We start from the raw sequence: 61,139 nt of genomic DNA, 5'->3' as shown, positions 1-61,139 counted from the left end.
CTGTTGTAGGATATGATCTTCCACTTCTTTTCACTTCTGCTGTTTGCGGCCAAGGTCACTACTACTGGTACGCGTTGATTCCCAGCCCCCTGCGATGGGATCTTCAGAATGTGCTGAGGGGTAGCATTTACGGGAGGAGAGGGAGCAGCTTGTTCTAACAGCCGGATGTAACTATCAGCTGTTTTGTTCCTTTCCTTTTCGTAGTCACTATGCTGTTGTAACGTATATTTCGCCCCATTTACTAGTAGTTTGTCATAACGTAAATTTGCAAAGCACCCGTCATTTCTTGCTTGCACTAGATGTTTCTTTACTTCTTCACGAGTTTTGTTTCACTCCGTCAGAGAAATGTGCAGTTACTGACCCTCCCTGAGATCGAATTTTTTCCCCAACCTTAGAATTTCCTCTTTCTTTTTGAATGAATTAAACTTAACCACAATAGGACGTTTCTTTAATTTACTTCTCATTCTATGCGCTCTCTCAATCATATTACTATTGACAACAATATTATTATCTGGACAGTTTCTTATGAGAACAATGACTTTGCGTTCACTTTCTTCCCACGTGTCGTGTTTATGCACACTCTCACTTATACCATAAAAACATTATTTCTTCTGGACTCTCTTTCCAGATAATCTATCTTCTGCTGCAAAGAAAGACTTCCCCTTTCAAATTTCTTTAATTCGGTTTTTGTTTTCGGGAGTTCGTTTTCGAGTTGTGAGATTTTCTGAAGCACTGTTTTTAATTCAAGCCTCACATGTCTCACGTCATCTATCAGACTGCCCTGTCCTGTTTTTAGTTCCGCAAATAGCTTCTTAATGTGCTCCATATCGGGGCCAGGATTTGGCTCGATTTCGTGGGCCGATAGGAGTATCACAATAAGAAACGCACTGACACCTGCACACTTAGTAATAAGATATTCACTCCCCGCTCTTAAAAATACTCGCTCGAACATTTTTTTGGACACTTTTCCTTTGTATAAAGGAGCCCACGGTGGTTCTCCATTGTTACACGCTGATTCCCATTTCTCACATGTGTTCACCAGACAGAGAGGCGAACCTCCTTCCTCTTCGACGAACTGAACTGAAATATATCCAAGTGTATACAACGCTCAGGAAAGTAAAGTAAAATTAATAATCCTTCAAATTAATTGTTTCTAGGTAATTGTGTGGTTAGGGATTATTAGACTGTGTATTTATCTGACAACAAGATCAGTGTTTTGGGGCAACTTATCCTACAGCTTGCAGGGTGTTAATCGTCATAATTTGAGAATAGTCTGTTCTTTTATTCCTACCAGGATTTACGTAATTATGACGATGACTAGCGGCCTGTGGGCTCACGGTACCCAAGGTATATCTACAGAAGGTTGTCTGGTAACGTTCAGTCAATAGGAGAGCAGGCGGGAAAACGTCACCGAGTATGCTGCGTGGGTTTCCGTCTTCTGCTATCACCGCATGCAATAGGATCGAACTTGAAACATTTTCGCTGTTTATTCTTGACACATTACGCCTTGGTTAATAAAGTAATTAAGAAACTAACGCAATAAGTGTATTTATCAAGCACTTAACTATGCAGCCTCCGTAAAGCAAGTACAATTATTATTATTATTATTATTATTAGAAAGGAAAGTACATTCATCATTGCATTCGTGCGTGCATTTAAGAAAAAAAAAACATAATCAGCAAACAACTCTGGGGCCTAAATTAAAAATCTTGCTGGGATTTTTGCTGGACGAGCAAGAACTTTTAACCAGGTGACACTGACAAAATATTATTAAACATGTGTTTAGTAAACTTACCTATTTGTTGCTTCCCTTTCCGAAGTATTCTATCTAGAACGATTCCAGATGAGTCGGTCGATGACGATGTAAGAAGCAGTAACCACAAAATCTAGCTTGTATTACAGTCAGTTTCTTTTGCAACAGTTACTATTTCACAAAACCACCAACACTACACACTAAATGAACGTAAAATATCGTGCAACCAGTTTACCGCAAAAGTGTTTTAATCACAAAATGTTTATTAAATTTTAATTCGCAACAGTTACGTCTGGATCTTTCCCGAAAAATATAACTATTTCGTAAAGAAAGAAAAAAACCCTATACACTGAATATATACAACATAAAATATTGTGCAGTCTGCTCACCACAATTTTCCAGTTTATACAACAAGCTTCTTGATCTTTTTAACATTTTTTCTGTCACGGCCACTGCCAAACTTTCTCTTCAATGACGGACCTACTATTTCTTTACTGTGCAATTGATTAAGAAATCTTACGCGAATGAAAGTGCGTTGCCTACAAAAGCTTCTAATCAGCACACGTGGAATATCTCGCAGCTCCTTGGAAATAAAGTTTGATGTTGAAAATGCAACTTGCTTTCTTAACTTAAACGTATTTCCATGATATTGCTGGAAGAGTTTGTCCATTTTTTTTTTACATTTTCCATCCAAACGGAAGAAGGTTCAACTAAACCACCAAAAGACAAACTTCTCACCCACGATGGTATACTGTAGGAATGAAAGCTATTGTCTTGAGTTTTGTATGTGTAATCGCCCAGCTCTGGGAATTCTTTCACGTGTTTTTTGGCTAGATATCCCGCAAGATATTCTAACCCATCCTCTTCCAACATTGTTGCTGCAGTTGGAAACGAATTGTTTGAAGATAGAGAGGAGCTGCTTTGGACACTTTCTTCATCCTCTTTGCCTTGCATCGGAGGGTTACAAATTATTTCCCGTCGTTTAATCTTCGCTTGCCTGAGAACGCTGACAAACAGGTATTCGCTTTGGTCTCCACTCCCTTGTGTGTTGGTATGCTTCTGGACAGATCCAGGATTTTTTCCCAATAAAATCATTCTTATTCTGTAAAGGGCATTAAGTGGTGACGGGTGATCATGAAGCCCACCTCTTGTCCTTATTTGAGAGAAAAGATTCTCCAAGCAATCTTGATTTAATCTGTGTGTGAGGAGATATGATATGTCGTACTTCTGTTTCATATCTTCATAGAGGTTACAGAGAGATTTTGATGACACTAGAACTCCTTTCTGAAATATCTGGAGAGATGCTTTCCCTGTACATCTCATTCCTCTAATCATATCAGTCATATTTTGTATTAATTCATTTTGAGTTTCGAAATTTTTTCCATATGGCTGACCTGCAGGCAGTTGACAGACTGGATTGTTTGAATTCATCAAATCAAACCAGTGGCTTACTAATTCAATAAACGCTACGACATTTCGTGCTAACTTAGGATTGTTTCCAGATTGATATCGCTTTAACGCAGTTGCAACTGTGTGAGATAGAAGTTGAGCCGCTAGCAAAACATTCTGTCTTTGATTTCTTTCACAGTTCAAATGTAATGGCGTAAGTTTGTGGCAAGAACTTATTTCACTAGTAGCATTGTTGATTAGGTATTCTATAGGTTCTTTCGTGATCACGGTGCCATCTTGAAGAACGAAGCCAGTATCCAAGAACCAGTTGCGAATTAATTTCAGAAGATGAGGAGCATCTGCAAAGAAGTATATTTTTTCGCCTGTTACCGGATGGAAACTGTGTGTGTTTTCTGGAGTGATTCCAAGTTCTTTCCACAGCCCCATATTTCCCCCCGCGCAGTCCGACACACAGGCAACTACGTTATATTTTATGTTGTGTAAAGCAGTAGCAACTTCGTTGAGTATTTTTGAGGTCATTTTTTCGTCAAAGATTACGTACACTGGTTGTTTCCAATTACTGAAAAGTCCTCTTGCCATTATAACTTGCATATAATTGTGTGGGCCAATAACTTCATCATCTTTACTGTCGTACTCGTAAATAGATGAAACTTTGACTTCATCGAAGCTCAGAACTACAATTCTATCTAGGTCACTTTTGGTTTGACCACTAATATTCATTATATTAATTACATCCTTCAACAAACCATTTTTTAAGCTAACATTCGTAGCCCATCCTTGCAGAGTAGAAATACCCGGAAGAGGATATTTTAATATGTCTTTAACATATAAGTACGCTCTAATACTAAAATATCTAAGAGTAAATGCCTTAGCCATCTCCTCATTTGACCATCGCGCTTTCGTTTTTTCTTTCTGAGAATTTCTATTTGATTTTTTGTTAAATACTCTCCTAAAATTTCATCTATTCTCTGGTCAATTTGTTTTTCGTTGTGTAAAATTTTAGATTCCAATTCCAAATTCTTAGCTGCCAAAATCTTCACTTGCATCTCCTCATCTTTTAATCTTTCTTTCAGCAATTTGGCCTCTTCAAGTAATTGGTTGTAATCACTTTCCAATTTACTATATTTATTGTCGTTCAACGATTCGACATTATTTGAAGAACAGCTACTTTCGTCTGGCACGGGTGAAACAAGAAGTTCCTCTACAATTTCCTTATTTTGCTTCTTCTGAAATCGTTCCCTTCTTTCGCTTAAGAATTCTAACTCCGCATTATTCTGGCTGGGCAATAAATTTAACGATGGAACCGCGTCCTTCTTTAAACGTTTGGGTAACGTGTTCGTCAATTTAGCCATCAGTGCGTCCTCAAAATCATCATGTGTAAAGTGTTTACTACAAACTCGCTTGTTAGTGGGATCGAAGAAGTCTTTTCGGTGGCATTTTTGAACCCATATTTTTCTTATGCTCTTATCACTAGGAAAACAATAAAAAGATATCTTTTCGCCAGTTTTTTTTGCCTGTACCGCATTGCTTTTACAAATTGCGACACTACAGATTGTTCCGGTCATTATTTATGGCATATACTACATGCATAAATACAAATAAATCGAGTCTCTCACCTAAAATAATATCACTCACTCAGCCACTCAAATAAAACAGTCACTCACTCACCACTCACGTAAATCTATTGAAATTCGACCTACTTTCTAAACACAAAGTTCAGTCACAGAATGTTTCTTCCTCTTAAAATAAATTTTAGTTCACTGATAAGTAAAGAAAAAAATAAAACTAAAACAAACTACGAAACGACACTTCAGATGTTTCTCACTAAAGGAAAGTTTGCCCGTGATCGTCTGCTAGGAAAAGGCGGGAAAGTTTGGCATACTTGATGACGCGAGAGTACTTGCCTGCCATCTGGTGGACAAAAGTTACCAGATAACCTTCTGTGGATAGACCTTGCACGGTACCAACATAAATAGGTCTAATTCAGTGTTGGCAGGGTGCACACATTGTATATATAATAGGTATATAATGTGTGAACATTGCTAACATCAAAATTGTATAAAGCAGAAAATGGTTGACACTGAATTAAATACGTGGCCATGCCACAGAAGGTCAAAAATGGCACGGGTTGGAAACCCGAAATCGCCTCGTTCGGCAAAATTGTAATAAATACAAGAATTTTAGAAAAATAATTGCGTGCGGGATGTCCATTGACTAGAAAGTTGAATTTAACGAAAAAGTGCAAAAAACAACACTTGCAAAAAACGAACACATTGCACAAAACTGGACCTTGACACATAAAGCAACCCTGACATCAGGGTCAGTCAGTGCTATCAGATTCAGAATGACAGACTTCAAGCTCAAAGCCCTGAAATTATCCGATCAGTTGCAAAATTTTCCCCATTATATTAATACCTTCAAATTAAAATGAAATAACCGTGAACAACTAGTCAGGTACATCTTTTCTTGCGGGAAGACACATATATTATAGGGGTATCCTTTTATTTTCTGTTTGTAGTTTATTTGGTAATTACAAAAAAATAAAATAAAATGTATTATATTACTGTATCATGTTCACTTTCCTTAGGACTATGAACTGTGCAAATGTATCATTCACTTATGGTTGCGACACCTAGGCTACTGGGCTCCGTGCAGGTGAGTCACCAAAAATCATTGATCCATTCACCAAGCCAGTTGTCGCCGGAAAATCGAACTCAAATTTGCCCAAAGAAGATGTTTCCAGAGCCCCTTCCATCATAACTCACAGCTCGGCATCCAGGTCTGCAGTCTTTCATCCGCAACCCACCGTGAGAAAGGTTGCGAACCACAAACTACAGACACGGGATGTCAACCTCCGAGTTGATTTGGCAATGATGACTACTCAAACTGCAGTTATGTGTAATGACCATAACACCGGAAAAGATCCACAATAACTTCCAAACAGATTTTTTTAGCGCAACGGAAAATAATATTTAAAAAATCCAAACAATTTTTAAAAAACCCTGAAAGAATGAATTTCCCCTCGAGATTCGGTATTTTCAATTTCCTGTTGTAGTCAGAAGAGCTGGATCTTTCACAGCCGTAATTTTTTAATTTTTGGAAGTGAGAGTATTTTCATATACTGCTCTAAGCATTTTCTGTATACCATACACCTTGTAAACATTACTATACTCTCCACTATTTAAAACTAGAGTTGGATTTTCCATTTTCTGTTTTGAAAAAAAATATTCAGTCCACGGCTTGTACATTTTATTTACATAATAGCTCAAAATTTGATATAAAAGTTTTTTAAAAGAAGTATTTAAAAATGAAAATTTGGAAACAGTATTCTCCTTTGAACAGATATGGCAATATTTTACAGTATATTTTTAAGTTTCACCAATAATTGTTAACTGGTAAATTCTTATTGCCATCATTTCAAACTTCACTTGATTCTTACTGTCTTTCTTTTATTTATATATCTTTTTCAGTATTTCTTTGGATAACAAAGTAAAATTTGAAAAAGTAAATGAAACAGACTGGTTGCACAACATTATGAAAATGTTTAGATCACATTTGTTTATTTTGTGGTAAGCTAATTTATTTACCTTCTTATCTTTTCTGTGTTGTGTAAATGACAAGTTATATGGTTACGACTGACTGGAGGATTTAGTAATTTTTTTAGCGACTTATTGTTTACCATGTTCATTTTCACTTTTACTGACACATTTTTCCCACATGGCACAGCGAAACGTACAAGAAAAATCGCATAATATGCTCCTAACTTAAAATATCTAACCTACCCTAACTGAACTAAACTACTTTATCCTAATAAAACAACACATACATGTACATTGTTATTTAAAAAAATCACTTTCTAGGTACCATACTTTTCTCAAGAATGTATCGGTGATTACACCAGTTGTTTCTTATTCTAAATAGATTTTTCCGAGATAATCATTCGAAATTATTTTGCTAATATTATGCATTACGTTTGCTGCTATCAGACTATAGTGCTCGAAGAAAATGAGCTCTTAAAAAAACCTCACTTTACCAGTACTGAACTTCACACATAAAAATCATTTGCGCCGTGATATATAAAATTAATACATTGGGAATCCACTTAGATTTTATCTGGCCATAATAAGGATAATTAGCAAATGGCAACTTTCAGAATTTTAAGCAAAGAAAAAGAACTTCATAGTGACACGGAACACCATCAAGGAAACCATTATACAAATCAAAGTTAATTTGGAGATTAGACTATCTCATTATGTTCACTTTTCTGTCTCACCAGATCATAATCAAAAGGATAACTTACTTGGTTTTACTTGGAATTTCACCTCCTTCCTCAACTTTATCCACCTTAATTGTGTCAGTTCTCAAAAGAATTGTATGAAGACAAATTTGTTCCAGAGTTTTACCTAAAAACTCCCAAAGCACTGTAGCTATGACCGAAAATATTGACTCTAGCTTAATGATTGGCTGATTCTATTATTTAGTGACATATGGTGACGTTCTGGGAGGGATGAGATTGTGTATAGTGTTCTTTGACCCTATGCAAACAAAAGAAATAATAGGACATGGTAATGTAAACGAATATACAATGTTGAATCATTGGGTGAGAACGGATATACAATGTAAACAAAAGAAATAATAGTAGAGGATGGTACGGGTGGGGGAAGAGAACGCGTATACAGTGCTTTGCAGGTGGAGGGTTTTAAGAATAATTGTATAGAAAAGAGGTCGTGTGGGTAAGGATTGTTGTTGACTTGCAATAGGTGAATTGTAAACAAAAGAAAGAATTGTACTAGTTTGTATGGGTGAGGAAGAGAATGCGTATACAGTGCTTTGCTGGTGGATGTTTATGAAAAAATCCGTTCATGTACTTCACACATAGAGGTTATTTACATTAGAAAAAACTTGTTAGAACACGAATCCCGGCGCCAGGTGGCGGAAACGCGGATCGGCGCGAACGGAAAATACTCGCGGGCGTGAATAAAAGTGAAATGGAGTAAAGACATGTATAGATAGAATTTCGAAAAAAAAAAAAACAGAAAAGTGTTGGCCTTGAGTTTAGTTACATACACATAAGAAAAGAGCAGATGAATATCTAAGGTTACTTAACCTTGAATATAGACACGGACATATTGAATTTCGAAGAAAAAAGTATTAGCCTTCAATGGACACATGAGAAGAATTCTTTGAATTTTTAAATTGTTTTTTCTTGAGAATTGCTTGCTTGTATAGAAGATGTTTTGTTTTCAATATATTGGAAAAATGTGGGTGGCGCGAGAAAAAGAATGTCGGCCTTGAACGGAATAAGAGGCTTGTAAAAAGATAGTGTTGTTAGGACGCCATCTTGTTTGACGTAAAGGCTTAAATACTGGGTTTAGGAAAATATTGTTCGTATTTTCTGCTATGGCTTCCGTACGGAAGTTAGTTTTTGAGGAGGACGAAGACAATTTAGTGTTCATCATCCCCGGTGAAAAAGAAGTTATTGACGGAGAATAAGGATTTACTGGGGAAAAAAGTCAAAGCACAGACAGGATTCCCCGGAGTGCGTCGAAATAGTATACTTATTATCTTCGGATGATGATACATGAGACATCGTATCCATTCCACATAAGCTCCCGCCGGAAGTCGAAACCGGATCTCCCACGCCAAAGGCGCGTCCGCTAACCGCTTAGCCACGAATCATCTCTGCTTCTGTGATTAAGTCATGACTTTATTAAGCATTATAAGTAGATCGCTTAAGAAAATGATTCATTATTATGTTAGTTTTTTTTATAACTAAATTGGATAGTCGCTCTTCTAAGATATGTGTTCACCACAGGCGTGCGCAGACCCTTGGATTAGGGGGCAAATCAATACTCCTGAAGATATGCAACCACCTCGTCATTATTACTTTATATTTTTTTTTATATACAAGTGTGCAGGCGGGACATAGAGCCTGATTTCTCAGTGTACACCAAGCATCCTTTCCCTTTGCTCATTCGAGCTCGTTTTCCCTCCTTTTTTTTTACCAGCGTTTGTGTGCAACTAGTTTTCCCCTGTATAACGTCATTTTTCGTTTCCTTTTTTCTTCTTTTCGTTTTTATTATTATGTGTTAACTCGTTTGGTTTATGTTGATGTTGCCATAAACGCGTGGTTGTTTCACTATAAATATTTTATTGGCTGTTCCTTCGTTATTTTGTTGTTCTTTCCGTTTTCTTTGTCCTGTTCCGTCTTTCGTGTCTAGGTATTTTTTCTGTTATTGTTGTTTCACTTGCTTTCATTTATTGTTTCTTTGATCTTTTGGTTCGGTCTTTTGGTCTGCATTAAATTCTTTTTTGCGGTTTCTTTCGATCTCTCTTTTGTGGTTTCTGGTTGGGATGTTTGACTGTTTTAGTTTTTCCTTTCCTCATGGGTTCTAGTTTCGATTTTTTAATTCATTCTCTGTTTCCGATTTTCTTGATTGGATAGGTTTCTGTCTATCCCTCTTTTCGTATTTTCCTTTTTCTATTTTGTTGCTTTCCCTTTTTGCTTTTTTTCTATTCTGAGTCCTCTCCCAGGGTTTCTTGTTTGTTTGTGGGCTTGTAGTGTATTTTTGTCACTAGGAGATAGCATTGTCTTTTCTCTTGCTACAACTTGGTAGTTTGTTCGTGTTTGGTTTGTTTCGATGGTGAGTTCCCATACACCTATGATTTTTGGTAGGTTTTTTCTATGTTTCAAGGTTTTGTTTTGTGCCTGGGATTAAGAATATATATAAGAATATAAGAATAATTTATTGTCGTTAAAAAACATGATGTTGTAATAGACAACGTCAAAATTTAAGTTTGCGTACATATAATATTTACAATTTTAATTAATCAATACAATATTTTATATTTTACCTAGTACTACTTTTCTATTCTAATCCTGAAATTTCTTCCTGAAATTCTGAAATACTATATATACACTTTTCTAAGAGCCACTTTTTACAAAAACATTTAAAATTTTTAATCTCCATTTCTCTCACTCTGAGTGGCAACAGATTATACAATTTCATCCCTATATATTTATAACTATTTTGAGTTTTGCACAGAAGCACATGGGGAAATTTATTTCATTTTTGCGCCTTGTATTGTGTGAGTGAACACTACTTCGAGTAACATAATTTGTACAGTTTTCTTTGATATACATAAGGCACGATAATATGTACAAGGATGGGATGGTCATTATTCCAAAATCTTTAAAAAAATGTCTGCAAGATTCTCTCTCTGGAATTCCTGTTATCGTTCTTATTGCTCTTTTTTGCCACTTAAGTACTGTTTGTGCCCCGGAAGAATTACCCCATAATAGTATGCCATACGAAAGATGAGAGTGAAAGAAAGCATAATATGCAGTGATTAATAGACTTTTACTTACAGATATTTTTAATTTACGTAACACATATACTGCCCTTGATAATTTTTTTTTACAAAGTTGCATAGTATGCACATTCCAGTTTAATTTCGTATCTAAGTATATCCCTAATAGATTAACTGAGGAGCATTCTTTTGTATCAGTTGTGGAGCTGCTGAGATGAAAGTATAACTTCTCTGTTTTATTATGATTCAAATGTAATTTATTGTGGAACAGCCAAACAGTAGATTTATCTATTGCTTTATTATTTTTTGTGTGTATTGCATTGATATTATTATCTTTCGTTATAAATGTAGTGTCATCGGCATACATAACAGTGGTTTCTAATACGTAGTCAGGTAAATCGTTAATATATACCAGAAATAGAAAAGGTCCAATGACACTTCCCTGTGGCACTCCTGTTAATATATCAAGTACGTTTGACTGTTTATTTTGTACACACACAACTTGTTTTCTACTTTCAAGATAAGACCTGATCAATAGGAGCTCAGTTCCTCTGATCCCATAATACTGTAATTTCTGAATCAATATTTCATGTGAAACAGTATCAAAAGCCTTACTTAAATCTAATAATGTTGCGCAAGCGAATGAACTGTTTTCAAAGGCATCAATTATCTCAGATACAACTTTTTCAACAGCTTTAATTGTGGACATACCTTTCCGAAACCCATATTGTGCACAGTTAATGAGTTTGTTATTTTCAAAGTACAGAGTTAGTTGTTCTTTCATGCAATGTTCAATAATTTTTGATACAATTGGTACGAGAGATATTGGTCTGTAGTTGCTGGGACAGTTTTTGTCCCCTTTTTTATGTATGGGAATAGTAACCGCAATCTTAAGACAATCTGGGAACACTCCTTCTACTAGTATCCAATTAATTAAGTGTGTAAGGGGTTCCACTATTACGTCTATAATGTTTTTAATTGTACTATTAGTAAACCCATAATAATCCTCGCTACCAGATGTCTTAAACTTACGAACCACTGACAAAATTGCTTCAGGTGTTACGTTTGTCCATTTAAATGTCAAGTTACTAGTATGATTTCTACATGAACTTAGAATACTTTTAAAGTCTATAACACCGTTTTCTGTGGACTTAGAGATATTGCTTGTATTACCATTTACATACTTAGCACTACTTACAAAGAATTCATTAAAAGTGTCAGGGGATATTGATATTAAATCATTTTCTTTTCGTATCCCTATTTCCCTGTTTATAATTGTCCACCCTGCTTTACATTTATTTGTATGGTTTACAATAAAATTGTCGTTTGCCTTAATTTTTGCCGCACTTATTTCCTTTCTGTAGTGTCTTTTAGCTCTGATGTATTTTTCTTTTCCCACAGGACAGCCCGATTTAGCCCTATTGTACCAAGCAATGACAACCTTACGAAGCTCTGCTAGTTGCGGAGTGTACCAGTTACTAACATTTTGCTGTAATTTGTTTGTAGATAAGTTATAGCGTTTAAATTTTCTTGGACAACATTCGTTTAGGCACCGTGTTAAATTATACATAAAAAATTCACATGCTTCTACTACATTTTTACATCTGAAGAATATTTGCTGCCAGTCAATTTCTTTTAATTTATGTCTTAAACTACAGATATTATCTAAACTAAGTACTCGAAAACTCTTGGTCACCACCCTAGTATTATTGTGTTTGACAAAGGGGTATAACACATATAGGCCATCGTGATCTGACAATGAGCACTGTACTACACCACCTATTCTTATTATGGATTATTCTTATGATGGACTTCAATTCTGTTTTCTAATAAAGGTTTCTTAGGGCCCGTTTCTGTCTTAGCTAACTCCATGTGAACGTAGACGTTCGCATGTGCAACCGACTCCGGTCCCCCTGTAGCTTATGTTTGCGCCGGACAAATGTTTTGCCACCAAGTCTAATGTAATAATTATACATCAGACTATCTAACTCTTTCCTTTCTAGTGATGAGACTGGTGATTACAGAATTTCTCCCCCGCATTTTTTTTTAGCCAAACATGTCTTGAGGTGTGAGTTCTATGTTTTTTTTATGTTTGGTTGTAAATTTTTGATGTCTGTGGTATATAAGAGGTCTGTGGGATTCATTTTTCTGAGCTGTCTTATTATTTGAGGAAGGTTTGTTGTCTTTTAATGTTATTTGGTAGAATTTGTTTCAATTTGTGTGAGTTTCTCAGGTTCCTTTTCAGGACCATCGGTTTGTTTCCTGTGTTGAGGAGTGGTAAGTCTTTTCCCAATATTTTCAGTTGGTAGGGGGTTGGATTTTTTTATGAGAGGTTGTGTATTAGTGATTCTTTTTATATTCTGTTTGTTTTTTCTTTTTGTCGTTATTTCTGTTGGGTTGGTTGTTGGTAATTTTTCAGTTTTGCTTGGGTTGGTTATGTAAAATTTAACTCCGTTTTGAGTTTTGGTGGTACTTAGAAGGACCCTTGTTTTTCTGGTGGTGCTTTTCTTTTGTTCTGTTTTTGGGAAGTTCTTCAAGAACTCGTGAGGTTTTTATCGATTGAATAGTGACGTGAAGGATCCTAGTAACGTGAAGGATTGAATAGCTGAAAATATTTTTTGTTTTTCGCTGTACGACTTTCGTTAACTTTTGGATCCACTTCTGCCCTACCTTACATATAATTGTTTTCGTCCATCGATCATAATTTGTTCTTGAATATGTCCGGCAAATGTTAAAATTATTTCATTAGTACCAGTAAGTGGCGGCTCGTGGAATAAAAGGTAGGGTGGGCCAAGCCTCAAGACAAATACTTTATGGTTACTACTACTACTATTACTACTACTGTTATTATTTGATCATTAAGTGAATTGCTTAAAATGTCGAAATTGCAGTCAGAAAAACTCGTCATACTAACACATTAAGTATGATCATAGGGCAACAATGTAACATAAAATATTTACTGGTACTCACCTAATTATCTGTATATATACTCTGCTATATACATAGATAGTAATAAATCACTAGCGTTATTAATTGCGCAAAGAATATCATTGTTGTATGCGACTAATAGTTCGGATTTGAGCTCTTCTTTGTTCAGCATCGGATAGGAACGGTATACAACTGTCACGTCATTTTCCTGCAAGGAATGTTTAAAAGTGGAAAAGTTCTGAGGGTTCACTATTGAAAACGCGGGTAATACTTTGTAACAACATTCTTACTTTATTTATTTTCCACAACTACACGAAAACACGGGGGGTTGGGGGTGGGAAATAACACAAAAAATACTCAGAAGATGCAAATCTAAACTGAGGGATGGACACGCAGTTGATTTTGGATCCTTTCAGCAAAAATAAGACAAAAGAGCAAGGTCAAGGGTCAATTAAGTGAAAGTGCGGAATAACCTTTCCTCTACAAACTAGGCGAATTTTGGCAACATGCAAGCTTCAAACCTTTTCGTTCGGAAAGGGTCGGGTGCAATCGTGTGGATGAGGGCCTACGCGTTTTGGCCCATACTACCTACATTCAAGCTGGGTTTTCACGTTGTTCGCCACACGAGACTGAATGCAAGACGATACTAAGTCCACACTGAAACAGCTAGGCCCTTTTTTTTATACTGACCGCGTGACCATAAGCGTAAGTAGTACATGGAAAAACTGATTTGAAGGAGTCAGAACTGATGTTTTTGGTTCAGAGGGAGATTATAGCAACAATACTGGCAGGATAACTTAAAATACATACATTTTTCTATATTAATACAAAAAACGATGAGAGGCCCGGGCCCATTGGGCCCTTTATGACGGACTGCCTCTGGTACCAGTCATTAGTTGCCAATTAATTCATTTCTATATAGGTCCATGTGAGCTACAAATAGTTCAAATTCGCTATTTTTGAAGGAGAGGCACGCTAGTTTCTTATCTTTGGATCTGGCAACACTGACTCATCGATTTAAATCAACACAATGTGAGAAACTCAATTTCGTCTAGCGGCTAGCACGCTTGACTTCGGGAGTTATAAGACAATTTACATATTTTGCAAAAAAATTGATTTACACCTTCGGTTACATCTGCCAACGCTTTGTGGTTCCTAGTGCACTTCAATCGTTGCTTCCTAGTTTAAAAATATATGTATGAACAAGGTTTCGTTTTGGTATAACCATTATTCGTGTATCCCTTCAGGTTCAAAAGTTCTACTATCCCAAACTCCGTGTTGCATTGTATATTGAACACCCTGTATATATATATATATATATATATATATCGAGAGACTTTCATTGATTTTTATGATTTTTCTTATTTAGGAGATTGAAAAAATTCTAAATTCGAATTTTCGGACGACTGTGAACTACCGAAAAATTATGTTACGAGACGCCACTGGTCTAGGTCTTCGTAGTGGTTCTCTTCCGATTGTGTTCCCAGCTAAAATTCTTCAATTCCCTTTATATCTCCTGTCAGGTATGTCCTGCTCACCTTAGTCCTCTACACCTGATGACATTAAAACCGTTAGAAAAAAGATAGAAAATGCTTTAACGTATGCTTCCTGAGTCCTGTCTGGCGAGATATTGTTTGATTTTGATTTAACATCCCTTTAAGCAGCGCGATTATATAAGAACGATATATATATATATATATATATATATATATATATATATACACCAGCGAAGTAAGCGCACCTAAAAGTTCTCTCGAGTGCATGAGATTTTACAAGGTTTGCGTAATAAGTTTCTTGAAAACAATTATAACTGAAGGTATTTTTGACCCTAACATGTTCTTATCTACTCATGTAATTGTTACAGTTTCTTAAATAGTTAAAAAGATACCATATCCTTTACAAAGACATGTTTTAAACTTTTAAAATATTTATTTATATATATAAAAAATTTCAATGTAAATTTTTTTTTACGTAAATGACGAAACTAAATGTTTAATGTATTTTAGAAGTACTATACTTCTATACAAATGTATGTATAAACGAAAGGCCAAAGTTATATCTAATTTGAAAGGAAAGGAAAATGCATCTAAATATTTTATTTACGATGGGATGTTAAACAGTGCATATATCGAACTCCGTGAAAGAAGATTTGTATAAGTACAAGTGATTATACTAGGAGTCTGCAATTGTAGAACAATATCACATCCAAAAGTTTATATTTTATGTTTGTTCATGTGATGTCGAAAATGATCAATACGTCTAGTTGTGTATGAACAGATACGACATTTGCGAGTCTTTCCGTCTACATGTGACTTAGTGTGGGACAAAACTGACCCCAGATAATTAAATGACTTACCACAGTCTGCGCACTGATACTTCTTGCTATCACCATGCACAGCTTGTTCATGTTGTCTTCGCGCTGCAAGCTGCTTAAATTTAGAACCACATATAGCACACTGGAAGGGCTTCTCACCAGTATGTTTTAACATGTGCCTTTCCAATTCATATTTCCGTTGAAAAGCTGAACTGCATACGGTACATTTGAAAGAACGAGGAACTGTATGCATTCTTACGTGCATTGCAAGCAAATACCTCTCGCGGAACATCCTACCACATAATTGGCATACATTCTCAGCTTCACGGTTATGCTTTATCATGTGTTTCCTGAATTCCCGTCTGGAGAGATATGCTGTTCCGCAGTCAGCGCATTTGAAAGTTCTGTCCACTGCATGAGCTCTTACATGCCTTGATAAGGGTGGTTTAAATGCAAAGCCTTTTCCACATTCGCCACATTTGAATCGATGGTTACCCGAATGAGTAGCAAGATGAGCTTCGTAATTGAATTTTCGCGTAAATCTTACACCACATACTTCGCAACGTTTATCTATGTGGACTTCATTTGTATGACTCTTTATATGTTTCTTGAGATCAGACCTATGATAAAAACCCTTCCCACAAAGAGTACAATAGAATCTTAATTCCCCCCGGATCTGCCTTAGATGCCTTGACAGATTCTCTCTGAAAGTGTATGTTTTAGAACAATGTGAACATTCATACGGGCCTAGATCCTTCTCCCTTGTGTGCATTTTCATATGTGAAATAAAACCACCTTTGTTTTTAAATTCTTCATTACAGTGATCGCATGTATAAATTGCGGTTGATACATTGATTATTTTGTATTCATGTTTCGTATGTGGCTTACTAATACGCTTAGGCCATATTCTTGTGTAATGAGTTTTCATATGTGTAGAAAGAGCAGACTTTCGTTTAAAACTTTTTGCACAGTGGTCACACTTGAAGTAATTAACGACATTTGCATCGGTAAACGATTCACATTCCCGTACTACTTCATAGTTTTTATTTTGACTTGGCTTGTCATCCCTCCTTCTAAAGCATGTGTTCTTCCATGTGTTGCTATTCACATCGAAGTCGCTGAAAAAAATAAAAGTACTGATATTAATATACCAGTTTTTAACATTTTGGTTACTGCAACACTTCTTTTATTTATTTTCTGTAAAGTACGATACGTTCTACAAGCATTTCTGTTATTTAGTATTAATTTTAATATAACAAACAAACAAAAACATACTAATTTGTTTCGTAGCTTTCGAATAGTATTGCACTCCTCTCGGCACAGCGATCGGGTGCCAGCGGCTAGACTCAATGACACGGACTTATTCATAGTTTCATCTTAAGGGGTGATAACTTCTGCATACGCGATAGGGTGTGCTTCTGGTCATTATTAATTGCGTGAGTTCTATCTCGAATTGTGGAATGACTCAAACTACAGATTTATCTGTCCCACACGTACAGTACGTATTAAGTTTAATGCATATAAACATTTCAAGTGCTTCTTCAACCATCGCTCCTAAGAGGTCAACACAAAGACGAGAACTAACAAGACTCAATGAGGTGTTTCTAATTGCTTCTACGTAAATCGAAAAATACATTAGAACACCAACGATCATTTGTACTTTTGAATCATCCAGGCGTGCACGAGGCGCATCCAGAATGTAAAATGACTGACGAATGTAAAAAAAAATGTGTTTATTACTGTGGAGTTATTGATATAAAATGTACTTCAGCATATGTATTATCCTTGCTGAAACACTGTCGTAACGCGGTATTAGCTCTTGTATGTGTCAAAGAATTCTGTAACCGAAGATTGGAACCAAGGTGTCATAACCATACGCTGTAGAAACGTCCGACAAGATACTGCTTCAGGTCGAACAGGTGGAACTTGAGCATAGGTTTGAGCTGTGGCAGTAGGTCACGTACGACACTTATATTTCGCTCCTGGTAACGATATGTTCGAGGAACTTGTGCGCTTCTTGGTAGTAACGCAGCATATGGGCAAAGTGAACGAAAGGTAATTTTTCATGTTCTCGACTGTCACTTGTCTCGGAACACATTCTTCTCTTAACTGGTAAAACTAGAGTATCTGGATGACGATCTAACGCGCGAAAAACAAAGGAGATCTGCGGAACCTACCATGAGAGTTCGGATATTTTAAGCCACTGGTTCTGCGGAATTGATTCCTCCGTACTTTCCATCAATTAATATGTAACCATAAACGGTTCAAACCCACGGTGTTCGTCCTGCAGATTGACGCGGTCTGTTGTCAATTGTCTGCACTATCTTGTGACCATACCTTCGCCCATGACATCAAACACTGACGCTGACGCTGATAGCTTTTCAGCGTTTAGAAACTTAGTTATTGCGCGTAGGTCGAACTCGGAGGAAAAGTGTGCGCACAGCATTGATTATTGCTCACAGTTCTCCCATCACTGACCTCATAAAATTACAGGTACGATACGGTTATGCACTCTTTCTCTACACCTGAATAAACGCATCGCGCGTTTCAACTGTGCTATCTTAGTAAATTTTAGTGCATATTTTTTGGATGTGCCTCACATTCCGTGGATTCGCACCTCTTGAACTTTCAAAAACACTGTCAACTGCTCTAAATCTTCAACTTGAAGTGCTTTTTAATTCGGCAAAGCTGTAAAATTTCCTTCTCGATTCTTTGGGTTAGCCAAGGTACGCTATCTGTTGCCTATTTCAACATGGCAAAACTAAGAGTTAAAAAAAAGGAAACTTGCTCTTGTCTTCTCCTCCTTGGACTGGCCCAAACAAACTCTTTCTTTTCATAGCAACTACGTAAAAACTGATCCAAAGCTTTTACATATTTACTATACAGAATCTAAAATAAATAACACTGCAGACTTCCAGGCCTCAAAGTTCTATCTGTCACACTTTGGTGCAAGCTGATCTTGGCAAAGCTTGAGAGAAATGGAACGTACAACATAGATCACGATATTATACGGAACTAATATTATTTCAAATTCTACTTTCCGTTCTATTGTCTCGATACATTTTTAAGTTTACGAAGACATGTAATTGCATTTATCAATTGTTAACAATATGCAACACTGCGCTTGAGATCAGTATGACAAACCCTTTCCCTGGCTTTCTTGAAATTACACTTGTACAGTATCTGGTTTATCCCCCCCCAAAAAAAACTTAAATTCTTAAAACAATTGGAACATCTATAAAAGCGAAAGCAAAATAGCACAGTGAATTTTTAAGACATCTTGGCACAGTTCCGAGGCACTTTTTAAATTTACACTACGCTTTGTCCCTATGTTTGCTTTATGATGCAATATTTGATACGCTTTCCTCACTCTTTGTAACTTTAAAGTTTCCACTAGGAAACTGATCGATTACTCCACTGAAAAGTTGCATTCGAGATTAAAGCACAATTCTACCGTTTAAAATTATAGCCACATTTGATACTTTTATGCGCAGAGCTCTTCAATAAATGATAAATTGCTTATAGAAGGCACTGTACAGTATATCTATCTATCTATTTATTTATTTATATATATATATAGGCAAAAGACAAAAAGCACTGGTTGCTCAGTGAGGGATCCATGATTCAATCTTACGATGTGAGTTTTTGGTGCACCATCGTCTCCATGACTTTCACGGAGTTCTCTCGTTTGTTCGCACATTTTCAATTCTTCAAAATACATAATTTTACAAACCATTCTCTTCTATAGACTAGAAGATGTGGTACGTTAAATATTACAATGCGAATGTAGATACAAGTTGCGCAATGTAACTTAAATCACAGTTGTAGCATGGTGTTTACTGAAACTGAATGAATATTTCCAGTATTTTGTTAAGAAAAAGTATACTTCTATGGGGAAAAAACGTACGTGCAAAATACGACTGTGTGTTATTTAACAGCCTGTAAAATATGTTGAGAATGTCATCTTCAGTATCACATATAGAAGAAAGTGTACAGAAACTGGTGTGTTCAATCGGAAGAAAAAAAATATGACGAGAAGAATAAATGTTTTCTGTTCATTATTTCTCAGAGAATGCTTGTAATAATGTACACTGATCTTTGTGTGTGCTGCTCTTCACTTACCCCTCACAGCGAAACCTTTCGTTACCTACATATACACAACATTTATTATACATTCGACACAGAAACTCTATTATGTAAAAGATTAATTAACTACAACTATCAAAGAGTGTTATGCTAATGTTCATGCTTACAAATTAATATCTGCAATTGTCTTGACATTTCACAGATATTACATAAATACAAACTCCATATAAATTAAATGATAATATTATACAAATGTTCTAATTAAAAATACTTACAATAAGAACTATTCATTTTATTATGTTGTAAATACTATCCATTTTCTTTCTCGAACTAGCTAGTTTTTTCAGTGATTACCAAGTTAGCGCTATCACCATCTATACCCACATCATAGGGCAGCAATCTTAAAGGTCAGAAAAGGAATTTTTAACTTCTCAAGCTTTACACTACTTCCAGTATTTCCAATATCCATACAAATTTCCAGTAGGTTTCTAGTATCAACGGACATTTTATGTAACTATTAAATATGTGTAAAACGCTAAAGTTTTTGCTGCTCAGGAACCGAAATGCAACATTCACATACTAACAATTAAAACTCACAATACCACGTTTATTATTCCATGTCAATAACTGAGGATCCTACAAAAGAAAAAAAAATCCAAACATAGGGAAATTTCGGAGGCTTCTAGAACAGTAATAACGTAAGTAAGATGTGGTGGCATTGTAGATCGAAAAGATTTTAGTATCGATACTAAAGCCATACAAATAGTTTGTAATAACAAGTAATAAAGACTTATAAATTTGACATATTTAAAGGAAACTGAGAAGGTAAGTATCACACCCGATTATTAGATGATTTTAAAGACCACAAATCATGTTTCCATAATCTCAATCACAACAATTTGCTATTTGAAACAGTTTAAGACATTTAAGAAATGTGTAGAGAGATTTTACAGTGCTTAAATGACGTACATCTAGGAAATTGTTGGAAGATTATGCTCTCCTCTTTACATGTAACACTACAGCGGCAGGTTTGGTAAACATAATAACTACCACTTCTGCCAAGTGCACAATTTTAAGCAGTTTCTCACAATTTTTTAACGTTAATCAAATTGGGGATGGGTTTGGGATATCGCATTGCTCAGAATAACATGTTCACGTTTACTGGAAACCATTTACATGATTTGATGTGATAACTGTCGAAGAGTAGAGGCAAAATCTACTCAAAATCTTTAAATATTCAATCCCACGTAACGTTAATTTCTCCTATCAGAAATACATCATTTCATGGTGATAGTATAAAAGTCTCAAGCATTTTAAGTATTTAATTTTGTTAAGATATTGACCACAGACATTGCTTTACAACCTCATATTCTGAAAACCGTACGTAGGAATTTCAGGTACTTCGACCTTAAACAACTATCTTACTTTGAGAAAGAAAGTATATGTGATCTTGAAGCTTTGCTGGCGTCTACTATTAATCCAATGTTCTCGGGATTGCTGCCAGAATGAGTGTTGCTGTGCTGAGCTTTCTTAACATACAGGGCAACATCTTTAGAGCTGTGTTGGAGTGTGCTGGTCGTACAATTTATATTGTAGTCTAGGAATTGCTGTGTTTCTATTGGTTGTTTTTGTTGGCCAATGGCGTGCTCTGATTTTGCTGGTGAAAACTGCTCTCTGATTAGCTGATGGTTCTTTTCGTACTGAGAAGCTGGATCCAGATATCAGGTAAATGATAACCTTCGTCTCTGTTGATGGATGGCTTGTATGTACGTATGAATATAGATTCATGTATTTTCCTGTCCCAGAACTGTTTGCTTTCCTTTAGTACTTCAATTTGGTCACACATGGCCGTATGATTGTATTGTATGCAGTGTTCGGCTATTGCAGATTTTTCAGGTTGTTTAGGTCTGGTGTGTCGCTGGTGTTGTTTCATTCTGTCTTCAATGTTACTTCCCGTTTCACCTATGTAAGCGGCGTTACATTCACATGTTATCCTATAGATGCCCGGTATCTTTAATCCCAATGAGTCTTTTCAGTTGGTAGTAAACTCCTGATCTTCGGTGGAGGGCAGTTTACAGTCCTGATGTTGAATTTTTTCAATAGTCTTGCTAGTTGGTTGGAGGTTTTTCCCATATATGGAATAACTGCAATATTTTCATTGTCTGCCGTGTTGTCCTCTTTTGTGGTGCAATTTCTGCTACTGTATTTTTTCATGGCTGTCTAGATCTGTTTCGATGAATATCCGTTGAGTTTGAATACCGTTTCCAGGTGAGACGGTCCTGTGCTTATATTATCTGGATCTGCTATTTGGTATGCTCTGTGTATTAGAGTATTTAACACCCCCATCTTCTGTGCAGGATGATGAAAACTGGACGCATCGAGGTAGAGATCAGTGTGCGTGGTTTTCCTGTAGATTGAATGGCCTAGACTTCCATCTGGTTTCTTGTATACGAGTACGTCCAGGAACGGGATTCTTCTTTCTGTTTCTGTTTCAATTGTGAACTGGATGTTGCGGTGTATAGAATTCAGATGCTGCAGGCATTCGTCGAATTTCTGTCTGCCATGGGGCCATATGACGAATGTGCTGTCTACATATCTGTAGAATACTTTAGGTTTGTATGTTGCTGTTTCTAGCGCTTTGTGTTCAAAATGCTCCATATAGAAGTTCGCTATTACTGGAGAGAGAGGAGAGCCCATTGCCACACCATTGTTTTGTTCATAAAAATTGTCTTGGTAACTGAAGTAGGTAGACGTTAGGGTGTGTCTGAAGAGATGTGCTATATCCTTGCTGAAGTGCGATTCCAGGAGTTCAATAGAATCTTCCAGTGGTACCCTCGTAAAGAGAGAAGCCACATCAAAGCTGACGAGTATGTCATCTGCGTTTGTCTTAATGCTGGGTAGCAGTTGTACGAAATGGCTGTAGTTTCTGATATGGTGTGTACACTCTCCTGTTAGTGGCTGTAGCAGTCCTGTTAATTTCTTGGCCAGGTTGTACGTGGGGCCTCTATGGTGTTAACTATGGGTCGTAATGGAACTTCTTTCTTGTGTATCTTCGGAAGGCCATAAATCCTTGGTGGTATTGAACCGGAAGGTTTAAGCCACTTGTTTTCTTCTTCATTGAGACTAGAACTTTGTATTAATCTGGAGGTTTTTTTTTCGATGGCCTTGGTTGGATCTCTGTCAATTTTTCTATATGCTGGATCTTCCAGTAGGCATGTCAATTTGGAGCGGTAGTCTTCCCTGTTGAGAATGACGGTCGCATTCCCCTTGTCTGCTGGTAATATTATGATGCTATCATCTGCTCGTAGGTCATTGAGAGCTTTCCTTTCTTCTCTGGATAGGTTGTATTTCGGCTTCTGCTGCTTGGCCCTCATAAGGACCGTAACGGCTTGTGTGCGTATGTGGTCTGCTGCTACTTGGTCTAAGTGTTTTATTACTTTTTTAATACCGCTTATAGTTTCCGGGATGGGAATGTGTTTTGGTGTTGGAGCGAATTTCAGGCCTTTGCATAGAAGACTTGTAGTTGCTTCACTTAGTCTTTTGCTGGAGAGATTCACCACTGCATTTTCTCTGCTTAGATGAGATGGTTCAGGGTTTTGTCTTCGGTTTCCTAATTTCTCTTCGAATTTCTTCCTAAGATGAACAGTGTGTAATTCATGCTGCCTGCTACTATATGCATAAGTGATGGAATCTACCCATTCCCAGTCCCAGGTGTGGAGCACTGTTGGTAGATACAGAAATAGATGCTTCATTTCCCTGCCGTGCTGGTCTACTCTTCTGTGAAGTTCCTGTATCTCTTCCCTGACTAGAGCGTGGCTGGCCCTGATAAGGATCGGTTGTGCCTTCTGTAACGTCGATTACATAGGTGAAACGGGAAGTAACATTGAAGACAGAATGAAACAACACCAGCGACGCACCAGACTTAAACAACCTGAAAAATCTGCAATAGCCGAACACTGCATACAATACAATCATACGGCCATGTGGGACCAAATTGAAGTACTAAAGGAAAGCAAACAGTTCTGGAACAGGAAAATACATGAATCTCTATTCATACGTACATACAAGCCATTCGTCAACAGCGATGAAGGTTATCAACTACCTGATATCTGGATCCAGCTTCTCAGTACGAAAAGAACCATCAGCCACTCAGGGAGCAGTTTCCACCAGCAAAATCAGAGCACGCTATTGGCCAACAAAAACAACCAATAGAAACACAGCAATTCCTAAAGACTACAATATAAATTGTACGACCAGCACACTCCAACACATACCTCTGAAGATGATGCCGCTGTATGGTAACGAAAGCTCAGCACAGCAACACTCACTCTGGCAGCAATCCCGAGAACATTGGATTAATTAAGAAAGTATATATTTATTTAATTCCGCCTTTGAGTAAGAATGGAAAATTTACTAAATAGAACGCGGTGAGCAAGTTTCCTTGAACAATACTGTTCATTAGCCATGAGTCTCACTTACATCGTCATTGATGTAGTATGCTCCAAAATTATGATATTAATGTTTGTGGTACTGAAGCGTCTTCGGTTAGAACACTGAATAATAAGAGTAGTATTGTAAGTTTGTAAATTTGAGTTACATAACAATTTGACGTAGTGGCATTTGAAAACAAAACACGATTATGTACGGTTGGCAACATTATCATTATGGTGCCAATAGAGGGAACGTTAACGATTATCGACTCTTGGTGTTTCCACTGTACCAAATTTGAGTGTTTTGCAGATATTATTTTAAGAGTAAGAAAAGCGTTTGAAGATAAATAGTCGACCCTCTACATAAATGATACGAAAATATTTTAGTTCTGACTATTATCAATATGATACGGTAGACTTCGAATAACTATAGAACAAGTTGGAAAGAACTGAAAATTCGACATTTTTCAAGACGTAGTTTCGAAAAAGCTTCTTAAGTAATCAACACATCAAATCGCAAATAAGACTGTTTTCAGTAGATGCAAGGATCTGAGTGCTATTTTGAAGAGTTCAATACCTGAAATCGTTCCGGAGATGATAAGGAATATTTGTAAAGACTTTACACTCCTTAAAATGACAAATATTCGAGAGATTTATATCACTGTACCTTGCAGCTGATTATGCAATACAATAGCAGAAATATTTTGTAGCCGTAATTAGAACAAATCCTCACAAGGGCACAATTTTTATCTTTCATATTGAAAAAAATAAAAAAAACAGTGCATTTTTTCTTACTTTAACATATGACAGAACATGATGATTCCAAACCACGCCGTTCAACACCTATATTCAACGCCACAAAAGCCAGGTCTCCAGCGAAAAGCCGCTCTACGGAGATCCTAATGATGGCAATGAGTTCTGGAGCCTTCATCGTAACGGACGTGGCAGATGGAAAGTTCATACAGTATTGCAAACACTACCAATCTTAATATAAAATACTTGCTAAGTATGTCTTCATCTTATTACCAGGTTTAAAACTACCATGACCAAAATATGCATTTAAAAAAATCTATTCAAACATACCTTACTGATACATCGGGTGATACCGTCCTCAAGTATCCATTGTTCAAATTGGATATGTTTGGATCAAAAGTTGTACTACTTCCACTACATTCAATCTTGACTTGCACATCTACAGGGATGGAAGTCTCAGTCATTGGTTGAAATGCATTGAATAAATCAGTTTGCTCTAATTGTACACTGTCATTTTCCAGTTTGATTTCATTTTCCTCTGGGGCAGAGAGCACTACCGTTAAATCCGTTATATCTAGAGATTCAGATACGGCAATTGTTTCCTCTTTAATGTCTAAATCACTTATTACGCTGCTTGATTCTTCTTGTTTGACAAGCTCTCTTGCACAGGATGGGACTGCTAAATCATCTGTTTTCGGTGCATCAATCTCTTGAATACAATATTGCTTATGGGTTTCATCATCATCATTATCTGAGACAATGCGAATATCCTCAACATAAAACGAAGAAACATTGTAACCAGATTGAGACGAATCGGAGTCATAATCTAAATCATCCAGACAAAATGATTCAATTTTTGGAACACAAGATATAGTCACCATTTCCACGTCAGACATTGTCCCATCTACTTGTTTGTTATCCATGATAATAGACGTATGTTGAGAAAGTTTACAATAGAGTACTGGTGTCAATCAACCTGCAAAATATACGGTTTTTACATTAAGTATCAGAGATTGCACAATTTCTATCTCGAAAATATTTTCCTTTAGAGGCTTATAACTATTTTCTGTCTTTATCTTCTTTGCGGTTGATTAAAAGCTTAGTTATTGATTACATTATACTAAGGTACGTGAAACAATATGCGTTATAGCTATATCGAAAACAATGGCAATACCCACTTGAAATTTGGAAAAAGTAATTTCTAGACTTGCACATAATTATATTAATATACCAACAAGTTAACATCAGAAGTATATAAGAGTTGGAAAATATTCAAGATTTTTGCCTTATTGCGCACATTAGCCATGACGAAATCAAAGTTTGCGCTAATATATTACTCGTACGCTTATGTTGACACATTTTAGAGTTCAATTAAGAAAAAATAAACTCTCGTATGAACTTACAATGAAAATTTCGAGAATGGGAGCCAGGCCAAATATTCTCCAAGATAGGTAAGGAGAATGAAAAATACATAGAAGGTTATAGCCATGAAAATGTAAACACTTACCCGTACTAAAAGCTATATGCAAAAGTGTTAGATGAAAAGGCATGCCTTATGATGTCCGTCACCGGCGGCTTCGCCCGTTCAAATTTTAAATTCAGTAGGACATTCGATGTCACGATTAACTGGAGATTTCAAACCCATATAACTCCACGTTCAAATGAAATGTAAATATAACCCATTCTTTCTTCAGCCATTACAAGTTCCTTTGTAACTAAGTGGTTAGCATACACACTTCTGGCGTGAGAAGTTTGGTCTTGGCACCCGACGGGAGCTCCACGGGAATCCCACGTTGAGCTCTAGGTTCATTTCCCATATATATTCTCGATTTTGAAAGGAATGCTAAACTCAAAATCAACTCTGCAGCTGTTACCTTAGATTTTGGGAATTTATTATCTTTCATTGTCAGAAAAATATTAGACGGAGATTAAAATGAAAGTATATGCTTCTTTTGCACAGTAATTGTTATTACATCAAACTGATATGTCTTGGAATTGATGACACCTGTTCGCAAATATGAGTAGCTAACTTTCAACTTTAGAAAGAATTGTTAATGACGAAGTGTGTAACTAACATGTCACAACATATATACGAAATATTAATGTGGTGGAATCAATGGAGAAGCCTGAAGTTTACATTAGGGTATTGTTCCGTATTCTACCCTTCGCAAGCAAGACATCATTGCAAGCTTAAGTGGAAAGCTATTGATTTGGTACGAGCAGTAATCTAATACTAGTACTTCTAGAGTCAACAAAATTTCGGAAATATCTTAAGTTCAATTTTCCCTAAATTACTAGCAAATTCTAAGTGAGAAGTTCACTAATACTGAACTCAAATTTTAAATACCTAATATCCTGAAAGGAGATAGTATGGTTCTCGTTTGAAGTAATTTGCATAAAGAAATGACTGTCACAATGCGTGTTTTTTTGCTTCTCTTTATATTAATTTTGAAGAATTCAATAAAATGACAGCATTAACTTCAAGTATACTAATTTAATAAAGTTTCAAGTGCGGCTTTCATTACATTTACAATGACTTAGAAAAAGAAGATCACAAACTGTGTACCTTTGAGTTTATTTATGTATTGTCTTCGTAACCATGAAAATTTTAATGAAACTACTAAGTTCCTCTGCTTTGTATTGCATGTTCTTCTCAGTGTATAAAGTTGGTGTAGCAAAGACAGTTACAGAGGAAAGAAAATATCTTATATATCCTTCATAAATAAGAATAAATTGTAACAGGTTTCTAAGTCCTCAGCTGGATGTGCATACGATGATTTCTCTTCCTTTTTTAAAAAGTATTTTCTTTAATGTCAAGTCAGGCATATCACTTGAAAGCATCAAATTTCTTACAATGTTTGTTCATTTTTCAAAGAAGGACGAAATAAATTAAGTGATTTTATGTTTATCCTATATTAAAAAACTAAATGCAGTGGAAGGAAAACTTAATGACTGACATTTAATGAGGTTAGTACATACTGAAACTAAACTACATACGAAAATGGAAGTATAAGAGCGTGTACAGAATGGTCGTGAAATGAATGTGTACAGAATGATATTCACATAGTAGGCCTTACTAACGTACTTTCTTTTCTAGTAGTAATGCTCGAGGTTAACTTTTAACTTAAGTCTGTGTAGTCCTAATCCAACTACAGACGTAAGTGTGAATAATCATAAACTAGTACATCTGTATAAAATGTATTTATATTAGCGTAAGAGCTCACACATTAGAGCGCATAAATGTTATTCAAAAATGAAAAGTAAAACGTGTACAGTATAATTTTACAATGTGAAGATTAAGTATAGGTTAGCTGTAGTACTTCTAACGTAATGTAGAAAGTAGGCGAAGTTCTACTGGGAAAACAGGCTACATCTCTCAAAGAGGTTATTTGGTCACGCGTACAAGGCCTCGCCGAGAACATACGTAAGAATCGTATGTAGGAACTGAATCTAAACTGACAATCTATACACATGTAACGTTATTTGGACTTTTTAGTGAAACGACGCTAATGTAACATATAGGGAGGAAAATTTATGTTCAGTGTAGTTGCGAAAGCAAGTGCAATCCTTCAGGCGTCCCCAACGTGTAAGGTGGCAAGCTCCTGAAGTTGCTTTAATTTGGTGAAAACAAAGTTGCATCCACTTAGTTCAGACTCAGAAGTTTGTCTATTGCTTTATGGCTCATGAGTCAATTTTATTACTTTGCATTGAATGGTCTTGGGAGGCTTATTTAAAATGAGAGGTTAGAATTATTAATTATCAAAGATAGTTCGAGATATAATATACTCATGCCATTATTTTTAATAATTAACGTGCTAGGTCGTGTATTTTGCTTACAAATTTCTTGTTTTTGTGATTTGAGAATTGTAAAAAAAAAAAAAAAAAAAAAAAACTGGAAAATCTATATGTAGAGTGTTATCTAGGTTCATAATTGTTTTCGTTGTATGTTGTTTTTAAATGTGCGAAGGGATTAAGACGAAGCACTGGTTTAAATTTCCATTAACTTAAAGCTTGAAATAATTGGGGGAGAACATAAAATTATTTTACTACTTATCTAGTCAGGCGGAGTAACTATTGAATATTTTCTATTGTAATTTTCTTTAGTAGTCTTAAATCTGATTTAGGCTATGAGAAGTTTCGATAAAATGTGAGATGGTGGAGTTCGTTGATGTTAGGTGTTTCATTAAGAGAAATATGAATATCATGTAGTAGACATAGTTGATGAGCGGGTAAAATTTAGTTTCTCAGTTTATGGATTATAGAAATTCCTCTTCGTCCGTTATATAACTTAAGGTGTGTAGAGCATTAGGAAAGGGTGAATGGGAGTGCGGCACCTCGAAACAACTTCTTGCCCCTGCTACAGGATCCCAGTTATGTAATGGTGGAAGTTACTAGTGGTTATAAATAAGAATACGGTTTTAGCAACCTTCTCTTAACAGGAATCTCGGTAGCAAGAGCACACGCTTCGAAAACAAAGTGTATCCAATACTAAAATACTCTTGAATTGTAATCGTAATCGTCAACTTACCATTCAATCCTTTAATTTAATTCTCCAGACTGCTGACATCTAGGACGTCAGACGAAGCGTTGACTGTCCACTGGAATGTCGCATGCAACTTCGACTCAGAGCTTTCAATATTCATTTAGCAAATCTATGCGTCAATGTATTGTTTGAGTAAACATGCTACTACAGACTCTCTCTATATATATATTCACAATATTTGTTTCTATAATACCGTAATATACCACCGAATTGTATTGATACATAAGACTGGTAACGCTCACTACAAAGGAATGATGTTTTGACGCGAAGTCACTTCAATAATGATTTGAGAATGTCACTGACTTTAGTTAGTGTTACCGCTTAACGCAAAACTGAATCAATTCACCTTTTAACTGACTGACAAGTATTCAAAAAGAGAAGATACAATAAAAAAATACAAAAAATACAATATACAACAAAAATGACACATGCAATAATGTTTCACTACTGCAGTAAAAATAGTCTTTGCAGGATAAAGGAGAGTCCACACTGCAATAACTTACTATATAACCTCTTATCTTAAATATCTAGAAAGACTTTTTCCTATAAACTTCTTTATTGTCTTTAATTTCTTATTTTCATTTTAGATATTTTTCCTGTAGGCTTCTTTATTTTATTTAATTTCTTATCTTCATTTTATTTAATCTATCTTCTTTCTTGGATGTGGAACGCAATTCTATCTGTTATATTCGAAACTTATATTCGTATTCTATCAAATTTCACTAAACTGCGATTACGTTCCTACGAACAATACTAATTTAGAATTGCAAAGATGTAATTAAAGTCTGATTCACATTTATTTTCATTTACGTTCTCGATTTTCATCTGAATTGGTATCGTACTTGACGAATTCTAATCTAACACGATTATATAATATAACAGTAGGAAAATAGTATTATAATACGTGAATGCTTTACAGATTTTTATATTAAATTCGAGTGACATCACTGTATTATAGTTACGTGATTTCAAAGTAAGCGCATTAAATGCAATCACTTAATGGATAAACAGCTAGTAATACCGTTGATATGTGGTAACTCTGACTTACTTAATTGGCCAATATTATACTCATAATTTGTAATATTTCACGTTACGCGTATTTTTAAGATGCAGATGTATGTATTCACTTGAAAGTCTACATTGCCAAAGTATTACGAGATGTTAAAAGCTTTTTATATTTTGTTGGCAAGTAAGATTTAACATTTAAAAGCTCTTTATTTTATTTTTGACTGTTAGCAGTAATCGTGTGACTTGAACAAACGCCTAATAAAATATACTTTTGTCTGCAGCGTGCTTCAAGAACAATATATCTTCATTTTTCTTTGCCTGTAACGTAACTCTGCGGAATGTTTAATAAAATGGACGTTTCACTACAACTGAATATAATGCAGGCAAATAATACCGATATGCCGCACGACGTCTTAGGTATTAATATCCTATTTCTTCCAAAAAACTTTATATGAAATCTCGTGCTCGAACAGGCTGGATGCATGCACACCAGTTCTAATTTTATTCACTTCTTACCTTTGATGTTGACATGAAAAACGTTAGGAAGTAAATCACTACTACAATTTGCTTAAACCATTATATATTTCCTGCAGATGGACGAACGCACATAACTCAAGTATTATTGCAAAATTTGGGACGACTGTTTTACCTGTTTGTCTCGTAGCTGCCTGCCATACTATATATCAATGTTGCTAGTCAAGTTTAGAGAGCGAAATTGGAGTTTAGAAAGTTACCGAGTGGAGCGCTCAGTCACACTGCTCGAAGTGAGCGAAACGCAAAATTCGCGAAAACGACTGGTTCAAAATTACTGATGGGACGGCGTGTCATGTCACAGCTAAAGGAAATGAAGAACGTGTGTAACAGAACCAGCTGAAGTGTTCGCTCTTCTTGTTGGAAGAATATGGTTTAATGAATATAAAACCGAAAATCTAGATATTAAAAAAACTTTTGCACCTTTAGAAGCAGAATTTTCGAAAATAATACGATTATATAGATTCTTCACTGATAGGCAGTATTGGAGTTTTGGTAACTAAATGGTTATTAATAAGAGTTCGCCAGTAAAGTCAGTAGCGGATGCAAGAGCCCAGCTGAAATTCGGTAATTAGATAATTGGATTACTTTTTAATTATTTATTAAATTCGTTTCGTAAAGGTGTCCATAGTTTCCTGATTTACTTTGGTAGTTGGCCCCGTTTAATAGAGTCAATAGTGTTTGATTAATCTTGTTAGTTGTTAGTTTTGTCACTAAACATTCGTGATATTGAATGGTAGATTAACGCCGAGGAATGTATTGTTAATTCATGTCGAATCCCATCTATTTAACATTTGATGGTTTGATTTCCGCAAAGCGCGATTGCGTTATTGAAGCATTAAACTTGGTATTTCCAGAAATGAAGTTTAAATTAAATTAATAAGACTCGTGCATTAAATTCAAAATTCAGTTGTATATTTAATTTAAGGCTTTTGTGTTGTATTTGATTTACTGTTGTCCTTCGTTGGATTGGAATATTATTAGTGTTATTATAATTTCGTATATTATTGTCCGAATTATCTTAATATTGAATATTATTATTATTCGTTGAAAATTGAGAATTTATATTTATAACAAATTATAGTTTTTTTTTGAAGTTTTGAATTTAAATCTTTGTAATAGTACGTCATTTGATAATTACATCATTTCTAGGATATTTTCGTGTCGGTTATCTTTCTTGTTTGGAATTTAACATAAAACCGATCTATAGAAATCCTTGTTGAACGCATCTTTCGAAAAGCATCATGCAATACCGTATATTCAACTAAAGGTTAATTATAATAATTTGTTTCTTCAGTAAAGTTACCGTCAATTTTGAGTAAAAGCTGAAAGTGTTCTACAACTTCGGACGAGAATATCTATTTCCTGCTAAGATTTTTGAAAAACATTAAGATGATTGTTTCATGAATTACGCACGTTTATAGTTGAAAAACAGACGCTGTAGAAATCATTTTGTTGCAATGAACATTTATTTCTAGAATCAGCCAGGTTGTAATACAAGGAAAAGCACGGATGAGAAGATACGTTTTTCTTAACACTAACATCATTCAAGTGGATAGGGAAAAGGTAAGTAAATTGAATACAAAGCTTTCATAAAAGCTCAATCAGTTTAAAGAAATATTTTTAAATGTAATTTAGTGGAGCAGAAACGATATATAATTATCGAGGTTTAAAAAGATTTAGCTTACAAACCTTTCGTTTCTTTGAGAATAACTGATAATGTATAATCTTCAGCACTGTCCTTCATTGATATACTTAAGAAGTCTGTAGCATCACCATACAATTCGTCGTCTTTGTATTCAATTTTTTCTTGTTCCAAATCAACAATCGATACGAGAGAATTATCAAGGAGATAACAACTAAGGAAAATTTGTATCACCCTGACTGTCCTTGTTGATATCCGGCTAAAGAATATTTGTTTTGATTTTTTATAGTAGATAACTCTTTAGAAAAAAGTATTTGTCATTAAATCCTGCTTGGACCTGTACATATACACAATAAGAATCATTTCTCATTTAAATTTCCATTTTTTCTCTTTTCGTGACCTTTTGTTTCTAATCTCTTAACTTATAGAATTTATGCACCTACTCTATACACGTCTACACCACCTTATGTACGTACTCTACCACATACGCAGGTCGACCCTTTAGGTCGTATATTTGTGTTCGTAAATGTCTTCCTTTACATGTACTAGTATTTAGGATTTAGATTTCTGGGCATTCAGCATCTATGGCCATTTTGGCCGTTATGTATAAAGGACAACGTCCCTCGGCGATCACACTTCTATCAGGAAAGGGAATGATTGAAGCGGCTTGGGACCTAAAAGTGATTTACCACCCCGGTATTTGCCTGGTGTGAATGAGAAAAACCCAAGAAAACCTCAATCAGATTGGCTGGTCTTATAAAGCTTCTTACACTTTTCGGAATGAATGCCCTTACGGGGCATTGAACCCTGGATCGCTCGCACCGAGGGCGAGAAAGTTAGCGTCTGCACTATGCGGGGCAACTTTTACATGTTCAATCATAAATTGCTCGTATCGTAAAGTAACAGTTGTAGATTAAAGATACCACTTAAAACACGGCTGAAAATTACACTTCATTCATTACTGCGAGTAAAATATTGCAAAATGGCCGCCAAACCGTGGTTTATTTAAAAGTTATAATTGGTTCTCACCTTAATAGCTATAACTCACGTTATATTTCAACTATTTATGTTATTTTACTTCTTTCAAATAACAGAGGACTACGCTTACACACCATGCATCACACTTACCAGTTTACTATACACGTAGGAAGTGATGGAGGGATTTCTTTTTAAAAATTCCGAAAATTTTCCTTCTTCCGATAAGTTCTCTTATACAGTGACTCAGAAAAAGATCATAACAAGCTAAAACCTTGTACATACTTTTCAGAAGGTGTATATAAAACATACTAAAAGTCCAGAAATATTCGATGACGGATGTGGCCACCATAATGGAAAATGGCCGACAAAGTGTGGTTTTTCAACGTAATGATTCTCACTCGAATAGCTACAACTCAGGTTGTATTTGCTCTATTGGTGTTATTTTTACTTCAATCAAATAACAAAGGACTCGTAAATTATTCATTGCAGCTTTATAAAATTCAATATTTCTAATAAAATTGCAACTGACCAAACCAGTATATATATTTTAAGATTATATATTTGTGTTAGTTTCGGCTATGTAACACAAATATATATAATTTTAAATATATATACTGTTTTAAAGAGTTGGAGTTTTATTAGCAACAAAGGAGTATTCTCACAGATCACGTATTGTACTTACCAGTTTACTTCATATACGGGAAATACCGGAGGGATTTCCTTTTGATTCCTTCTTCCAAACAGTTTTCTTATATATTAGCCCAGAAAAAAAATCATAAGCTGAAATTTTGCACATACCTTAAAGAACGTGTATGTAACCATATACTAAAATCCTGAAGTATCTGATGACGGCTTTGGACGCCATATTGGAAAATGGCCGCCGAATAGTGGTTTTTAAAGGTAATATCTGTTTCTGACTTTGATAGCTATACTCACGTAGTAGTTGCATTATTGATCTTATTTTCACTTCATTCGAATAACAAAGAGCTACGCTTACAGACCACGTACTACACTTACCAGTCTACTCGACAAACGTGAAGTAACGGAGGGGTTTCTTTTTAAAAATCACCAAAATTTCCCTTCTGAATAGCAGTTTTCTTATACATTAACCCAGAAAAATTCCTAACAAGGTGAAATTTTTTAACATACCTTTGGGAAAGTGTGTATGACAACATACTAAAAGTTCCGAAATATCTGGAAACAGGTTTGGTCGTCATATTGGAAAATGGCCACCAAATAGTGGTTTTAAATGGTAATAAGAAGTTCTCACTTTAATAGCTATAACTCTCATTGTATTTGGACTATTGATGTCACTTTTAGTTCATTCGAATAACAAAGGACTACGATAACAGAAACTTACGAGTCTACTACAGACATGAGAGAAATTATATATGATTTTTTTAAAAATCCCTAAATTTTTCTTCTTCAGATTCCTTTTAATTAGTTAACAATCTCGTCCTCTGAGAGTAGCAATTAATCTTACATTAAATACACAATAATACGCACAATGTAACGTCCAAGTTTCATTCAAATCATAGTGATAGAATCGTAATAACAAATAAAACTTCGTTAAGTACTGCTCATTGACTACGCATAGAGCGAATAAGGCATTCTCTCAAGCTACATTCCCCAACTGTTATGTTTACTTCTTCAACGCTAGTTGTCACATCTCCAGAGAAGTTCTTTGCGAATCTCAAAAGCAAATCTAAATTTATTGGAATACTTCCTAATCATCTCACGGCTGCTGGCACCAGTGTTCTTCAAGCATCTGGAGATGCAAATACCCAGATTTGCGTACAACAATAGAACTCTCTTTCAAACAGCCACATCCAGTATCAATTATTGGGGAATATATTGATCTGCTTGCACTTTTGGTCTCATTAGCAAGTGAGGAAATATAAAAGTAACCAAGAAAGTACTGTCGCTTTTTGTGGAAGTCAGTGTTCATTTGGCAATCACATCGTGAGTTGAATGCGAATGGAATCAAGGCGAAGGTCAGTTGGTGTGGGTATATCCAACATACTACCTGGTTGTGGCAGTTTAGTTACACCGTGAACTTGCGTAAGGACAGTTAACAAGAGATGTTCGCAGACCGTCATAAGGGAGTGTGTGCTGTTACAGTTGCGGGGTCAAATGTCGCTGCAGCGGGTCCGAAGATATGCTACACCGTGCAAAGGACTCCCTAGGCCTTTGGTGTGTCGTGACTACGCAAACAGTGCAGCAATATTTTAACAAGCTGAAGGACGGTGACGAAATACTCGAAGATCTACCACGTGCCGGAATACGAACAAATGTACAAAATGATCTTCAGGCAGCAAGTGAGGCGAATAGTGGCCAGATATGTGAGGAACTGGGACTACATTTCAGTGTGAGTGGAGAAACATTCAGCACAACCGCCAAAAGAGTCGAAGCCAACACTGCACCAGGTCCTCCTGTGTGTTGGTGGACTGCTCGTGACATCGTGCATCGGGAACTGCTACCAGCTAGTCAGAGCATCAACGCAACAGTGTAGTGTTAGCAGTTGAGCCATGTTCAAGAAAAACTCGAAACTCTGAAGCCAGCACTTCTGAATCTCAAAGGTGTCCTCCTGTTACAGGACAACGCTAAGTCCGACGTGGCTATGACGACGCAATATACCATTCTGCGCTTTAGATGGGAAACTATTGCAATCACCATACTCCCTGGGCAATCCACCGACCGATTATCACTTGTTCCATTACTTGGACAATCACCTTAGAGGACGCCAGTTCAAATGCCAAGTAGAGGTGCAAAATACACTTGATACTTTCTTCCCTCCACGACCCACCAAGTTCTATCGAAGCGATGGAATCCATTGCCTCTTATAACGTTGGCAGAAGGTCGTCAGTGTTGATTAGGACTATTTTTTATCTTCCAGGTGCGTCTTAGGTGACATAACAATGTCCGAAGGCAGTGGGTGAAAAAGCGACAGAACTAACTTGGTTACTTTTATATTTCCTACTTGCTAATTAAGTCATAAGTACAAGCAGATCAATATCTTCTGCAATAATTGATACTTGATGTGGCTGCTTGAGAGAGAGTTTTATTGCTGTACACAAATCTGGGTTTGTGCATTTCCAGAGGCTTGAAGAACACTGGTGCCAGCAACCGTGAGATGATTAAAAAGTATCCCAATAAATTTAGATTTGCTTTTCAGATTCACAAAGAACTTCTCTGGAAATGTGACAACTGGCGTTGAAGAAGTAAGCGTAACAGTTGGGGAGTGTAGCTTGAGAAAATGCCTTATTCGCTCTATGCGTAGTCAATGAGCAGTACTTAACGGAGTTTTATTTGTTATTACGATTCTATCACTATGATTTGAATCAAACTTGGTTGTTATATTGCGTATTAAATGCAGGGTGGATTGATTTAAATCAGTCTGATTTAAATCACGATTTTAATCAAGATTTAAATCACTTGATTTTTTAAATAAAAATCGTTGATTTAAATCAAATTCCGAAATAAATTAATTTACTTAAAAATCCCGTTTCTGTTCTGTTATTTGGACTATGGAAGATAATAATCATTGTACAATGAGACTCAAATGTATGTAAAGCACAGTATGAAAACGAGTATCATGCAGAGGATGATTAGGGAAAATCCCACTTTGAACGGGTAACGGGAGAATCTGCTTTCTTCTCTTCGTAACATAGGGTTTTTAAATCGTTAACTATTCGAACGGAGAAATCACCATGGACATTTAAGACAAAAATTATTTTGTGTCCACGTCTATTTGTTTGTTTCTAGATAATATTTAGAGGGGCCCGATCCCCTTTCCGAAACAAAAAAATTTAAAACTTTAGGCGAAATTTATGTACTAAATACATAGAAGTTCCTCAAGATCGTAATACGGCAAATTTTGGATGCGTTAAAATATCGAATAATACTTTTGATAAAGTGGATTCTTTCAAATATCTAGGATCAGTATTAACAGACGAAAACGATATTTACGAAGAAATAAAATGTCGACTAAAAGCAGGGAGTTCTTATTATTATTCAGTTCAAAATCTCTTGTCACGAATTCTGTCCAGGAATTTGAAGATTAAAATTGTAGCGTGGCGCCAGCCAATTAAATTTTTTTTATTTTGTCGCCACACTCCACGAATAATTAAATAGTTTGCTACAATTATTAGAAATGAAAGTGTGAATTATTTTATATTTTTTTTTTTAAAAAAATCTTAAAATGAGAAATCAGTTCACGAGATGAGAATCATCTTTTGCTTTCCTCAAAAGCTTCTTCTCCCTATCTCTCTCTCTTGTTGTATATTTTTTTTTTGTGCGTCAAGCTTCCCCAGTTAGTCATCACACAGCTGCGTGAAACCAACCCTCTATCTTAAGTAAATAAAGGTTGTGATCTTTCAGTTGCAGGGAAATATAATAAGTTCTTGTAGGAAAAAGAAAGTAAATTTATCTGTCAGTACTAAAAACATTTAGATAAACACAGAAATGCTAGAGTATCAATTAAATTGTATCCTCTGTCTGAAAACGTACAAGAGGTTATTTTCTTAGTCCTCAAACATCTTTGGTAATGACATTAATGTATTTTATTGTAGACTTCGTCTATAAGAGTGCTTTCATAATCTAGAAAATAGCTATGATTTTGGACATTTACAATGTTAGACTGTCAGTGAAGTAAAGAGATATTACTTCCCATGTTACAGCTGCTAATATGAACTTTTCAACTTTCTAAACTTTGGTCAATCTCAATGGTTCCTATGAGCATCTGTAGTAATCAAAATTGTCTTAATAAATTTGGTTTTATGTATCTCTGTGCTCATATTGTTAGTGCAAGGTCGAAGGTTACTAAACCTACAGGTTATCTAAAATTTAAAGGAAATGATGCAATGTTAAAAGGAAGTCTTTAAGGGCGTATCCGAACACCTCATTACGCAGCGCGAAGAGTAAACTTTGGAATTTTCGATAAGCCGGATCCAATCCGAAAAGATTCTCTTTTCTTCTTGGACCGTCCCCCATTTCCACACGTAATTATCAGTGCAGTGTGAACCAGATAAGCGTAGAACAAAAGTCGTTTGCAGGTTCGCCCCAAGAGTGATTCTAGAGTTATTCCAGGAAAGTTATTCGGGTTACTCCACGAGAAGGTGTGGGCCTTCGCCCATCGCCCTTCGGGGTAAACAGTCTCTTCTACCGTCGATGTTGGACTTGTAATTTTTTAAAGACCGTTGCTCGCACGGGAGAACTTAACTTTTCTCTTACGGCTGAGACCCCCGGACTCTGTTAACCACAGGTCTCTTGTCATCATCCGAGGCTTAGAGTCCAACCACAATACCGGCCTTCCATCTTGTCGGTAGTCGCTTCATAAACATGACACTACCGTAGAATATTAACCATCACCACGTGCAGACGACTAAGCTTGTTTGTTCTTAATAGTTTTTCATCGTGACGACTCCTCGTCACTCACACGACTCTCTACAGCATAATTTTACAAGGGGGGGCACGGTGGCTCAGTGGTAGAGCGTTCACCTCTGGTGCTTGGGGTCCCGGGTTTGATCCCAGCCCCCGCCAAGTGAACTTTGTGGTGGACAAACACTGTGCTCGTGGGTTTTCTCGGGGTACTCCCGTTTCCTCCCACTTTCTTCATTCCACCATTTCACTCATCTCTCATTATCACCGTCTCCTTTAGCCTAACCGGCATAACTGTGGGACGTAAAACTCAAAGATTTCATTTCATTTCATAATTTTACAACAGCGTTGTGTGTTTGTTAAATCTGCAATCGCAAGATTTACATTGGAACAGTTGCACTCCGTATAAGTGAGTATAACGCCAAGTTCATTCTCATTATTACTAACTGAACTTACTTTCCCTTCGTTGGATTTTCGTAATCTATAGTTAAGTGACTCTTAACGGCTTCCTTGCCTACGCAACTCTGTATTTCAATATCAATCTGCAAAGTGATATGAACCTTGCACCTGTGAACTGTGTTGTACTAAGTCTCCGGACTACGTGAGTCACTAATAAAATCTCCACTTACTCAAATCTGAGTTACGTCATTTAAAACTACTCACATCAACCTCACCATTTATTTGTTTCAATTCGCCTACTTTGTTCTTACGAACTTGGACTACGTTCTAACTACTAGTCGTTGTATGATTTCACTTCTCCAACCCATTTCTAAAGTTTGATCAGCCTCCATCCTTGGTGAAGCACCTTGTGGTCTACAGGAAGCCCAGAATCCCATTGGAACGTCCTTCTTCGAAGCCCGCGCTCAATTGGATCTGAGTTACCTTCCGGCACTGCCAACGATTCTCGACAACCTTCCCAACAGTGGCCCGGCGTGTGCGATGTCTCCACATCCAAAGAAGCCTAATCTGGTACGCAGTCCATGAAGACCTCTTTTCGTACGGCCGACTGGGAACATTTTCCATCTCCTTCTCTTAGCGTCTCTGCCGCTCGAGACACTAGTGAGTATTTACATCTTAAGTGTTGTCCCTTGTGAATAGTGATTTTGCTACCAGGCGTGTTTTACGGAATGTCCACAGGAGCACCAAGCTAACCCCCCCCCATTGGATTATCGTCATCTCTAATCCGAGACTTCTGGATCTAGGAACCGAATCTCAGGTGGGTTATTATTGTCATTTTATTTTAGTTTATTCAGTGATCACTAGCATTCCCAACATAAACTTTCTGCTTAACTGTAAAAGGGGAATCACCTCCCAAGGAACTTTGAACTTTTACTTATTTTGTTATTATTTGGTAATTACCTGTCTTGTAAAGGAAAGACCTCTGAAGCTAATTTAATTTTAATGTTCAATTTATCTTATTCTTGTTTGATAAACCGATTATTGTTTATTGGCGCATAGTGGTGGTACTCCAATCACTCCGCCTTTGTTAATGTATTTGAAGTCATTAATTAAAGCTTCTTACGTGATTTGTAATATTGGTTAAGTATAGTGTATCGGCCAGTAGTGGTAGTATTCTAATCACTTGCCGTGCTATACTGTTTATTGTGTTAAAGATATGAGACTTACCCTTTTGCCTAAAACTTGATATGTAAGACAACTCTTCCTCTGTGTACCAACCCGCTCGTCTCATTCTCATTCGACCGCCTAATTTAGTTCTTTAATTGTGTCGGGACCTCCACTGTTCCCCCTGACGAGTGTATTACCCGATAGTCTATTGTAGAGATGAACTCGGCGCCTCTGCGCCCCAAAGTCGCTTAATTATAATTTAATTGTTGTTTCGCTAATAGAGCTTCGCAGCTCGCCCTGGTGTTGGACTCAGGTCAGTCCCTGTAATAAAACAGCCCTTTTGAGGGCTACCCAATGCGTCAATTGTATCTTAGTATCTATATAGACCACCATCACAAAGTGGTTATTATTAGCGACAGATCGATACACACGATCCTTCGATCTCATTGTGAATAACTAACACCTGGGTGAGGATCTAAGCCGATCCTACCCTTTTCTCTTGCCACTACCACAATCTGGTGGCTTGTTTGAGACACGATCCCCGATTGGTAACGAACTGGTGATCTGTAGTAGATTATACTCGTTATTGTCACTCATTAGTGACCATTAGAATAAGCTAGCGACTAAAGTTGTTTCCCCACCATCTCTCCGAGTGGTGGCCTTGTACGAGAGCATTATATTATACAATTTCTTAATAATCACCCTGCGGTCATACAATTGTTAATTGATTGGCTATCGTTCTCTTCCGGTGTAACATCACCTTGTTGGTACCATCATAAATCAGTTAAGCTGTCCATTTCTTTACATACTTGTACATTTCGGTTTATTCTCGTAGTCTGATTGATCTCCTACTTGGGAGCGTGAAAGTTATTGGCTACCATCCAAAACCTGAATGCCAGTGGTCTAACCTATATTTTGGTACTTTTAAACCATTCAAAATTCCTGCAAGGAGTCGCCCCAGCCACTCTTTCCTCCCCGAAAAGATTAGCTGGCTCCGCGACACCACAAAATATATATGACTGTTGTTCTCAGGGTGTCTACCAAGCAAGCATAATTAAATTCCCTGACAAAATTATAATTTTCCCTGACTATCATTCTTTTTTTCTTAATTTAACTCATGAAAAGTAACTTATATTTAAATCATGAAAATAAAATCTTTCAGTTTTACGTCCGACGCTTATGCCGGTTAGGCTAAAGGAGACGGTGATGATGAGAGATGAATGAAATGAAAAAAGTGGGAGGAAACGGGAGAACCCCGAGAAAACCCACGAGTACGGTGTTTGTCCACCACAAAGTCCACAAGAAGCGAGCTAGGATCGAACCAGGGACCCCAAGCACCAAGGAGAATTCTCTACCAGTCAGCCAGCGTGCCCCCAACTTATATTTAAAGTAACTGTAAGCTTTCATCATTGTTTATATGCTTATACAATATTCTACAAACGTACAAACGAACCAATTTATTTACCTGTAATTTATGACTATTTTAGTGACATTCCTTCATCCCTCACAGCCTGGGAAAGATTTTTCCCTGAAACAATGAAATTCCCTGACTTTCCCTGACCCTGCAAATTTCCTGACTGGTAGGCACCCTGGTTCTGTATGGTTGCGGAACATGGTCGCTTACTATGACGGAAGAACATAGACTGAAAGTATCTGAGAACAAGATCCTGAGACGAGTGTTAAGACCCAAGAGGAACGGGAATGGTGGAAACTTCATAACGAGAAACTACATAATTTATACGGTTTACGAAACATTGTTAGGGTCATCAAGTCTAGGAGACTCAGGTGGGCAGGTCATGTAGCCAGGATGGAAGAAAATAGGAACATTTTCAAATTCTTAACTGGAAGACCAATCGGCAAACGACTATTAGGAAGATCTAGACGCAGATGGGATGACAATATTAAGATGAATCTCGCAGAAATAGGAATACAAAGTAGAAACTGTATCCAGTTGGCTAAGGATAGAAGTCAGTGGAGAGTTTTCGTAAATGGCATTGAACTTCCGGGTTCCATAGGCCATCGAGTTAATTAGTTAATTTTAGGCGAAATTTATGTACTTTACATGTATTTCGTACCGCTGGCTATTTCCGATTTTTTAAAAATATACCCCTGCCAAATATCAGAAACTTTCGTGAAAAGAAAAGTTTCATGTTGATAAACGTTGCTGTACGTTTTTTCCTTAATGCTTAAAAAACATTGTTTGGGATTGAAATAGGTTAACGATTGGGGTTTAATTAAAAAAAAAAAAAAACCAAAATACTTTCACATAAATGGCATAATTGTCATTTAATATTAATTCCTAATGTATTTTGTCCAGTTCGCGACTTGCATTATACGAGGAGAAAGATTTGATTTAAATCAAAAAAATCGATTTAAATCAAAAAAATGAACAAAAATAATTTTTATTAAAAAATCATGATTTTTTTCCACCCTGAGTAAATGTAAGATTAATCGCTACTATTAGAGGACAAGTAATTACGAAAAAGTAAACTGAAGGAATTTTAGGTATTTAAAAAACAAATCTCCGTAACTTAACTTATGTGTGTAGTAGATTGGTGTCTGTAATCGTAGTGCTTTGTTATTCGAATGAACTAAAAATAACATCAATAGTACAAATACAATGTGAGTTACAGCTATTAAAGTGAGAACATGTTACTACCTTTAAAACCACTATTTGGCGGACACTTTTCACTATGGCGGCCAAACCCGTTACCGGATATTTCATGACTTTTCGTATGTTGTTTAACACTTCTTCTGAAAGGTATGTGCAAAATTTTACCTTGTTATGATTTTTTCTGGGTTAATGTATAAGAAAACTACTATTCAGAAGGGAAATTATGGTGATATTTAAAAAGAAAACACTCCGTTACTTCCCGCGTTTCGACTAAACTGGTAAGTGTAACTAGTGGTCTGTAACCATAGACTTTTTTTATTCGAACAATGTGAAAATAATATAAGTAATGCAAATACTACGTTAGTTATAGCTATTATCGGCGACCATTTTTCAACATGGCGTCCAAACCCGTCATCAGATACTTCACGATTTTAATATGTGATTAGATACACGTTCTCAAAGGTATGTGCAAAATTTCAGCTTATGATTTCTTCTGGGCTAATATATAAGAAAAGTATTTGGAAGAAAAAAAAATTTGGGGGTTTTCAAAAGGAAATCCCTGCGGTACTTCCCGCATATGAAGTAAATTGGTAAGTGTAATACGTGATCTGTAAGAATACTCCTTTTTTATTCGAATGAAGCAAAAATAACATCAACAGTGCAAATATAACCTGAGTTATAGCTATTGCAGTGAGAATCAGTCATTGCGTTGAAAAAACACACTTTGTCGTCTATTTTTCAATATGGCGGCCAAAGACATCACCGGATATTTCCGTACTTTCACAATGTTGTTATATACAGCTTCCCAAAGGTATGTACAAAATTTTAGCTTATGATTTTTTTCTGTCTTTAGCCCCCCCCTTTTCTGTCTCACTCGTATAGTGATTATATTAATTTACTGATAATAAATAAATCTCACTGTTTAAGAGATGTCCACAATGAAACAGGATTTTAACTATATTTCGCCCAGGAAGGCTGACGGATTGGAAAGCTTCGTCATAGTTGAAGGGAATTAGAGAGAGAGAGAAAAAAAAAAAAGATTTTTCCAACTAAACTTGTTACCCGTTTTTCATATATTTGAAAATTTGCCTTACTTAGATATTTTCAATTCATTGGTCTTTTTTTATTTTTTAATGTAGAGTTAAATTCCGATGAACACCGCCGACCCAAAGCAACATACTACGGTAATTAAACGGAACCATTCAAAACAGACTAACCTAATATAATCATAAATTATTATCAGGCTGAAACGCAGAGCTTAACAGAATGCATGTCTTAATCTATAATGGATTTACTTTCGGTGAGTATTTTTGAATTGATTTTAGTTTAGGATTCAGCAGCGAATTTTACGAGACGTGCACCTTCTACTTAAAGTGGAATCCGAACCAGATAGCTCCGGTAGAGAATCGAACCCAGGTCTCCTGCGCCAAAGACATTTACGCTAGCCACATAACGACGGAGCTCTTGCATGAGTCCTGTAATCAGGTACTGGTAATCATGTTTGCTGCGTAAACACACTACAATTTTTAGCTGCAAGAATCTAGACTAAGCTGCATAATAACGTCTGCATTTCTCTTCGAGGATGGAGTCAAATTTATAGATGTTTTCATACACAGATAGATGCTGGTAGTACTCTTTAATGCTGCATGTAGAATATCCAAGAAAGCTTGAACAAGACCATTCAATACCTCAAATTTACACGTTCAAAGGAGTATTGTTCGAGACACTTGAACAAGAGCCTCGAACGGACTTGGATCAACTTTTATACGATCATAGAGGTATTGAATCTGTTTTATATTCTTGTTAATAGATGGCAGTCCAAAACAAGACTGTAACTATGAAAACAAATTAAAGCGAAACTGCGTACTGATTCAGTTCAGACCTGCGCATGAATAGCTGTAATATTAGCATTTTTTCGTAACTTTCTGCACTCAGTTGTAATTTAATAGATTATATTAAATAATTTAGAAAACAGGTCAATTGATTTTGCAGCAATCCCATCGAACTTTTTTACTTAATGGACTGTTCTTTCTTAATTCACACCCGGTATTCTCTTATATTAAATTCTCAAATGAATACTTATAATTCTCATTGACTCAAAACTTAACAGAAGTTATTGGCATGTAAGCATTATAACTATATAAATCGTGAATATTATTAACAAAAAATACTAATAATATCTTCTGGCGCAAATATTAGCTTTGTTTATTATAATACACACTTGGAATATCACATAATTATGGAAAAGAGTAACAAAAAGATATTTATTCAACTGCAGCTCGGTCTCACGACGCCATCATACTTGTTTTGTATTTTCCTGCACTCAAACTCAAGCGCTGATTGGCTATTACATGCTCTTGAATTGGATTGTTTAGAAGAGGACCGAAAGGAAATTTCTTGAACGAAACTATTGAATTCAAGAGAAAAATGGCGTCAGTGCTGACGTCTTTTTCATCAAATAGTCATGAATGGTCTTGAACAAGATTCTTGTTCACGCTTTCTTGGATTGTCTACAAGAAGCATAACACACTTAAAAAGTGGGCCTTACTCAAGCAGACGGTTCTACCAAATTTTGACATATTTCTTACATTTGCAGATCAGGTCAGAAATATGTATTTGTCTCAGAACAATAATGATTAGTTATAACACTACTTGGAGATTTACTTCAGAAAGGCTTAATTTAAATGCAGTGTGGAATTAAAGCATAAGCCACAATGTAAAACACGAATCAAATTGTACTCAGTGACCACTAAAAAGCACGAATGCTATCGAACCAAGCCAGGGCACCACTGCCGGATTCGCATGGAGAGATTGAGTCCGTACGGAGCAGGTGCATCGGCAGTGATGGATATAAACATAAACGAGGGTGCTGACGTAGTTTTGGCGCACCAAAGTTTGGAAGATTTATAGGTAAAATTGAGTACTTTGTATGAAAAGACATACGTATAAGGAACACATTTCTGCAGGTTAAAAAAAAGATTTCTGCCAAATGTAATACAGTTGCGTTTCTGGTTTACAAGTGTAGGGTTACTAGTGTAAAATCATTACAAGTACTTTACCATGGATAAAATGAGTGAGTGCATATGAATGATGACTCTATTAGATGTTATGTTCCACTGGCTGTGTATTTCTGTACAATGCACAGAAGCAGTATTTTATATTTACAAGTGGAGCGTTACTAACGGGAAACGATGAACAAGTGCTACTAAAACTGGTGTCTTTGATAAAAACCCATTTCTTTTTACTCTCTTTGCTTGTGTGTGTGTACCCACCATCACTGACGCGCCTGCTAATTTCGGATTTGCTTTTTCGCTGCCGCTAGCTTCGCCCGGTCTCACACGGTTAAATAGCATCCATGCTTTTTACTGGCAACCTAGTACAGGTGGTTTCTTTTTTTGCACTGCAGTTCTTATGCCGTACATACGGAAGCCGTATTTATACTTCTGGAGGCCTCTTTGAATTTTATCTATGCCAAGTGAGATATTTTGATGTTGCCCAGGGCAAATGTTTTAGGAGAAAAAGATAGAAATATAGTTTTTCAACTATTATTTCAAGTGGTCCGCCAAAAGTAAACGTGCACATACACGAGGAGTGAAACTGCACGAGTTTAAGATATCACACGGTTATAGTTAAGGAGCCGTACTTCCCATTTAGGGAAGGACGAGAAACGCCATACTTTCAGGAATTATTCAATGACTATCTAGGATGTTAAAAAGTAGGTAATAGACTGAGTTCTTGCCCTTGTACTTAGGGTGTTTAGGTAGTGCAACAGTAATATGTATCCTCGTGCACGGGAGATGAGAAGTAGCTGTTCTTAACTATTACCTATCACACTTATAATACAATCAGTATCGCTCAAAATTAATGCTCATGCTGTACACGACAGTATTTACTTATATTCACACTCTCATTCCTTCAAGAAAAAGATTTCACCTTGTATTTTACGTGTCAATATTCTATTTGTAGTTATCTGCTTGAGTGAACCTAAAAAGTACAAGTAACGTTATAATTAGCACCTTCTTGCTTTCAATATATGTTCGTAAAGAATACCTAACTCCTGATGATACTTACGGAACAGTAATAGTTACATTTTCACCCATAAAAAATATGAAATTCACTCGTATTTCGTACCGCATTGTATGATGCCTCACGACTATTCATTAATCGAAACATAAGACATTGTGCTTTCTCCTTGTTCTTCCAGTATATTACTTTTCAATGTGTGCTTCATTACAAATAATAAAAAAAAAAAAATCGTGTAATATTTCCAAAAATTAATATAACGCATACAAGCATACCAAAATAAAGTTACAACAGCTGTGCAAATTACCGCAAATTTTGTTCCAGTCAACGCTAGCCGTAGCCAGCGTTGCCACCAACCTCTGAAGAAAATAGGCTATGTGGCCTTCAGAAATAACCTCTTTTTTTTCGCAAAAAATGGATAGATTTTGAACTGGTAATCTACAACCCACATTGTAGATTTTAAAACTCCTTCTTGTGTGTAGGATAATAAGTGAGTTATAGCAAAATCTTAAATGTTGAATTTTATTCGCTGAGGACTAGTGGGCCATTCCACAGGAAACTGAGCCTGAACCCAAATTTCAAAAACTGTCATAACCAGTAGCGTAGCCAGGATTTTTGTTTGGCGGGACCTTAGTGTTGTTATATATATATATATATATATATATATATATGGGTTTGTATGTGTTTGTCAAGGTAGACATTTAGGATAAACTACTAATAAAACGAAATATAATCAATTAGTTAATATACCGTAATAAGTTTATATAAAATGTTAAACTGCATTAGACAGATAACAGAAATAACCACGAAAGTAATCCAATAAGTAAATTATAACAGAATAAACAATGAGCAACGATCGAAGCTGCGTAATTACTAGTAATAAATGCCCTTGCCCAGTGGTAGACAAAGGTTTTGCAAGTTTCGAGTTGTTGCAATACAAGATAAGAACTCAAAAAGAAAAATAAGAATTAAAATATTCTCTGAGGGTAATACGATGGCAGAAGAAACATTTGAAACTGATAAAAGCACTAAAACATAGATTGAAATTATAATATCTATATGAAAAATAGTTATTAAACTACATAAATAGCCATTCTATACGTGATAAGCATAGCCACTCGGATAACCATTACTTAAAACGCAGTCTCCTGGAGCTCTGTGCATATCGGTTAACGACAGCTTCAAAGTCATGTGCACTGTCATAAGTGTTAGAGCTGTCAGTCGATCTTCGTTTGTTTTGTTTCTCAAATAATTTTTAAGTCGTTTTAATGTAGAGAAAGTTCTTTCCACAGAAGCTGTTGTAACAGGAAGCAGTGCTAAAATTGTGAGAAGGACCTTTATGTTTGGAAACGTTTCCTGATCTATTTGTTGTAATGTCTCCACTACACATTTAGGAACACGAGCTTCTATCTTCCAATGTGCAACCCATAAATTCCACTCGGTTTCTAGGATATTAATATTACTGTGATAAAGATCTTTGTAGAACTCAATTGCAGGCAACACATCTTTAAATTCCCTACACAATGTTTTAGTAGGGAGCAAACTGTCAAGACCGAGTAAAATAAGCTTGTGATTTGAAAACCGGGATTTCAGTGCACCCAAAATTTCATCTAGGAAAGGAATAAACACTGATCTTCTATAATATTCTTCAGGTGTTTCAGCTTCTACATTAGACCGAAACCTTTGAGTCCCTACTCTTCTTGGTATGGATGGAGTAACCCCTACTTTGCTTGACATTTCCTCAGCGTTGATATATAGCTTCCGAAACTTATCTATTGCACTTTCTCTCATGTTACTTATTGTTTCTTCTACGAGACTCACTCTTGACATAGCCGATGCTAGATCTATTTGCTCTTTCTGCAAAGCTTTGGATAATGGATATGTTGTCGAGAGAATCTTTGACATTATTGTCAGAGCAATTATAAAAGGCAAATTACACACACTTGCATGAAGAGTCTCGGCTTTTCTGGATACATCACTTTGTGTTCCTCTAGTAATTTCTTCTAGTGCTTTAACAACGGAATGAAATGAATCTTTAAATATGGCAATGGCATCGTGTCTCTCGATCCAACGAGTTTCACAATAATCATGAATTGATGAGTGGGTCAGTCCATCAGCTAAAAAAATGTCTTTAAGAATTATCGACATTTTAGCTGACGCTCGAAAAAACTTACACACTTCAGACACAGTTGAAAAGCAATTACGAACACAACGACATTTTGCCGCATCAGTTAAGCACAAGTTTAAGCAGTGCGATGAGCAGCGTGTGTAAACAGCTTTAGGAAACTCTCTCTGAATATGGGATTGAGCTCCGTTAAATGATCCTCGCATTGCTGATGCACCGCCATAGCCTTGACCTTGTAAATAAGCTAATTCAACACCCAGCTGAAGTAGATTACTCTTAATTGTTAAGCAATAGCTGATCCTTTAACATCATATACAGGAACAAATGTAAGAAAATCTTCGCGAAGTCTTAGAGTGCCTCTGTCAATATAGCGAACACATAGAGAGAATTTTTCGATACGGCTAATATCAGTTGTTTCATCTGCCAATACACTGAAATATTTAGCACTCCTTAATCGTCGTATTATTTCATATTGGATATGACATCCTATTATGTTTAATAGTTCGTTTTGTACTGTTGGACTTACGTACATAGCATTTGCGCCCGAATTTTCTATATGATCACTTAGAAGAGAATCACGTCCTCTTGCACGGTAACGCAATAAGGCGCGGAAGTTTCCGTCATTGTGAACAGGGTCCTCCAGCGTCAAACGTCCTGAACCCCTATGCCCACGAAGTGCTATTTCCTGTCTTCCGCATAATATAAAAGTCTCCACAATAACTGATAAAATGGCTTTGTTCTTCTCGATATCACTTGCATCTTTACTTTGCATTTGTTGCACAACGTCCTTTTGTTTACCGTCGAAAACTTTGAGAAAATTTTGAGCTGATGTTCGTGAATGTTCATGATATTTCGTTCTAGCATGTTCATCAAGAGTTTCGATTGCGTCTTTCCATTTGTTGAAAGGTTTCTTTACTAAACTTTGGCGTGTTTCATGAGAGCCACTTCCTACGCGGCCTTTGCAAAATAAAGAGCAGTATTTGCAAAAAGCGCCATTAAGTTTATCGGAATATGCCAACCAAGAATACCGCTGAAACCATCTGACTTGAAAAGTTCTTTTCTTAGACCCTATCATTTGAACATAGCATTTATGTGAAGCAGAAGGTTTCCACGTTCTTCGTAACAGCATTTCCTTTTCGACGTCTGTAATATTTGATTTTCCAATGAAAAGGCCAATGTCATTTGGAGCGTACACCTCGTCCTCATCCTTTTCCTCAGTATAGTCACAGGGTTCTTGAATTTTTAATATGAAAGTCGCACTGTTCTCTCCACTCTGCAAAGATATAACATGATGGCCAAATCAATTTCATGTATGTTACATCATTTGTACATAGAACGAACAACAAAAAACTAACATAGTTTATCAATTTTTAAGGACGATATTAAAGAAAATCTGCAACTGTTCCATTCAGTACGTATCAATCTTAAAAATATCTTGGGCATGGGCAGGTGGTAAGTAGTTATATGTATAAAACGTAGCCATTTCGCAGTGTTGCCTGTACTGAGAATAATTACAGTGATTCTTTTTTCCCCTAAATAGGTAAATTTTCCTGATTTTTTAAGGGATTTTTAGTGATTTTTTGCAGTGTTGCACCGAAAAGTAACTAGATTTTCGATAATTTTTGTATGTAATGTAATTATTGTTCCCTTTTATGACTTATTTTAAGTACACTTCAATTAGTTTTTTCAATTGAAGTAATGATATTGCAATTACACCAGATTGATAATCCTTTATCTTATCACGCAAATGTGACCTTTGCGCTGTTGCCCTTACTATTGGAGTCCGTCGCGACTTTCCTTTATACTTTTACAGCTCGCTTTGTATACTTTATTACGTATGTTTGACCTTTGCGCTGTTGCCCTTACTGTCGGAATTTGTTGCGATTTTCCTTTATATTTTCACAGCTTGCTTTATATATTTTATTACATATGTGTGACCTTTCCGCTGGCGCCCTTACTGTTTGGTTATGCTGCGACTTTCCTTTATACTTTTATTGCCTACTTTGTATATTTTATCACGTATGTGTGACCTTTGCGTTGGCGCCATTATTGTTGCGAGTTTTTTGCCCGCCTGCTTTGTATATCCGCCGCCCGGCAGTCACGGACGCTAATGGTATTTTCCTTTATAGATAACGACATACTATGTATGTTTATTTAATACTTTAACTCAAGTAAGAAGACAAAGTTCACTTACCTTTGATAACACCTCCGCTGCTGCCTATTTTTTTAGTTGCGGTTGGTGGTTCATTGATGTTGACAATTTTTTTTATGACGTAGAAGAACTTGTTGCGCGAACCGAAAGCAAACAAATATTGCGATATCGCCGTTGTATTCTCCGGTTTTAGGTATATTTATAACCTCGGTTGACTATTTGATTTAGGCTATTTTTGAATTTAATAAAATAATAATTAATTGGGTGAATATATAAATTTGATATTGTAATTTTATGAAAAACATAATTATTGTGCACTTATGTATTGAAGAATATTTTTAAAAAAGTACGAGAAACTATATATTATAGGAATGTGGATATTTTTATGGCGCTTACACGTACACTATCCGAAACTAACTATGTTTACAGGCTAACGTTGTATGTTGGTATTTTTATGTTGCCTTTTTCCGGAAACATGGCTTATTTGACACTGATTGCAGGTACAGCATTTGATTGTGGGATATTTGTTACACCTTGCAAGTCAGAACCATGTTCTTTATAGACAACTCTTTTTGTTGTTGTTAATACAGCTTGAATTGGAGTTTATTATTATTATTATTATTATTATTATTATTATTAATATTATAAGTAAATAGAATTGGAACTTGGCTCTTTGAATTACTACTTCGTTATGTCAGGATATATTTGCCTGGAAGAGAGTTAGTTTGTATGTTGCAGGAAATTATTATAAGCACATGATTGCGTTTTTAGTATATGAAATTGGATATAGAAATAACAGTACATAACATGTAGATGCGATTGTTTTTATTGCCCGCTCCTATTATTTAATTGTGAAATTGCACGTTACAATTATTTGATATGCAATTATTATTTTGTTACTAATTGCGGAGACCATATGATTTTAGTTTACTTTTGGATTGTGATATTCAGATTTTAATGTTTAGTGTGTGTATCCTACTAGTTATGTAATCGGTAGCAACGAACAATCAATTTGAAAAATGCGTAGAAGTCTTGTTTGCCAACATAATTTTGCGCTGTTTAGATTTCATATTATATATACATAAGAATAGTCATTCCATATATAGGTTGAAACTGAAATTGTATTTTAGATATTTGGAGGGTGGATTTTAAGGATACCCATTTTTTTGTTTTGTTAGATACTTATTTTTTATTTAGGGTGCTGCATTTTTAATTTACAATATTAATGCATAGACATTTAAGATATAAGACACGAATTTAATAATTTTATTACTAATTAATACAGCTTGTATTCAAAATAATGGTGAGATTATGGATTGTCAAGTCAGGCGTGAATTTTACTAATTAAACTATATTTATTACGTATGGCACTAATTTTACTAGAACCTACAATGGTTTTAAGCTGTTTTGCCTACATGAAATTAGCATTAACGGTTTGATTTACATTGAATTTATTTGAATTATGCTTTGAAATTAGAATTTTTTTCTTTATAACGGGAAACTTTATAGTTGAGTTTACTTAGAAAACTTGTTACAGCGTTTGAATGATATATACGTTTATTGCATGATGGTTATTGTTTTTGTAGGTGAAATGAATATTTGTTTACTGAATGAAGACATGATTACAGAAATATTTGATTTTTGATAGTCTTATGAGGAATTGAACTAAAAATCTTACGCTCCAGAGGTTACAATTGTACACTAAATAATTATAAGTTTATCGTCCTATGATTATGCGTGTTAAGGTAACTTGTATCAGAACACTTTGTGGTGACTTTCCCTCTTAAGATGAATGAAACGGTGGAATGAGAATGTAGGAGGAAACGGGAGAACCCGAGAAAATTTCATATGTACGATGTTTGTCCATTACAAATATACATGGTCCAGAATTGAACCAAGAGTATTGACGATACTAAGTACGAAGTGTGTTCACTATAAGTAAGAATAGAGGGTATTTCATTGTTGGAAGCGATTTTAATGGGAAATTGTTGATAATTGTAGGGTAAAAGTTATTCAATTTATGTGATAGATAGTGTTGCAGAACTATTTATATATTATGTGGACTTAAGACTTACAATGGATACAGTACCGAGACTATTGATTTAGGCGAAGATCATAGTTGATGCCTTTTATAGGGAGTTTTTAGCTTAACCTTGCCGAGGAGTGTATTATTATACTTTGAAGTAAATATACTACGAATATTTAATCTTGTACTCACAACTGGGCTTGATTCACAAGCCTTTTGGTTAACACTTGGATGTGCTAGCTGATTATTTATTTTTATGTTGTACAGCAATATTTTAATGTATGTGCTTTATTTGACTTAATTTATATATAAATCACTAATGGAATTATTATAGGTAAAAAATTGTTTTTGTCTTGAAATTTTATGTTAAGTGTCTTGGTTGTTTACCGTAAAAATATTTTTATGGAGTATATGTGAATTTGATTATATCTAAGACTAGAGTATATTGTTATTGACAGAGTATTTGACATCGGTTTAATTGAAGTTGGGAATCAGAGATTCACAAATTGACATGTGATGCATATATGATACATTGATATTTAGTATAGTGTAGATATATTTAAATTTACAATGCACGATAACATTAGAATTTGACATGAATTGCATTGTGGTACCCTACAGAACCACCATATGAAGATTTGGCTGATTACACTTTGTATTTTGCTGAACCAGGTCCTTTAGGAGATTAGTTTTGTATAGAGATACAGATGAACTATATGCTATTACTGTATGATGGTGAAAAATGATTGATACTTTATTGTTTGGAAATTAGATATAAGGCTTAATGGTTTCTAGAAAAGAATTTACGGAAACTTGTGTGCATTAAGATTTTGGAATTTTTAGATTGCAAGATAGAACTTTGTTTGATGTTATTTGGTTTATTTATGGATGTTGATTTAAATTTGTTGAATTATAATTACAATATTCAAACTTGAAACCTGTTTAATGTATTATATTTATGTAACATTACCAGAAATAACTACAAATTAGTTTGTTATATCACATTAGGCCATATTAGAAACTATTTATCAGAATTGGTAACTATATTTGAAATAAGATTGAAGACAAAAAGAACTATGCTTGAATTTAGCGATGAATAATATTTACTTATTATATTGATTAGAACTTTAATTATGTGTCCACTGATTTACTATTTTATTGTTAACATATTGCATACATTTTAGGATAAATTAGTTTTCTACGACTATTTGTAGATATTACAGTAGGATTAGAATTTATTTTATATTGAAATATGACACAATATTAATTATGAACTATTCATAAATAATACTAACTACGGTTTACTAGGAACACAAGTTCAGACTATACTTTGTAGGTTTGAAATTACTAGTTTTTTAAGAAGTAGATGGTTACTATGTTTTAAGAGCAAGGACAATTGATTTGAACAATAGTGACAGCTATTATACTGGATTGGAGATACTCTATTTATATAACTTTATTAGTATTGCAATTAGCAGATAGAAGTACATTATTATAAATATTGATGATATTGACTCTTTTAATTATCTATAAATGGTATGTTTATTAATGTAATTTAGATTTACTTAAATGGAATCAACTAAAGTAACAGTTTTAACTATGTTCAATATCAAGATTCATTGGAGAATGTTTTTGAGTTGATATTAGTGAAAATGTACGGTAGAGACTTATTATATCCTTGGAATTAAAGTTTTTACTAAGAAATGCTTTGATTATGAATTATTATGATCTTGAGAGATATATCGATATGTATTGCTTTAATAATAAGAATTAATTGATTTAGAATATTAGGATTGACAGATAATTCCTGGAATATTGTTATTTATTTCTTTATTTATATACAAAGCACCACAGCTAGTGATAAGTATTATCCTCTTAAAGTACTGAACACAAAATTGACAGATTGCCACATAGTACTTTATAACATAAATGCATTGCAATTACATGTAATGCTAACTGAAGAGTGTACTATTGACATTTAATTAATAGATAATCAGGCCACCACAAATAGTGACAACTATTGTTTTGTTTAAAACCATTTAAATATAATTGACAGATAGGTATGTTTTGCTTTTATAATAAGATATATTTGGTTTAGATTTATGGAGACACTTTTGTTTTCGGCATTAGTCACTTATTTTAGATATGAGGCAGCGCAACTAGCGACAGCTATTATTTTATTTTATTTGAAGTATTAAATACATGAATGTTAGCGTGATTTGCTCTTTTGTCATAAGATGTATTTGTTTTACATTAAAGTTGGATATTTTGATTATTACAATACTGAAATCTATATATGTTAGATAGAAGGCAATACAACTAGCGACATCTATTAACTTTTTTGAATTATTAGAATGTGTGAATGTCAGTTTGATTTGTTTCCTTTTTATTATAAGATATAACAGGTTTACATTTAAGGATTGATATTTGATTAGTATAATACCAAGATTACTCATGTTAGATAGGAGGTAGCACAACTAGCGACATCTGTTGACTTCTCTGAATTATTAATTGCATGAATGTCAGATTGAATTGTTTTACTTCAAATATTCATTTATTAAACCATAAATATTTTAAAATGCCTGTACAGTAACAAAGTATATTGACGTTAAATACGACTTAGTATACGTCATTACCATGTACTGCATCGTATTTAAATTATTAGATTTTGAATGACAGACTAGGACGTTTTGCTGTTATACTAAAAGACTAATTATTTTGAATATTTATTCATTCAATCAATAAATACTAATGGATAGGTATTATATTTTCTTTTACATAACTTTATATTTCATTTATTTTGCTGCTTATATTAACTTGTTATTGTAGACATTTTCTTTTGTTAAAGAAATTTGATAAGATAAATATAATTGTATAAACACAGGTAAATTGAAATTATATAGTTATAGCCTACATATTGAATAAATAATGGTTTGATTTACGAGTTGATGATGAAAGTTGAACAAACACACTGTGAGTTTTATATTTGTATATCAGTAAGCATAACATTAAGGATAACTTTCTATGAATATAGACTAATTTTTGTACTGAAGAACACTGTATCCTTATTGAACAGAAATTTTTCAAATACATGAAGTTTAAAGAATCATAAGAAATATTTACAAGTAATTGGTAAAGAACTAAAACGATGAGACCTGACTTTATGATGTGGAGACATATCAGGAGAATATGATGGATAAGAAAATAGCAATTTTTACTTATGAAGACTATGTATTTTTGTTTAATAGTGACATTAAGTATTTTTTATTTCAGATTGTTTACAGACACAAACTATACACTATTTTCACTACTGATAAATTACATGATAATTTAATTGTATTATAGATTATGACATTTTCAGTATTAAGTGCTTTGAAGGTTTGAAATCCTCCCAAAACAATGTTTGTGAATAGATGAATGTTATGTCCATTTATAAATGTTTTAATAAACGTATTAATCAGGGGATCAACACATTGTAGGATTTGTTCATAATTTCAGCACATACAAAGAATAATTTAGTTATCAGTAACTATAAGCGCTTGTTTATCTTAGGTGACAGTTTTGAGACTATATTGACTTTAACAATTGCATATTATTGTTTTCATTATAATGATTCCTTTATTTTCTACAAGATATGTTTTATGTTACGTTTGTTGAAATGTTTCAGCATTTCAGTCCGACAATCATGCAGACAAAAAATTTCGAATATTATAATATTTGTCAATTGGTATGATGGTTCATATTTAATGTTGATACATAACGGTTCTGTAGTAATCAAATCCAGAAGAACTTTGTTGTGGACAATCACCGTGTGTGTGGGTTTTCTCGGGGTTCTCCCGTTTCCTCCCACATTCTTCATTCCACCTTTTTCATTCATTACTCATCATCACCGTCTCCTTTATCCTAACCGGCATAACCATGGGACGTAAAACTCAAAGATTTCATTTCATTTTTTCATTAATCCACAAAAAATTCATAAACCATACCTTATTTTAAAAGTTAAATTAGCAACTATCATATGTGCTTGTCATATTTCAAATAATATAATTATTGATACTAGATATGATATGCTGTATCTATTGCATATGAATAACAATAATATACTAATCAAATATTGTTCTGTGACATTATAAATCAAATAGTTCTTATCAGAACCTAAAACACATTAACGTGTCAATTAAACTCTCCATATTTAATTTATTTTTAATTATAATATGGTGCATCTATCGATAATAAAAATTCTCTACCCTATCTTTCTTGATGCCAACTCCCAAGTATAAACTGTCAAAATGTATCAAAGTATCAATCGTAACCTTAGTAGGTACCAATAATTAGCGTAAACTTCCTGCCTGCTCCACTAAAGTGGAAGAAATGCAAGAGCAGTCACAAACCATATCTGGTCGTACCAGAAGCTCTGTTATATCTGTGGCTTCCCGCTCTTCAATCATGCAAACTTATTCTAACCGCTTGCAATTCTCACCAGCTGCAAAAAAAATGCACATGCTACACCAGATATAGTAAACAACAGTATGAACATGGAAACAAATTCTACTGCGACTCCAACTTTACGTCAAACTTTATCTCAGTCAATGTACTCGTTTCTGTTGACCCGTTTCGATTCACGTTTCTCAACTGAGAAAGAAGTTGCTCTACAACTGTACAAGTACCTTCCTCGTGCGTCACTCAAAGAAATAGTCAAACTAGGAACGGCTTTACTTTCAAAACAGAAAAGGCAAACATGATCAGCGCTATAAAAACAAAGTACATATAGATACCTTCGACAAAAATGTCAACCACAATGCATCTCAAGGCAAGCAAATACCATCACCTCGCCGTCTCCTCCTCTCCTTTCCGTGATGAATCGTGGTGTTAATCCTTATACCGATAAAGAAATTCAGGGGGAACTTACCTACGAAGGATACACACTCCTGAAGGTTATACGAATTAGAAATGTTACATGTCACACGTACATTGTTCAAGTACTAACACCTTCTCAAACCACTAATGATTCTCTTCTAACTAGTGAGGCATACATTTATAACAAAAACAAAGTTAAATTTTCACGGTCACCAACACCCCTAACACTTCAATGCGAAAAATGCTATACATATAATCAACACTCTACCACAATATTGCCAATACTTCTGTCTGCAGCTATTGATCTAGTGATCACTCCAGTCATTCATATCCCAATCTACAACCCCGAAATTGTTACACTTGCCATGAACAATACCCGACATATAGTTACAAGTGTAAAGGCAAATCCGTCCATACCAAAGTTCACCCTGAATAAGTGGTGCCACTACGTATATACAACTATTCTGCAAACGTTCTACAATCACTGGACTCTTCTATAACAGTATGCAATATTGTTGCCTTTCTAACGCTTACTCTTCAAAATATTCAATCAATTCATCGTTCACATGTCTTAAAACAAATCACCCACGCAGCAAAAGAAATATTCCATGTTACATCTCATACTACTTATTCTGGTCAAAATATATATTTTCATACAGTACCTTTGGAAACTACTGTCTAACCTACTGATCATGGATATAGCCTTTATATTTCTCAATATTGGATCCATTCATCGAAATAAAGCTTTATTCGAAGCGCTGTTAGTGAAAGAAAAAAGCTGTAATCTTTATCCTTACCAAAACCTTTCTCACTCCCTCCATCATTTGCCATTTTTCTGGATATACATTAATTCTACAGGCTAACACCTTCCTAGGAGACGCACAAACAGATAAACAATTGTGAAATTTTCTCCACGTATTCCATCATGCCAACACTTTTGTAGGCTGCTAGATCTTCCTGAATATCTCATCATTACTTTATACTTCTGTAATATAACTATAATCGTTGCTACAATTTATATCAGACCTGTAAAACCACTACCTACTGTAATCGTGCAACACATTTCCGATAATTATAAAAAATTCATAATTATGGTTAAATTCAACATGCACAGCAGATCAGAAATAAACAAATCTACCTTTCAAATCTTTGTCATAACTTACATATCTGGTATCATTCATGATCTTCCAAACCCACTTGGCCTGTATCACAAAGCATACCAGCTATTGTCATTACTTCTGCTAATCACGTTTCACAAATCCAAATTGATGTTCTCGATCCATTAGGAAGTGAGCCTCTTCCAATCAAATTACAACTTAGTACTCATCATACGACTCAATCTACAGAATTTCGAAGAACTAGCATCCGTTTTGACAAATTCAACTGTGAACAATACAAAACATATCTATCGACAGCAGTAGAGCCATTGCAACCTCGTACATCAAAGGACAAACTGTATCATGACATTCATACCATCACACTTTCAATCCAAGAAGCTAATTCACTTTACATACCAATAAGTACATCAACGCCTTATCGACCAACATTGCCACCAAAATATCTTACATTTATCACTCGCTCTCAACAGTTTTATCGTGACTATCAATGTACAAAAAAAATCCAAAATCACTCTTCATCACCGACAACTTCAGAGGATGGTCAAAAATTACATCTGTGGTTACAAGCTACCGTGTCGGGTTAAAATCTGTAATACTCTCTGACGTCAGTCATCCTAACAAATAGTGTAAACATTTCAATGCGCTTTGCGAAACATAGTAAAACACCATATCCATTATTAAATGATATCTTCCCCGCCAAGTGAACTTTGTGGTGCACAAACACCGTGTGTGTGGGTTTTCTCGGGGTTCCCCCCATTTTCTCCCACTTTCTTCATTCCACCATTTCATTCATTACTCATCATCACCGTCTCCTTTAGCCTAACCGGCATAACCGTGTGACGTAAAACTCAAAGATTTCATTTTAAATAATGTCTTACCTATATAGACAGACTCCTCCAAAGCTGATGCTTTTGGTGATTTCCTTCAAAACATCTTCACACCACAAGTCCCACATATTCATATAGACATCCAGCCGACACAATCAATCCATCTTCTCCTTCATTACAGCCTCATATCCTTCATACTCTTCCGCAAAATGAACCTCTAATAATAAAAACAAATTGGTTGGTATCATTTTCATTCAAATATCATAATACAGCTGAAACATTTGTCACTATACTAAAGAGATAGGATCAACAAACGTAACATAAAACATATCTTGCAGAAAATAAAGGAATCATTATAATGAAAACAATAATATGCAATTGTTAAAGTCAATATAGTCTCAAAACTGTCACCTAAGATAAACAAGCGCTTATAGTTACTGATAACTAAATTATTCTTTGTATGTGCTGAAATTATGAACAAATCCTACAATGTGTTGATCCCCTGATTAATACGTTTATTAAAACATTTATAAATGGACATAACATTCATCTATTCACAAACATTGTTTTGGGAGGATTTCAAACCTTCAAAGCACTTAATACTGAAAATGTCATAATCTATAATACAATTAAATTATCATGTAATTTATCAGTAGTGAAAATAGTGTATAGTTTGTGTCTGTAAACAATCTGAAATAAAAAATACTTAATGTCACTATTAAACAAAAATACATAGTCTTCATAAGTAAAAATTGCTATTTT

The 61,139-nt window shown here is 35.3% G+C and overlaps 2 protein-coding genes across 5 annotated transcripts; both read right to left on the bottom strand.

Annotated features, from left to right (window-relative positions):
* Positions 1-8,385: 8,385 nt before the first annotated feature.
* LOC145691098 (uncharacterized) lies at positions 8,386-47,719 on the bottom strand. Of its 4 annotated transcripts, none has more exons than XM_081766783.1 (3): positions 47,580-47,719; positions 25,316-25,961; positions 8,386-16,834 (listed from the first exon to the last, which is right to left on the bottom strand). In XM_081766783.1, the coding sequence occupies exons 2-3, from the start codon at positions 25,906-25,908 to the stop codon at positions 15,616-15,618; spliced, it is 1,812 nt and encodes a 603-aa protein (XP_081622909.1). In that variant the 5' UTR covers positions 25,909-25,961; positions 47,580-47,719; the 3' UTR covers positions 8,386-15,615. The 4 variants fall into 4 exon arrangements, with proteins under 4 accessions (XP_081622909.1, XP_081622907.1, XP_081622906.1 ...); XM_081766781.1 differs by lacking the exon at positions 47,580-47,719 and adding an exon at positions 47,143-47,289; XM_081766780.1 differs by having other exon boundaries at positions 8,387-16,834; positions 47,548-47,678.
* Positions 47,720-48,367: 648 nt separating this feature from the next.
* LOC145689811 (52 kDa repressor of the inhibitor of the protein kinase-like) lies at positions 48,368-49,420 on the bottom strand. The gene has a single exon (XM_081764019.1). The coding sequence runs from the start codon at positions 49,418-49,420 to the stop codon at positions 48,368-48,370; it is 1,053 nt and encodes a 350-aa protein (XP_081620145.1).
* Positions 49,421-61,139: the final 11,719 nt, after the last annotated feature.

The sequence above is a fragment of the Thermobia domestica genome, chromosome 7, assembly GCF_964235325.1.
Source record: "Thermobia domestica chromosome 7, izTheDome1.hap1.1, whole genome shotgun sequence".
Taxonomy (NCBI): domain Eukaryota; kingdom Metazoa; phylum Arthropoda; class Insecta; order Zygentoma; family Lepismatidae; genus Thermobia; species Thermobia domestica.
This window is presented reverse-complemented; position numbering and strand designations above follow the sequence as displayed.

What these genes read in the sequence shown, in the direction of transcription:
- LOC145689811 (XM_081764019.1), bottom strand. Translation starts at nt 49,420, where the DNA reads ATGTCGATAATTCTTAAAGACATTTTTTTAGCTGATGGACTGACCCAC.
- LOC145691098 (XM_081766783.1), bottom strand. Translation starts at nt 25,908, where the DNA reads ATGGATAACAAACAAGTAGATGGGACAATGTCTGACGTGGAAATGGTG. An exon ending in TCACCCGATGTATCAGTAAG is followed by an intron (nt 16,835 to 25,315) that starts GTATGTTTGAAT and finishes TATTTTTTTCAG; the next exon opens with CGACTTCGATGTGAATAGCA.